This window comes from Polypterus senegalus, chromosome 15 (genome assembly GCF_016835505.1).
Source record: "Polypterus senegalus isolate Bchr_013 chromosome 15, ASM1683550v1, whole genome shotgun sequence".
NCBI classification, from domain to species: Eukaryota; Metazoa; Chordata; class Cladistia; order Polypteriformes; family Polypteridae; genus Polypterus; species Polypterus senegalus.
The window spans coordinates 45,598,088-45,670,176 of NC_053168.1; the positions used below are offsets into that span (position 1 = coordinate 45,598,088).

General features: G+C 41.5%; 1 long non-coding RNA gene across 1 annotated transcript; it reads right to left on the reverse strand.

The window, feature by feature from the left end:
* Positions 1 to 31,457: 31,457 nt before the first annotated feature.
* Positions 31,458 to 53,829, reverse strand: LOC120515907. The gene is made up of 3 exons (XR_005630729.1): positions 53,759 to 53,829; positions 50,928 to 50,976; positions 31,458 to 33,115 (listed from the first exon to the last, which is right to left on the reverse strand). It is a non-coding gene; the product is annotated as an uncharacterized LOC120515907 (long non-coding RNA).
* Between the last annotated feature and the right edge of the window lie 18,260 nt (positions 53,830 to 72,089).

A 72,089-nucleotide genomic window follows, 5' to 3' on the forward strand; every position in this document is an offset into this window, starting at 1 on the left:
TGTATTAATCCGGTTTCTCAGAAATCAAAATCTGTTTTTTCTAACTAGAACAAGGATACACTTAGCCCTTTTGAAGCTGGCTGACTGAATAACCAGGTCAGTAAAGCACATGTAAACTCGCTCACTGAAGAAGCATGGAAACAGGGCTAAGCAGTACAGTAGCATCTCACAGTTTACCAGTACTGAAAAAGTACCAAAAAACACCATTTTTAAAACGGTACGGTACCAGCAGTTTGGTCCTTTTGATACCAGAAGTACATAGCAGTTTTCAAGCACTTTATGATCAGTCGTTTATTAGCCTGATCAATAACTCCAAGGGGTACCCACAGATATTCGATTTTTAAATCAATTTATACTGTATGTATGACAACTTGCTCAAATCACCAAGGGGGCTACTACCACCCAATCCCCCAAAAGGTCTCTGAATGAATATATTTATATAAAAATTCTTGCGGAGATCGCGGAGCAACATACCACAGCTCCTGGTAATGATCTTCATATTAATGAGTGCGGTGTTGCAGGAAGGCCCACAACTGTACATAGAGGAAGGGAGGCACTGGGGGGATCAGGCAGCTGTGAGACGGGGAAGGGAGCAATCCACTGTTTGCTTTGGAACAACTGTGGCATCAGTACCGAGGTCCAAAAGCTGGTATTGATATCAAAATAAAAATGTTAATATCCATACAACACTACTTAAGGAGCAGATGAGGTAAGCTGATGTGTGTTTTCTATTACATAAAATTAAGTTATGTATTTTAGTGCATTTGTGTTTATCCTGGTGCCTACTACCACAACCCTAAAGAATAGCAGCTTCCCCTGTTTAGGAGCACATTTACTATTAATAAGTGTGCATATTGAACAAATTAGCTATTAATGTGTATTACACAGCAATAAAACATTCAATAAAAGACCCAAGTGGAGGACTAAAACCAATAAGAATTAAAAAGAAAACAGAATAAAGTGACAATGAGTTTGAGTTAAAAAAACAAATGTTCCCTCTCAGTGCCCATTTTTGTTCATTGTGGACTCTACTGATGGTAGCCCGGGCATGGATAGTAGCAGTAGTGGGTTCCACACTTTTGTGACATAATGGGCAAACTCTTTTTATTTATTGATTTTTTTTTATTGATAATCAGGCTGGGGCACATGGGTCACCTCTCGATATTTAACAGTACAATGGGTGTGGTCCTCCTTCACCGGGCCTCAACGCCCTGTTGCCTGCCATAAGTAAGCCTCTAAGGGGTGAAGGCAGCCCAGGGACAAACTGCACATTTTGCACCCCTGCTGCAGATGACTAGTACAGAGAAAAATGTCGATTTGTAATTAAAACGGAGATGAAGTGGGCTTCGGCTTTCAGTCTGAATGCTGAGACAAACACGTGTCACAGATAGACAGCTTTCAGCGAGGATTTCTCTTCTCTAAGGATTCCCTTATGGATTTCTGTCTATGAGCTCTATTTTTCAGTACTGCAGCCTTAGAGTAATCCCCTCATCACCCTTACCTTTGACAAATACTGAACTTGACTAAAAGCCATCTGTAGCTTTCCATGAATCCCATTTTATTCCAAAAGCAGGCAATTCTCAGGTGCTTTCTTTGTGAGTTTGGGTCTAAAGTGTTTTAAGATGCAGTCCAGTGTTTATTAAAATAAATGACTGGGTACATTTAAATTAATTCTTCACTGTACAAAATTTGTAAATATTCATTAACAGGGTATTTAAAATGGATTATGAATGACATGAACATCCAAAGTCAGCCCAGGACTGTATGGTCTATCAACCGGCTATGCCATTAAAGCCACTGTAACAGACAGCGTGATTAATGTGCCCAAACATTTAATAAAGATACCTGGCATTCTATCTAGGGTTGACTCCTAACTTGCACCCAATGCTATCAGTTGTGACGGACACCTGGGCGAGAGCCTGCCCAAACCCCGACACGATCACAAAAAGCAAAGTCTTATATCCAAATAAATGAAGTTTTTATTTGAAATACCTCCAAAAAGTATTACGCAAAACACAAAACACTGGTCTTTCTGTCTCCACAATATACTCTCTCTCACCACCGCACTGCCCTCCTCCATTCGAGTGTTGCCTCTCTACCACCCAGCTCCGACTCGTCTGAATAAGGGAGTGCGGTTCCTTTTTATTACAGACCCAGGAGTATTTCCGGTGCCAGGGCGACTGCCCAATGGAAGTATTTCCGGGTCACACAGAAGTCCATTATCAGAGTAGGGAGACTGTTTCCCTGCAACACCCTCTTGCGGCACCCCTTGACACCCAGCAGGGCTGCCCTGCCATAACTACATTTCCTGGCATGCCCTGCTGGCTTCCCACTGGGAGTGGAAATCCGGGACTGCTGCCATCCAGCATGCTAGGGGAATAACAGTTCCCTAGTGATATCTCTACTTTTATAGGGACTGTCCGTCCATCTCTTGCTTCTGGGTCTGCTTCCTTTGCTGGCTGGGATGTCCACCCAGCCCGTGTGGCATCTAAACAGTATAAACTTGGGTAGGTGAGACGGATGTGTGAATTTTAAGCACTTCACTCAAAACAACCCGATACAAGGAGACAAAGCTGAGACAGGTAGCAATGAATGAGTGGAGCTGCGTGCTCAGCCATTGATCAGCCACCTAAGGAAGGCAATACGTTAACTGGGTGGCTTCTCTATTATGCCCTACCCAGGGTTGCTACCCGCCTTGTGTCAGGGCTGCTGGGTTGGACACAATGGTCACAAGCTCTCTGCATGTCTGAACTGGATTGCTAAATTAGGCAATGGATGGATAGCTATTAATTCAGTGCTTTGCAAGAGGGTTATTAATTTGTTTCTAATTTAATTAAATGTAGTGTTACAGAGAAAGGGAATGGGTGCCTGTATTTTGTTTCCAATGATTGGATTTAATAAATAATACCTAAGGGGCTCAGGTATCTCTATTGATACAGGGTGGCCCACAAAAAAGTGGCCCGCCACCACCGATAAGACTGCATTACGTGGTGAAGAGAAAAATGATCAAATCTGGTAGTCACATTTACAGAAGATGCTGAAAGTGATCTCCGTGTGTGTCAATACATCTCTGTGCCCGCTTCAGCATGTTCATGTACACTCTTTGATCGATTTTCTGTATCGCATTTTCAAAGTCAAAGTGAACTTTATTGTCATCTCAACCATCTCAAGTATATGGTTAGATGAAATTGCGAAGCTCAGGGTCCACAGAGTAACAACATGATGTGCAAATAATAAATTAAAAATAGAATTAAAATGTACACAAACAAGACAAGACATTGTGGAAAGACAAGACAAAGAAGTAGCAGCAATATTGATGTGTAGTTAGCAATATGAACATTGATGCAATGTATGGTACAGTATTTGCAATCTAGATACATAAATATAGTCAATAGATATGTAATATAATAAATAAATAATAGATATAGATAATACAGAAATTACCAGTGTATGATAATAGTTGTTTAAGACGTGTAAACAATGACAGATCAGAATGTTTTACAGCAGAAGGATATCAAGAGTGTCCAAATACTTAAAGGTCAGTATGAGATGTTCAGTTCTTTTCTACATGCACACTCGTCTTTGCAGGAAAGTTCATTTACAGTCGGCGAATTTGTCTCGCACACGCAGCCCTTTAAATGACCCCACAAGAAATAGTCATAATTGTGGTGGCCATAAACCCTTGCTAATAATCCTTTCATCAAGGAAATGTTTCCGAATAGCAGCCATAGATATGCAGGAAGTATGGCAAGTCGCACCATCTTGCTTCAGTACACTGCCACCACAAAAGTGGTTTCCAGGGTTCAGACAGCAAGGAAACAAGGTAGGTGACACGACCACAGCTGCTTATTCGGTGGCAGGCGAGATGGGAGTCATCTCATTGGAGGCGGGACACTTTTTCGTGGGCCACCCTGTACCATTTATATTGGAAGGATGACCAATTGTGGCAACTGCTCAGTTGAGTGGAGTAGGAGCTCATCTTTTTTTTTTTATTCATTTCATTTGGAAACAAAACATTATCACACAGCACACCTCAATCAACCAAATGAAAATAATATAGCAAGTACAATGGTGAGCTTCAAAAACAATCCACGAAACTCGGTACTCAACTCGAGCATGATCAAGAGAAATATACAATTAGAAAGTTCCAGTTAAAATGGATACCAATAAAACAAAAATGGTTGAGTGCAGCCCTGGTATTTTATGTTTAGGATTACATTAGTGACTCTTGCTAAGCTCTGAAAACATTCCCAACAGATCCTCGTAAGGTGATTTTGCATGTGGTAAAGTGATTTAGGGGTCCATGGAAGTGCAGATTTTTTAAAATAAAAACAGTGAGGCTCAGGATGATGGGAGTGGTTGTCAGTGTATGGCACTGTGAAGCCATGCGACTGTGGCGTGTTCAATGGAGAAACAAGTTGATTGCTTGTTAAACACGCAGGCGTGAACAGCTCAGCTTGTTTCACATTGATACTCCACGGGTCAATAGGCAAAGCACCTTCACCCATGAAGAATACAGACAGAGAGGAGAGGAAAAAAGATGGAGAAAGGAGGAACAGGGAAAGGATGGGAGAGATCAAGACGGAGAGAGACTTGAGAGTTGGATATTTCCAAAACATGACCAAGTGATGCGGGTACTTAATGACACTGTTCACAGACCAAATCTTACACTGGCTACATTTTAAACTACTGTAGATGAGATATGTGTGAATGATGAACATTGTTAAGTTGAATAAGCAAAGTTTTTATCAATTGTATAACAGAAATGAGGGAGCACTCTGGGTGGGGTCTTCTTAATCTTACTATCCAATGATCAAGCAAGGCCATAATCACGTACCATTAGCTGAAACAATATTATGCTGCAAGAAGCCCATGTGTTCAAATGTCTGTTTGCGTCAGCATCCGATCTTACAGGTCATTCATTTTTTTTATGTCAGCTGGACAGATTTGTCTAGTGGACAGTAACAGGTGACTAAAGAGCACATTCAATTTAAACATATTATTACTGTCCATTATATGACGGTCTCTCTCTGATCCTTAGCTGGCGACTGCTGTAGGTGCCACAGGGTTTCGGACATTTCTCAAGATGCCTTTCCATGCTTTACCGCCCACAGCAACTGTCCTTGCCTGATCGAGGTCAAGGTGTTGGCTCTTCAAGTCCTGCAGTACATATGATAGGCTAAAGACAGGTACATTAAACCTGCAATTTAATTAAATAAATGAACGATGAAGGCTAGCTTTGAGCGAGCGTTAAATATGAACGGTAAGCTGTTGAACAGTACAAATGCTAATGTACTCCAATAGGGGCTGCCACTATGACACTAGTAACAGTCAAGGTATGTCAATTACCTGCCCATTGGCATTGCACTCACATAGGTGTAAACAAATAGATAGTTTACCTTTTTAAAGTTGTGCCATAATTTAAACTTCTTATTAAAAGTACATGCTTAAAACAGATACAGTATTTTGCATTACCAGTCCCCAGCTCAAGAAAGTTTCCCAAATGCACCAGAAATTCTGCAGAGGAACAAGATAATTTAATACATTCATCGTGATGAGCAGGCTACACCCAAAAGTAAAGTATCAATTGTCTATACTTGTGGTGTATTATACGTCTTATCAGCAGCGAAAGGATGATCTGTGAGAAATGATTTCCATTCCTGGAAAACTAATCTCCATAGCTGAGTGAAACACTGTACAGTAAACATATCTTAAAAAGCTGAAGTGGATTTCATCCAAGGTCGGCACGGTGGCGCAGTGGTAGCGCTGCTGCCTCGCAGTTAGGAGACCCGGGTTCGCTTCCCGGGTCCTCCCTGCGTGGAGTTTGCATGTTCTCCCGTGTCTGCATGGGTTTCCTCCGGGCTCAGTTCCTCCCACAATCCAAAGACATGCAGGTTAGGTGGATTGGCGATTCTAAATTGGCCCTAGTGTGTGCTTGGTGTGTTTATGTGTGTCCTGCGGTGGGTTGGCACCCTGCCCAGGATTGGTTCCTGCCTTGTGCCCTGTGTTGGCTGGGATTGGCTCCAGCAGACCCCTGTGACCCTGTATTCGGATTCAGCGGGTTAGAAGATGGATGGATGGATTTCATCCATAGCAGATCATTTAGAAACTACAAAACGATAAACTGAATCAAGTCAGTCCGGTATTAGACGGTCCAGTCAGAGCATGTGCTGCCATCACGTCGCCCCAATGCCCAAGAATTTTTTCATAATACGTAGTGCATTCAAATAATGGCATTTCACCCTGAATTTAGTCACAATACTGTCTATCCGAAAATAATGAGGCATGTCTAGTAACCTATTGAAAAATAAAATATTTTTATTTTGCGTTTGTTCATCTTTAACACAATGTGAAAAGTTCAAAAATGTCCAATAATGTGCACTCTGAGTGGGCTGAATAGGAATGGATGACACCTACATTTCTGTATCGTGTATTCCACTGAATTCTCTCAAAATGTGTTCATATAATAAAACAGATTCTGCTCACTGCTAAGTATGTTTTAATTATTTTAACCAATGTAATAATAGTATAACAATATAACAATATTCCTAAATGTATGCCCTTCAGGTTAAGCCGGTTTAATCTAATTCAGGGTCACAGGGAAGGAAAAAACTCTGCGCGGGGCACCAGTCCACCATAAGATAAACTCTCTCTCTCTCGCTCACACACACTGATTACAACAGGCAGATAACCAAACAGGCACATCTTTGAGATACGGGAGGAAACCGGAAAACATGGAGAAAAGGCCACACAGAAGATGTGATTGAGTGCAAACATACATACAGTGATCAGACTGGGCATGGGATTCAAAAGCAGGGTGCTAATCTGTCAGATATCTGCACAAACCACTGTGCCACCATGTTTATAAATATGTTCATGTCCATGTGCACTACTGACTTGACACTTCAAAATATATAATTCAGAAATGCAGCTAGTATGAAAACTAAAGCACATTAACAATCAATATCACATAATCCCATAAAAAAGTGGATTAATTACAAAAATACTGCTTCGTAAGAATACCCAGTAATTATGCAAAACACTTCTCTGAAAATTCCAGGAAACACTACAAATGCAACTCATTATATACTATGGTCCTCAATTCTAGAATAAATATTTCAAGATCTTAGCCAAAAGCATGCACTTGTTAGATAATCCACCTCAATAAAAGAATATGTGAGTGTGTGCCCGTCTGGTTCATATGTCTCTGTCATTCTAACAGATGACACATCACAAACATTAACACTGCTTTTCTGAATCCCATACCAAATGGCATATACTGTAACAGAGACATACGCATTGCATGGTACACTGAAAATATTAACATCCCAAGACTATTTAGTTTTCACAGTGGTTGCCTTTGAGTCTTATACACGATTGATCACGATTGATCACGATTGATCACGATAGATAGATAGATAGATAGATAGATAGATAGATAGATAGATAGATAGATAGATAGCCTGTGTACTATATTCTGGCTATACTGGGCTGTCTACTGTACCAACAAAGCCATATGTCAGCAGATCTCCTCCTGCTCACTCCTTGCTCTCTGGCCTCTCTTTCTCCTGCTAGATGTTCCTGTACTCTTCCCTATCCTAGACTTCTGAACTACATTTACTTCTGACATATGGCTGTAGGAGACTTTTAAGTCTTGACCTGGAGCTACTTCCTGAGAAGGCCTATACCTTCTAAGATCGAGAAAGATGCAGGGAATAACTGAGGCAGGCCATCCTGCTTGCACTCCACCTAGCAGTTGTAGGCGTTCCTGCAATTGTGGACCCTCTAAAAAGGTTCCGGCCACCTTTCCAGTGCAAAGGGGCATATCTCCTTCTATTGGTGGTCTAGTAGTATCTCAGTATAGCTAAGGCTAGGGTTAAAATGTATGTGCCGTTGCAGTCCCAAACAGGCCTTTGCTCAGAATATATACACATGCACGTTCATGATCTGCATGGAGTTTGCATTATTTTTTTTTTTTATTTTCTGGATTCCTCTGATTTGTCTTCCACACAAAGATTCCTATCATCAGGTTAATTGGGGATTCTAAATTGTCTCCATATGTTTGTGGGTGAGTGCATGTGTGTGTGTGTGTGTGTGTGTGTGTGTGTGTGTGAGAAGGCAGATAAATGGATGGATGGATAGACAAACATCTACATTTATATGGATTTAATTAGTTAATGCTTTATCCAAAGTTAGCTTACAAATCATTTATTTAGCTGCTGTTCATATAGTCAACCTGGCTTTTGATAATTTTCAGACACAATATAATGTCATAGTTTTTTTTTTAATATATTATAAGAAGGCGTTTATGTTTGAAAATGCACAGCTTTGGTGGGTTTATATTTTAAGTGACTAATAAAGTAAAACTACTAATGACTTTTTCTGACAACAACTACAGTATGTGCCTGAAATCTGAGGTAAACTAGGAAATATACCAAATAACATTTAAAATTTCAATCACAGTAAAAATTTAGAAACTACTGGTACTGGATAGAGAGACACAAATATAAGTATTTTAAAGAAAACTGTAAAAGACCCCAAAACGTCTGGGTCTCAAAGCGCTCTAACACGTACCACTCAATGTTGCTAAACCTACCACCACACTGCCCATTTCAGCAACCATCCAGCTTCCTAATCCGGAGCTCCCAGCATGTTCCAGGATGACAGACCGCCTGACATGACACGATCCCTAACAAACTGGGTACGCCGCTGAAGTAACACCTCTAAGGTACAAACTCGTGCAGACAACAATAAGGTGGATACTCCGAGGCAGAAATGCTCGCACGCAATTCATTACTGAAACGTCCCGCCGCTTCCCTCCGACACCACTTTAAGTGATTACTTTGTTCAGAGTGCGACTGCACCTTCAGCCCTCGAGTACTACCTGGCGGAAAAATTATACCTGCTCAGCACCCACGATCGAGTTCACGTAAGCTTACACTAAACGGACACATGAGAAGACATTTGTAGTTGTTTGCGACTCTACAATAGTACTGAAGTATTCACAGTAATGTAATTCCAAAAGAACGAATTGCTCAATCGGCGACATTACATTTATAACGAGTTCGGCTTACTGTGGAGATTTAGCCCAAAAGTTGAGAATTCACATATCGCCCATATGCTCAGCAGCCCCTCCCCACGGCTTAACGTAACGATCGCACCCCACCAATGAAGATTGAGGAGGGGGGTCTCACCTTGATGATGCTACTTCTCCTAGGGATGCTAGGCTTGCTCTCCACTCCACTTGGGTTGCCGCTGGCTGTATCTATCCCAGGACTGGCCGGCGCGCCTGGAGATCCCGAGCCGTCAGTAGCCGTGCAGACCCCGTTCACGACGGAGCGCCCTCCGTGTGTCTCTCCATCCGCTTCCTTTGCTAACCCCATCGGCTTTTTCGCCGTTAACGGTGACGATGACACGCCGCCGTTCTTTTTAGCAAACTCCGCCATCAAGGATAACCGTTTTGTCCTGGCACGCTGGGCACGGCAGGTCTTCTGTTAAGAGGGTTCTTCTTTATTATTCTCATAAAACGATTTTCTCAAATCTTAACACTGACATCAAAGTGTGGTTGACGTGAGGTAGGAGCTCCAGGCGAAATATTTATTAGCTGATCCGCACACTTTAATATTTCATTACCGGTAGCGGTACCATCCTAATAGCATTTGTCACAGTCTGAATTCACACATCGACACTGCGGCTCAATCGGCTAATTATTCCAAATCGCGCAGAATGGCCCCGGCCCCGGTGACTAGTAGCAGCGCTCTTCTTTCCAATCCAGTCAAAAGCGGGGTTTTAGAACACTTCGGCGCTTCCTTGTCGAAATGTACACGAAACACACACAATCGACATGGAAATGCCTGTCCGACAAGACAGGGGTGCACTGTCTTCGCGTAAAGCGTGTACCTGTGCGATTAACCACTTCACCGGCTGTCGTTTAATGGATGGGTCTTTTCTTTTCTTTTTGAAAACCCACATACACATAAAGGCGGCTGGAACGCACGAAAAAAATAACTGCACGATCCAAGCGCTTTAAATTCCAAATTGCTTCAGGCTTTTCATTCGAAGGTGCGCATCTCTATTATCCGTTTCCTTCCGTAGTTGTAAAACAGTAATCCAAAAATTAGCAATCGGTGTTGTAAGCACAAGCACAAAAAACTAGTCAGTCTCTTTATTAATCCACAAAAAAGATCCTGCAATGCAAAAAAGGAAAGAAAAAAAACTGAGATCGTTTCAGATCGTATGTCTTTCTTATCTCTCTTAGACTCTCTGTCTTAGGTTGCTAAAGCGAAGCCGATCTTGCGGAAGCATCCGTCTTCAATAAGCGTGACACTGACTTTGTGTGTGTTTGAAGAAATATAAAAGCAACATGGAGCGCATCTTCAGATCAGTCGGAATCCACCGAGCACCGAATGCGGATCTCCACAGCTGTTGCTTCTGAGTGACAAAAGCCGTGGGTGCGATTCTCGCACCGTGGGCAGTAGCTGCAAACCACCAAAACCCAGATTTCCTTCGCTGAGTCTTGGGCACACGGATCAGATTCGCTTCCTCAAACCAATCCTGGTTGCTTCAAACAGCTACTGTCAAACAGCTTCGCAACCTGCCGTCATTCAAACACCACAGACGCCGCTAATTGGTGAACGCCCGGATAAAGCACCGCCTCCAATACGCAATGCCGCCACTCCAAATCACTAGAATGCTTCTATTGGCTGCTGCAAAAAAATCCGCCTACTATTAAAAATGGATAGTTGTCAATCAACGAAAGCTGTCAGGTAATTGGACAATATTTTATTAACTACGCCCACGGGAGGTGGCTCCATCCAATCATTCCCTGCGCACGAGCTCTTGACACACTCCACTTTCACTTTGGTTTTCGGTGGGACGTATAGGGAGGCGTTAGAATGTAACTCAGTACTATATGTTGGTGAGTAAATAGAAGCATTTATAAGTAAGATACAAAAATAAATAAACTTACGGATTGAATTAGTGGGTTTTTAAAAGTAACTGCCGGTAAGTTTGATGGCTGTGCTTACACACACCCTGTCAAGAATTCATTTAGTTGGAGTTCATACACGCTATTTTTAGTCATTTATATTTTAATATACTGTAAGAAAGTCATTCATGCTTTCTGTCAGTTTATACTGGGGTAAGCTTCTGTCTTCCTTAAACGGCTATACAGTGCACAAAATGGACGAGGAGACGCCGATATGTGAAACCTAACAAAGGTCTGCAAAACTGAACTCATCAAAAATTGTTTTGGATTGTGAATAGTAATTTTTATTTGTATTCATGAGCACAGCAAAAATGTTTTAATCACGTCACATGCAAAACTGAAAAGAAATGTAATTAAAATTTAACAAATTGCATAATTTATAAATGTATACGTGTTTTAAATCAATTTATCTTACATATAACGTCTCTGATTTCTGTCACTTCTTAGCCTCTTTTTTTAATCCAAAGCTTCATTTCATGGCCTTCCGTTTGTCCATTTTTTCTGGTGCACTCCAAAATCCTTGGCACCTTCTGACCATGTCTTGATATCCTAATGGAATCTTTAGTCCTGCTCTTCACTCACCACTCCCAAGATATTTAGGGAATAATTCCAAATGTGAATTCAAAAACTGAACTTTTGAGACTTATGTTGCAATCCAAATCAGACTGCAAATTTTCTTGGGCTGAATGGCCTGTTCTTGTCTAGATCGTTTGAATGTTCTAATTCCTTGATCTTAGCTAATACCTTTTTTGCTGTTTTATAATTTGGATCTTTAATATTACCTGACTGCAGTGGGGTGACGCCCTGCCTGGGGTTTGTTTCCTGCCTTGTACCCTGTGTTGTCTGGGATTGGCTGCAGCAGATCCCTGTGACCCTGTAGTTAGGATATAGCAGGATGGATAATGGATGGATGGATATTACCTGAGAACTCCTTTTATGAATTATACCTAGGTCTCTCGTTCCAGGTTGTTCATTGCACTAACAAATTCTGCATCAGAAATCAGTTTTCTAATCACGGGTTTGGCAGAAGTTTCCTCTTTCGATTTAGCCTTAGACAAAACTGGAAACCTTCAGCACAAAATATAAAACAGGCTCTATCTTTTGATAGGGCTTTGACAAACTGCTTTATTAAAGCAAGTTTAATATGAAGTTTTGGTAACAGCAGTTTTATCTGGATCCTTCAAGCCAGGTTTGATGATGTTTTGGCACCAGGCTGTGACTTCTTTCTATCTGGCTGTTCCTACAGAATCCAAAGTACATTATTGGTTCTGCTGTCTCACTCACATGAGGTTTCTGTATGCCCTGACTGCTGACTCAATAAGATACAAAGAACTTTCAGGTCCCCACAAATGAATCAATGGTGCTCGTTGTAGTTAATTTTCTTAAGAGGGTTTGCAAAGCTTTAAACAGATTTTAATATTAAATATTAAATTCAAACAAATTAAAACTGAAAAAAATATATATTTATATTTAATTATTACAGTGTAAAAACCTTACCACACCATTTTCAAAACTCAGTTTATCCTGAGCAGGGTTGTGGGGGTCTGGAGCCTATCCCAGCAAATATATAAAAATGTAAATTGCCAGCTAAAAAAGTGTTTAGTAAAAAAAAAAAAAGTTATGTGATGGAGAAAAATGTTTTTCATTGTTTAATTTAGTGCACAAAAAAAATAATGAAATAATCAAAACAGATTTTCAGTGTATGTCTGTGTAATGCATTTGATTTGAAAATGAATCAGTTTTGGCCTGGAAAGACATCCATCCATCCATCCATCCATCCTCTTCCGCTTATCCGAGGTCGGGTCACGGGGGCAGCAGCTTAAGCAGAGAGGCCCAGACTTCCCTCTCCCCGCCACTTCTTCCAGCTCTTCGGGAGAATCCCAAAGGCGTTCCCAGGCCAGCCAGGAGACAAAGTCCCTCCAGCGCGTCCTGGGTCTTCCCCGGGGCCTCCTCCCGGTTGGGCGTGCCGGAACACCTCACCAGGGAGGCGTCAGGAGGCATCCTTATCAGATGCCTGAGCCACCTCATCTGACTCCTCTCGATGCGGAGGAGCAGCGGCTCTACTCTGAGCCCCTCCCGGATGACTAAGCTTCTCACCCTATCTTTAAGAGAAAACCCAGACACCCTGCGGAGGAAACTCATTTCAGCCGCTTGTATTCGATCTCGTTCTTTGGTCACTACCCATAGCTCATGACCATAGGTGAGGGTAGGAGCGTAGATCGACTGGTAAATTGAGAGCTTTGCCTTACGGCTCAGCTCCTTTTCACCACGACAGACCGATGCAGAGCCGCATCACTGCGGATGCCGCACCGATCCGCCTGTCGATCTCACGCTCCATTCTTCCCTCACTCGTGAACAAGACCCCAAGATACTTGAACTCCTCCACTTGGGGCAGGATCTCTCCCCCAACCCTGAGAGGGCACTCCACCCTTTTCGGCTGAGGACCATGTCTCGGATTTGGAGGTGCTGATTCTCATCCCAGCCGCTTCACACTCAGCTGCGAACCGATCCAGAGAGCTGAAGATCACGGCCTGATGAAGCAAACAGGACAACATCATCTGCAAAAGCAGTGACCCAATCCTGAGTCCACCAAACCGGACCCCTTCAACACCCTGGCTGCGCCTAGAAATTCTGTCCATAAAAGTTATGAACAGAATCGGTGACAAAGGGCAGCCCTGGCGGAGTCCAACTCTCACTGGAAGCGGGCTCGACTTACTGCGGCAATGCGGACCAAGCTCTGACACGGTTGTACAGAGACCAACAGCTCTTATCAGGGGTCCGGTACCCCATACTCCCGAGCACCCCCACAGGATTCCCGAGGGACACGGTGAATGCCTTTTCCAAGTCCACAAAACACATGTAGACTGGTTGGGCAAACTCCCATGCACCCTCAGGACTCTGCTAAGGGTGAAGAGCTGGTCCACTGTTCAGCGACCAGGGCGAAAACCACACTGTTCCTCCTGAATCCGAGGTTGACTATCCGGGACCCTCCTCTCCAGAACCCCGAATAGACTTTTCCAGGGAGGCTGAGGAGTGTGATCCCTCTATAGTTGGAACACACCCTCCGGTCCCCTTTTAAAGAGGGGACCACCACCCGGTCTGCCAATCCAGAGGCACTGTCCCGATGTCCATGCGATGTTGCAGAGGCGTGTCAACCAAGACAGTCCTACAACATCCAGAGCCTTAAGGAACTCGGTATCTCATCCACCCCGGGGCCCTGCCACCAAGGAGTTTTTGACCACCTCGGTGACTTCAGTCCCAGAGATGGGAGAGCCCACCTCAGAGTCCCCAGGCTCTGCTTCCTCGTGGAAGGCATGTTAGTGGGATTGAGGAGGTCTTGAAGTACTCCTCCCACCGACCCTAACGTCCAGTGAGGTCAGCAGCGCACCATCCCCACCATATACGGTGTTGACACTGCACTGCTTCCCCTCCTGAGACGCGGACGGTGGACCAGAATCTCCTCGAAGCCGTCCGAAAGTGTTCTCCATGGCCTCTCCAAACTCCTCCCATGCCCGAGTTTTGCCTCAGCAACAACCGAAGCAGCGTTCGCTTGGCCTGCGGTACCTATCAGCTGCCTCCAGAGACCCACAGGACAAAAAGTCCTATAGGACTCCTTCTTCAGCTTGACGGCATCCCTCACGCGGTGTCCACCAACGGGTTGGGGATTGCCGCCACGACAGGCACCGACCACCTTGCGGCCACAGCTCCGGTCAGCCGCCTCAACAATAGAGGCACGGAACATGGCCCATTGGACTCAATGTCCCCACCTCCCTCGGGGCGTGGTTGAAGTTCTGCGGAGGTGGGAGTTGAAGCTACTTCTGACAGGGGACTCTGCCAGCCGTTCCCAGCAGACCCTCACAACACGTTTGGGCCTACCAGGTCAGGTCTTCCCCACCATCGAAGCCAACTCACCACCAGGTGGTGATCAGTTGACAGCTCCGCCCCTCTCTTCACCCAGTGTCCAAGACATATGGCCCAAGTCCGGCGACACGACCACAAAGTCGATCATCGACCTGAGGCCTAGGGTGTCCTGGTGCCAAGTGCACATATGAACACCCTTATGCTTGAACATGGTGTTCGTTATGGACAATCCGTGGCGAGCACAGAAGTCCAATAACAAAACACGCTCGGGTTCAGATCGGGGCCATTCCTCCCAATCACGCCCTTCCAGGTCTCACTGTCATTGCCCGTGAGCATTGAAGTCTCCCAGCAAAACGAGGGAATCCCAGAAGGTATGCCCTCTAGCAACCCCTCAGAGACTCCAAAAGGGTGGATACTCCAAACTGCTGTTGGTGCATACGCACAAACAACAGTCAGGACCCTTCCCCCCACCCGGCGGAGGGAGGCCACCCTCTCGTCCACGGGGTAAACCCCAATGCACAGGCTCCAAGTCGGGGGGCAATAAGTATGCCCACACCTGCTCGGCGCCTCTCACCGGGGGCAACTCCAGAGTGAAAGAGAGTCCAGCCCCTCTCAAGGAGATTGGTTCCAGAGTCCAAGCTGTGCGTCGAGGTGAGTCCGACTATATCTAGCGGAACCTCTCGACCTCGCACTAGCTCAGGCTCCTTCCCTTCAGAGAGGTGACATTCCACGTCCCAAGAGCCAGTTTCTGTAGCCGAGGATCAGACCGCCAAGGTCCTCGCCTTCGGCCACCACCCAACTCACACTGCACCCAACCTCCTTGGCCCTTCCCATAGGTGGTGAGCCCATGGGAAGGAGGACCCACGTTACCTCTTTGGGCTGTGCCGGCCGAGCCCCATGGGTGCAGGCCCGGCCACCAGGCGCTCGCCATCGAGCCCCACCTCCAGGCCTGGCTCCAGAGGGGGGCCCGGTGACCCGCGTCAGGGCAAGGGAAAACGTCGTCCAAGGTTTTTATTCTTCATCAGAGGTTTGTTGAACCGCTCTTTGTCTCATCCCTCACCTAGGACCAGTTTGCCTTGGGTGGCCCTACCAGGGGCATAAAGCCCCGGACAACATAGCTCCTAGGATCATTGGGACACGCAAACCCCTCCACCACGATAAGGTGACAGTTCAAGGAGGAAAAGACATGGAAGTTTTATTTAAGACCTAATATATCTTTCAATGAATGAGATTAGGCACTTTTAAGGATGTGGCAGAATACCAGACAATGGTAAACGGTTACAGACCTGTCTTGATACATACCTAACTGGGAAATCATGGAAACCAAACTCCTAAAATGAAGCAGCAGAGTGAATGTGTGAATTTGCCACCATACCTGTGCTTGCAGTTGAAACTCTATATCCATTATACCCACATCAGGGAACCTGGAAAATGAATAATAGAATCAAGAATGATGAAATAACTCTTCGTAACCAGAAATATACATGTCTGTCAACATCTGGAATTGTCATGTATTGCTGCCTTTTTAGCATTTAATAATCGGAAGGCGTTACTTATAAATGACAGTATATCAAAATAACAACAATGATAATTGGAAGGATGACTTCTTGTCAGTAATCCACAGTATGAAACCTGAGTACTGAAATGCCTTAAATAACAACAGCATGTTATTTAAAACATACATTACAAAACTATCCAAAACATGCTCAAAAATGATGGAAATTTAAGACATTTTCTGAATATTCAAAATGGTAATTAATTAATGTATTTCTGGTAGGATTGACTATTGCAGTGTGTTGTTATTCACTGGCTGTTTAAGTCATTCTTTCAGTTGTTTCAAAATGCTGCTGCAAGAATCATTACAAGAACTAGAAAGTACAGACACATAACTCCAGCTCTTAAGACCTTGCACTGCCTCCCAGTTAATCTTAGGACTGATTTCAAAAGCTTCCTATTAGCATACAGTATACATTTTTAAACAGCCAAGGCCCTGTTTACCTATCTGCAGGGCCGGCCCCACCATTAAGGCAACTTAGGCATTCACCTAGGGCACAGATCATAAAGGCAGGAAAAACCCAAACACATGGGTTAGCTACGGAACAGACGGTTGGCACACTAATAAGCTTGGCCTAGGGTGCAAAATAACCTAGCACTGGCACTACCTATCTGGGGTGTGTTTTCTGAAAATGATGAATCTCAGTGATTAACGAGTGACTTTGTGATGCACATACTCAAAGTACGAGCAACTTTTACAAGCATTTCCCATAACTCTTCTTAAGCAGCCACTTTGTGAGCCAGCATAAAGTACTATTTAGTGAACCCCACTCTTGAAGTCACTTAGAAAAAAGCATCATAAGTCAATTGAAAAATAGTCGACATTTAACCACAAGGTGATGCTTTCAAAAAAAGGTGTGAAAAGTAATATAAAGTAAACATAGCATCATATTTAATAATATAATATAACAAACCATATACCACCAAATCAAAAACACAATTGTTTCTGAAAAAAAAACACAGAAAATAGACACACACCATAAAAAAAACACACTTTTCTAGAAAAAAAGCCCTGTCTTTTAGGTAACAGCAGAGTGTCATGAAAAAAAAAAACAGTGTATGTATGTATACAGAAAAAACTGTGCGTGGATATATATATATATATATATATATATATATATATATATATATATATATATATATATATATATATATATATATATATATATTTACTGAAGAATCATCACCTTGCACTGAAAAAATGAGAAACATCTCACTTTTACTTGAAACAAGTTAATTCAAAGAAAAACAAAGTCCTCGTCAAGAAATAAAAAGATTTTTAACAAAAACATGTATTATCCAAGTGTTCCATGGGACGGATGGACACTATACATGAAGGCATGACTTCACCAGGATAATTCTTGGTTATTATCCCCAGTTGGGGTGGAACATTAATGGACAGAAATGGGGAGACTGTCTGTCAACAGCAGTTCCTTCCCCAGTGCAAAAGATGGCAGTGCTCCTCTGGCATGGTCCTGGTTTAGATAGCCTCAGGGATCCATGGGATTCGAAGTCCTGAAGGATAACCCTGTCAGGGTCCTTAGGTACCTCCAGAGGGCACTGTTGTAAGAATAGAGTAATAGCGTAATACTTCCTCCACTGTTCAGTGCTATGGCACCACAACCGGGTCCATCCTAAAAGAAGCCACTTGGACTTATCCAGGTTAGCTGGAGTCAAGTGGAAGTGAACAACACTTGCCTGGAAGAGTGTGGAGGAAAATTACTGAGTTTGTGCCAGAGATCATTTTGTACTTTCAAAAAAGAACCTGCAAAAGGTATTGTTATGTAATAAAGGTTACTTGATTTGAATCCTTGACTGTGCGTGTGGATTTTTATCTGGAGTTTGCATGCTGTCCCAACTGGGTTTCCTCCGGGTGTTTCTTTCCACAGTCCAAAGACATGCAGGTTAGTTGAACTGACGTTGTTAAATTGGCTCTATCCTCTTTGTTGTGTATGTGTTTGTGTGAGTGTGTGTGTGTATCCAGGTGTTTTTAGCCTTGTGCCTGAAGGTTGTTAGAATAGGCTCCAGCTTCGCCTGTGATCCTGTCCTGCATAAGCAGGTTAAGAACCTAGATGGATGGATGGAAATGATACAAAGAAATTAATAAGCTTGCACATCACAACCTATTTTACTCTCTTTTGGCCACATAGTCACCACTTGGACAGCCTGGTGGAATTTTGGGAAATTATTTGTGCATTCTTAAATTAAGTCAATAAATTCTATTATGTATTTAAATTTCCCACACTCCGACATTCCTTCATACAGTGCACGTGTGTTTACTTCACAAATATAAAACATAATAACTTAAATATGATGTAGTGCAAAGAAGACTACCTACAAAGACAGCAGCAGTGCAAATTCCACATACTGTAGCCTTGCCTTTACCTTGCATTCCACCATGCTGCAGGTTTGCTGATGTGCTGTATTGTACTGTCTACTTCCTCAGCCACCGCCTGAAGGTTATTTACAAATGTTAACCGGCAAGGACGAAGAGGGATAACCAGTTAACACCCAGCAGCCGTCCAATTGGCTCAGAGTAAGACATCGCAGGTACTCCCAGGCTACTTTGCCACTGTGTCCGTAAAACATCCTTAATGACTGAAAAGTCAGTTGTACATTCAGTGCTGAGAACCTTTACAGCAGGTAGAATGAGGATCCATGAGACTTGTTGGATGAATGGATATCAATTACATGGGTTTAATTTTAATAATGTGTAAGCGCTTGGTTAATGAGGTGGTAACTGAAGGCACAAACAGGATTGAATGGGTGTTATTCTGGGTGGACTTCTCTTTATTGAAGCCAAACTCTCTATCCAAACATATCAACCCTCAGTTCTTGCCCTTCCTTCTTCTTTTTTCCTGCTTCTCCACATAACTATTTTTAACACATAAAACAAGTCTGTGAAAGTAAAGACAGCTGCAACCTTATAATATTTTGAATTTAATGTATTCTGTGTGGCGATTGCTGCCCGTTGTTATGGTCAGTGCAAGAGGAAGCCCGTTTTAGAAGCACATAGTGACTCTCGACTAGGTCAGCAAGCTTACATAGGATTTAACATGCTACTTTAGTTACAATGGGATTTGAGAAACACTAATGATTGATCTTATGATGGAGTTTATGATATTCTTAGCATTATGACACTTTCAGGAAATGCACCTCTTAAATTATTATTATCACAAACCACAGCGTGAGTTAAGACTCCAAGAATCGATAAAATAACAGTGGGAGATCAAGCTTTTAGTTACAGGGCCCAAAGCTGTCGAATGATCTGGACCAGGGGTTCTCAACGTCGGTCCTGGGGACCCCCGTCGCTGCAGGTTTCTGTTTTTAATTGAACTCCTGGGCTAATTAAGTGAACTGATATTTCCCAGGTTCTGTGTTTAAGGAACAATATATTAATTAGAAAACTAAGTTTGCTAAAAAAATAAATAAATATTAAAATGTACCAAGCAGTTATATAGGAATGATGTATTTTTTTTTCTTTCTAACAGTATTTTCATCTTGATTTTCATTCTACTTTTCTAATGTTTAATTAATCCATTATTTACTAATCAGTGGGTCTGACTCTAAAGTAGCTGCTGCAGCCTTTGATTATTCAGTGTTGTTTGCCTGGGTGTCTGCTCTGCTCGTTTTAAGTTGTCATTATTAAGATACAATGAATGGGGAAAAACTGCACAGAGAAAGTGCAAAGTATAATGAAATCAACAAAAGAGAGTTAAGCATTTAAATCTAGAGCAAAAGCAGAAATATTTATAAATGTCTTATAAATGTAAAAATCATGCTGTTATGCTTTTCTGAATGTCGAATAAAAGAAAAACAAACACCAGCTAATTAAATGAGATGAGTGCTATAAGGTGTTGTCACTGATTAGGAATCTGGTTGGAACAAAAACCTGCAGCCACAGGGGGTCCCCAGGACCGATGTTGAGAACCCCTGATCTAGACTGAAGACTTGCTACTTTAGTCTAGCATACCCTGAGTAGAGCTGCTGAATAGCTGTGCAGCTGTTAGTCATTTGTAAAGAAATATAAGTAATACAATAATTCTAAACTGTTACTGACCTTCCTATATTCTGTTTCCCTTCTCAGTATCTTGTTTTGGCATTTGGTGCCATTGCTGTACTGCCAAGCTGTTCTGCTGCCAATGGAAAAGCCATCTCAAATACTGGGAGCCTTGGAATAATCAGAGAGAAAGATTCTGTCATCAGACTGGACAGGCCAGCACAGACACTGCCATAGAATGCCTAGGATGCAGTGTCATTGATTTAGTGAGGCCATAAGCTATATAGTGGCCTTAGTGAGGCCCCTTCTTAAAAAGTCACAGCAGAAGGTTTCATAAAGGAACTTGGGTCACCAAAAAAAACTGAAAGCATATATGTTCCTTTTATTTAATACCAGGTATTTAAAGTTAAAAATACAAATTATTTTCAAATGAATACATTTACCGATGACATATTTAAAACTACAGTACACATATAAAGCCTGATAAAATTTTAAATGTTAAAAAAAAAAGTGAAATTTTGCAATTCCCCTGTGCATTGTGAGGCCCTAAAGTGTAACTTGTTAAGCTTATGCCAATCTCTGACACTGCCAGGAGAGGCCGAGCAGCTAGTTGGCTGAGGTCTCCAGGACCCTGTGTCCGACTTTGTATGTAATTTTCCCTCTTACAATGACCATGGAGCTGTAACATCCAATGCTGGGACTTAGTGGAAGAACAGATAACTAATAATGCAGGTAGAGCATAAATAAAGAGTTATCTCTGTTTGTCACCAATATTCAAGTTCCTTGTCAATATAAGAAAAGGAGATGCATGCCATATGTACGCATAATTAGCCACGTGGAGATAAAACAAACCTTAAAGGAACCTGAAAAAACACAGGAGACTCTGTGAAATAATAATAAAAATGAAATATTAATGACTATTTACAAGACATTTCTATTTTTGATAGAAGAAAAAGTGCAAAGCATCAGCACAGACAATTTGGAGAGCCATATCAGCCCAGATTCAAAAAACAGAACAAGCCAGTGGCTTCAATCATAGCACGCAACTTTGAATTTTGTGCCTTTAAAAGGCCTCAGTATTTTTTTTGACTTTTGACATTTCCACTTTGTTTTGATGAAATATATGATTGCGTGTCTCTGACTTTGTTCTTTCTTCTTTATCTCACAGAGGCACGGTAGTGCAGTGGTTAGCACTGCTGCTGCACAGCTGAGGTCACCTTTTTGCCCACAATAATTGGTCCAGTATAGTTGGCAGACGTTTCCCTAGCTCTCAGGGACACTTGAAATATAACTACACCATTATAATCCAGTCAAATCCAGTTCTAGTAGTCCTTCTCTATTGACTTCAATTCATTTCACTGAGTTGAGCAATATTCGCAAACACTTCCGTGATTTCTATGAACTCAAGGCAAAGCAAACACAATGGAGATTCCTCATCACTAAACATCAGAATGGGGAAGAAACAGGGTCTTGGTGAGTTTTACCATGGCATGATTGCTGGTGCCAGACAGGTATAATTGCTGACCTCCTGAGAGAGGTGAAAGATGCAAAAAACAAAAAGTATCTAGTGAGCAGCAGTTCTGCTGACAGAGGTCAGAGTGGATTGGTCAGACTTGTTTTAGTTGAGAGAAAGGCTACGGTAACTCAGATAACCAATCTGTTCAGCTGTGGTGAGCAGGAAAGCACCTCAGAATACACAGCTTGTCAAACCTTGAGGCGGAAGGGCTTCAAAAGCAGAAGACCACATCAGGCTTCACTCCTGTCAGCCAAGAACAGAAAGCAGTAGAACAGTAGACACATCCTCACCAAAGTGGACAAATGAGACTGGAAAAAGCTAGCATGGTCTGATGAATCTCGATTTTTGCTTTGGCACACAGAATTTGGCACCAATAGCATGTAATCCATGTATCCAACTTGCTTTGTGTCAAACGTCCAGGCTAGTGGTAGTGGTGTAATGGTGAGGGGGATCTTTTCTTGGTTCACTATGGACTAACTAATACCAATTAATCATTGCTTGAATGCCACAAACTATTTAAGTACTGCTGCTATGTGCATCCTTTTATGGCCACAGTTTACCTATCTTCTAATAGCTCAAACTGGTTTCATGAACGTGACAATGAGTTCAGCATTCTTCTGTGTCTTTTCCAGAATCTAATAGAACACCCTTGGGATGTGGTAGATTGGGAGGTTAGCAGCATGAATGCCCAGCTTACAAATCTACATAAACTGCTTGATGTAGTCATGTGTCACAGGCATCCTCACAGGGGTCAGCTTAAGGACCCTGGTAATTGTAATTCCCTGCCACTCCAGAGGTTGGCGCTGTGTCCTAATGCCTTTTCTTTTCCTCACTCTTCAGACCAGACGATTGATGGCTATAACATCACTGATGTCACTTCTGGTGTCTATCCACCTAGACTTGCCTCTTCCTGCCCGAAGGACTTAAGACCAGAAGATCAGTCATCAATTGAGAACTTGTGTCTGAAAAGACATCTCCACAATTATTGCATGTTTTCCTGGCCGGCACCACCATTAAGGTGAATTTGGCATTCACCTTGGGTCCAGATCATAAGGGGTGGGGAAAACCGAGCCACACGGGTTAGCTATCAAACAGTCAGTTGGTGCACTAATAAGCTTGGCCTAGGGCACAAAATAACTTGCCACTGGCACTGGTCACCAGAGTGGTCATGGTCTGTCTGATCTCTTACACATGTTAGCATGAACCAGCATCTCAAAGGAATGTTTCCAACATCTTGTGGAATCCATCCCACGATGAACAGAGGCTGTTTTGAGTGCAAAAGGGGGCTCTACCCAGTATTAGTATAGTAGTCCTAAGACTTTTTACCCCATGAGTGTAGGTTTATAGGGTCATTTACTGTGTGGATGATATAAATGGGATTTTGTGACAGATGATATCTGTTTATTTCAGTTTTTTAAGTGTTTTTTGAGCTTTCTGTAACAAAAAAAAACCAGTACATTTGTGTAAAGGCGAAAAAGGTGTCAAATATGAATCATCTATCCATCCACAAGGCTCACTCGCAGTTACTCATTCAGTGCCAGTACAGACCAAAGAAAGCCCACACAGAAACTGGAAAAATGTGGACTCCTCACAGACAGCACCCAGGCTTAAATTGGAGCTGAGAACTGTGGAGGTGTAGGGCAACAGCGCTAACCACTGTGCCACCTAAATACAAGTCAGAGCAATCACGTTCTTGAATGGTGCTTATGTTGGCGCTTTAGGTGCCTCAGTTTCTTCTAATAAAAGGATGTCAGAAGTCCCTGAGACATGTGAAAATGTTGTGTTTGATTATGAGCTGCACCATCCCATCGCTAAACCAACTACATTTCCAGGATTTGAGAAGTACAAACAGTAGCTAATGTGTGTCAGACATAAGAGGGACATTGAGGCGAATATTCCATTGAATAAGTGATATTTTAATAATGTATGTGTAAATTTGCAACATTTCTTTAGCACTTTCACGCCTCTCTAGTGTCTGCAGAGCCACCCAAGGGAAAATACACAGTAAATACAAATTACTTAAAAGTCTAAGGGGGGCTGGAGTCGTAGCACTGCAGGTTCAAACAATACTCAAAACCCCTGTGTGTGCCGAGTGATGTTAAGCAGGTTATATGTCTCTTTTGAAATATAAATCATCCATCCATCTATTATCCAACCCACTATATCCTAACTACAGGGTCATGGGGGTCTGCTGGAGTCAATCCCAGCCAACACAGGGCGCAAGGCAGGAAACAAACCCCGGGCAGGGCGCCAGCCCACCACAGAATATAAATCATACGATACAAAATAAACGTTGATTGACAGAGTGGTCAAAATGCAGGCATCACATTACATTTGAGTGTTCTGGGGGTTGGCATGTGATTTTAAGCTGGTCGCATTCAGTCTCTCCAAACATAATAAATAGTCTCTTCTCAATTTTTTTTATTATGACTCATTTTGGCATACAATCAAGTGAAAAAGTATGTACACCCCATGGAAATTGTTGGCTTTTCAACATATTTGATGTTGAAGGCAAATATTAGATGCTCATGCAAACAGTGTCTACAGATAAAGGTGATATACCCGAATAAAAACGCAAGTAAAATTAGATTTTTCAATCATTTATTCAACAAAAATACCAATAGATATAATGGCCTATTAGGGAAAAAGTAGGTCCACCCTTGGTCTCAAAAGCTGGCGTTGCCCTCGTTAGCAGGAATGACTTCTTGTAGACATTTTTGCATAACTGCCCACCAGTCTCTGATACCAATTCAGTTAAATATTTGCCCACTCCTCCATGGAAAATGACTTCAGCTGCACAATGTCTGTGGGTTTTCTTGGACTGTATGTACTGCCAAATTCAAATCCCCCACAACATTTCAATAGTATTCAAATCAGAATGTTGACTACTCAAGTCCATAACTCTTCATTTCTTGATTTTGAGCCATTCCTTAGAGGATTTGCTACTGTACTGTGTTGAAAGGTCCATTTCTGGCACAACTTCAATTTTCAGACAGATGCCCTCGTATCCTCCTCAAGCACACATTGATATGATGCAGGATTCACAGTTGATTTGATGACTGCAAGCTGCCCATATCCTGAGACGGCCAAGCAACCCCAAAGTATAACATTTCCATCACCCACACTTCACAGTCAGTATGAGGTTCTTCTACAGAAGCGCCATCGTAGGTTTGTGCCAAACATGTCTACTGTTACTGTGACCAAACAGCTCTGTCTTTGATTCATCTGCTTAGGGCTCATTGTTCCAGAAGGCCTGGGGTTGGCCTAGATGTTCAGTGGTAAACTGTAGTCTTGTTCTAACGTTCTCTTTGGATGGGAAAGGCTTTTCTCTGACACGCCTCACATGCTGGTCAAATTTGTGCAAATTTGAGATTCTGACTCTGACACCAATATCTGTTAAGAGTTATCTGCAGATCCCACAATGAAACTTTAGGGTTTTTGGACAAATCTTTTAGTATGAAACGGTCAGATCTTGGGCTGAATTACCTGGGCCAGCCAGTCCTGGACAAATTAGCAATTGTTTGGAACCTACGCAACTTGTAGAAGATTTTCCTTAACCCTCAACTACTCACGTTGGTGTATTTTGTACACCAACCTCAGTTATTTTTTTTACTTGAACCTACCAGCAGCATCCTCCATCTAAATGTTGCAGTGGTTTCCCTCCAGTGCGCCCCCAACTGGTAGTCAGAAGTTCCATATGGTGCATTTGGCACACCGCAAAGGTACTTACGGAGCTTTAACTAACAAGACATTTTTTATAAACGATCTTATTAGTGATAGAAACATTGATTTTATTGCGCTAAATGAAACATGGCTTAATTCCAATGGGGCGGCAGTTTTAATCGAATCTGCGCCTCCGGATTACAGTTTTACTCGTGCCGACCGCCAGGGAAAAAGGGGGGCGGTTTGGCAAACATTTACTCGAGCCGATTAAAATGTAAAGATGTTAGTTTTGGTAAATTTAAGTCCTTTGAGTATCTCGCCGTTGTTATTCATGGAGATTCTCACGTTCTCGTATTATCCGTGTATAGACCTCCTAAATATAACGCGTCTTTCCTTGAGGAATTCTCTGACTTAATGTCAATTTTAGTTACAAACTATGACGCACTCTTAATAGTCGGCGACTTTAACTTTCATGTGGACAATCAGTGTGACCAAAAAGTAAAAGAATTCATGAACCTCCTGGACTCTTTTGATTTGAGACAGCTCGTTAATCAGCCTACACATAAAGCAGGTCATACGTTAGACTTAGTGATTACTAAAGGACTTAAAGTTGATATAAAGCAGGTCACTGATATCGGTCTATCAGACCATTTCCTTCTACTATTTAATATAGAAATAAAGATAGAAAACGCTCATGAGAAGCATTTTGTTAAAAAACGCTTCTTTGACTCATCAGCAGCTTTAAAGCTTACAACTATTCTAAGCAATCAGTCCGTTTATAATGCCAGCTATAATAGCGAGGATAATGTAAATAGTAAAGTGGAAAACTTTAATTCTAAAGTAAGAACTGCTGTTGACATAGTTGCACCTGAAAAGACAGTTAAAAATCCTCTAGTACTGTTATTCCATGGAAGACCCAAAGAGTGTCTGATTTAAAAGAACATGTCGTAGAGCTGAGCGTAAATGGAGGAAAACTAAACTAACTATCCACTATGAAATATTAAAAGTTAAAATAACAGAATACAATAACACTGTCCGTCTTGAGAGGCTGCTATTTCTCTAATATTATAAATAACAATGCTAGTAATCCCAGAGTCTTATTTTCAACAATTGATCGTCTGTTAAACCCAGGTAACACAAAGGAATGCCCCAGAATACTTCCAGTGAAACCTGTGAGAACATTGCTGTATTTTTCACTCAAAAAATTAATGATATTAGAGATAACATAGTATATCTCCCCAACACTGCAGAACCTCCAAAGCCCGGTACTCCGTTATAAACAAATTAAATGCTTTCACCAGGATAGATTTACCTGAATTACATAGTATAATCTCTCAACTGAAACCCTCCACCTCGTCCTTGACCCAATACCAACCAGGTTTTTCAAAGAAATATCAGGCGTCTAATTGACAATATTCTGACATAGTAAATTCGTCATTAGATACGGGGTCTTCCAGACTGTCTTAAGACTGCTGTAGTTAAACCCCTTCTTAAGAAACATAATCTTGACCCCTCTGCCTTTGAAAATTTTAGACCCATTTCTAACCTGCCCTTCTTAAGTAAAATTCTAGAGAAGGCAGTCATTATGCAGTTAAATGACCACCTCAATAAACATGCTATTCTTGATAAATTTCAGTCAGGCTTCAGAACAAATCACAGCACAGAAACTGCACTCGTTAAAGTAGTAAATGACTTGCGGGTAAATGCAGACAGAGGCCATTTATCTGTTCTCATCCTCTTAGATCTGAGTGCTGCATTTGACACCATTGATCATAATATTCTTAGAAATCGCCTTAGTCAATGGGTGGGCCTCTCTGGCAGTGTCTTAAATTGGTTTGAATCCTACCTGGCAGGGAGAAAATTCTTTGTGAGTTGTGGTAATCAAATCTCAAAGACACATGATATCCGATATGGTGTTCCACAAGGCTCTATCCTGGGTCGCTGCTTTTCTCAATCTACATGCTTCCGTTAGGTCAGATTATCTCAGGTTACAACGTGAGCTACCACAGCTATGCTGATGACACACAGCTGTACTTATCAATAGCACCTGATGACTCCGACTCTTTCGATACACTAACACAATGTCTTACTGGTATTTCTGAATGGATGAATAGTAATTTTCTCAAACTAAATAAAGAAAACTGAAATTTTGGTAATTGGCAATAATGGATTCAGAGGTTATCAGAAATAAACTTAATGCACTAGGATTAAAAGTTAAGACGGAAGTAAAAAATTTAGGGGTAACTGTTGACTGTAATCTGAATTTTAAATCGCATATTCATCAGACCACTAGGACAGCATTTTTTCACTTAAGAAACATAGCTAAAGTTAGACCTCTTATATCATTGAAAGATGCTGAGAAATTAATTCACGCTTTTGTTTTCAGTAGACTAGATTACTGTAACGCACTCCTCTCAGGACTACCCAAAAAGACATAAATCATTTGCAACGAGTGCAGAATGCAGCTGCTAGAATCCTAACTGGGAAAAGAAAATCCGAACACATTTCTCCAGTTTTGATGTCACTACACTGGTTGCCTGTGTCATTCAGGATTGACTTTAAAATACTGCTTATGGTTTATAAAGCCTTAAATAATCTCGCTCCATCTTATATATCGGAATGCCTGACACGTTATATTCCAAATCGTAACCTTAGATCTTCAAATGAGTGTCTCCTTATAATTCCAAAAGCTAAACTTAAAAGAAGTGGTGAGGCGGCCTTCTGCTGTTATGCACCTAAAATCTGGAATAGCCTGCCAATAGGAATTCGCCAGGATGATACAGTGGAGCACTTTAAAAAACTGCTGAAAACACATTACTTTAACATGGCCTTTTTATAACTTCACTTTAACTTAATACTGATACTCTGTATGTTCAATTCTTCATAATAACTATTCATGGTGGCTCTAAAATCCATACTGACCCCTACTCTCTCTTCTGTTTCTTTTCCGGTTTCTTTGTGGTGGCGGCCTGCGCCACCACCACCTACTCAAAGCATCATGATGCACCAACATTGATGGACTGAAAGCCAGAAGTCTACGTGACCATCATCATCATCAGTCCTTCCATGAAACCCTAAATACAAAGAGGACTGTTTGACTTATGTTAGGTAGATTGCCCAGAGGGGACTGGGCGGTCTCTTGGTCTGGAACCCTACAGATTTTATTTTTTCTCCAGCCTTTGGAGTTTTTTTTTTTTCTGTCCACCCTGACCATCGGACCTTACTCTTATTCTATGTTAATTAATGTTGACTTATGTTTATCTTTTATTGTGTCTTCTATTTCTCTATTCATTTTGTAAAGCACTTTGAGCTACATTTTTTTTGTATGAATATGTGCTATATAAATAAATGTTGATTGATTGATTGATTGATTGATACTTACATATGTATGGCAACGATGAGATGTTGTTCTTACAATGACTTGGTCTGCAAAGAACATTCAACAGCTGAAGTGTAATGTGATGATCCGTGTGCAAATCCTGCAGTGCATGAAGGTGGGACCGGTGATGAATGAACCCTGGAGAAGTGGATCAGGTTTATTTTCAGAGAGTCCTAGACTGTGTCATAATATATGCAGTAATAAGGTATTAATTTACTCTAAAAATGTACAATTTAAAATGATTGCAATATTTTATATTACAACCTCACAGCATGCATATAAACAGCCATTTTAACACTGGTGCATAAAGTACACTGTGCGAGTACTTATGAGATGAGAAATGGTGCAAGTAGTTAAAAGGTTATAGTGGAATGATTAATTTCAAATAATTTGGAAACTTTGTAAATCCTTTACCAGACTCACAGGCATCCACCACATTCTCTCAGAGCTCTTTTGATCTTGGCATGATGACACCACACACGTCAATAGCAAAGAGAACATCCGCGGTTTAAACAAAATAGGCTTCACCTGCATACTCCCTAAGGAAGGTCTAATCTGGAACACCAAGTTCTAATTTTACTAATTTGTGATAAATATACGGGTGTACTTACATTTTCCACATGACATTCACAGTTTTGTTCATTTAGATTATGAGAACGAAAGCATCACGTCAATGTTATGTGCCATTTGTTCAAGTACCGTATATACTCGCAGATAAGTTTTCTCGTGGATAAGTCGGGACTTGATTTTACTGTATATTTTCTGGTATTTGGTAATGTCGGTCGTATAAGTCGAGTGCAGAAAACTCACGCTATTAGTCTAACGCCCACATGAGAGAGTAACCACGGCGCACACTGCCTTTTTTTCTATGTGGGTGTGGCAATGCGCTGTATCAGCGGGTGCTCCTAACCACTCTCTCTATTGTGCCTACGTGACCACACAGTAATACCCGAACTATTCCAAAGTACGTTTGCACTGATCTGTGTTTTTTGTTTCTCACACCCTCATACACCTTTATTGTAAGTGCATCCCATATCTACGATGGAGCGTTTGATCAGAAGACAATATGAAGCTGGTTTTAAATTAAAAGTCGTTGAAGTGGCGAAATAAATTGGTAACTGCGCTGCTGTAACAAAATTCAATGCGTCTGAGAAACTGATGTGCGAGTGGAGGAGGCAAGAAGATGAAAAAAAAATTAAGTGTTGCATTTTTGGCGTATAAGTCAGTGTCTGATTTTATGATCTATTTTTCGGGTTTCAAGACCCGACTTATACGCGAGTACATACGGTATGTCACCTTTATCTACAGGCGCTGTTTGCGTGAAGACCTAATGTTTGCCTGATCAGGTATGTTGAACAGTCAACATTTCCCATGTGGTGTGCTTACTTTTTCACATCACTGTAGGGGTGTGTGTGGATGATGGCCTATGATGGCTGATGCCTAATCCAGGTTTGGTCCCTGCATTGTCCCTGATGATGCTGGGATAGGCTCTGACCATTGTAATCCTGAATTAGTTTGGGAACATAAGGGGTGGATGCATTAATTTGGGAGCTCGATGAATAAACACGCTGTATAGTCACTTATTCCTTGATTTCCACTAGTGGTGCTTTTGCAGTTGAATGTTCTCATTAAATTATTAAACTCCCACAAAACAGGAGCATGTATATCCTCTCTGTTTATTCTGTTAGTGCATGTTGACAGTTTATTTGGTACCACTGATTTTTCTACAGCCCATTAAGTGCACCCTGCTTTAAAATGATTGTAAAAACAATTACTGATTAATGTCCCCTTGGGAAGTATAAGATTTTAGAGCCAAGTCCGTTGATAGAGGCCAGGGCAGATGAAGGTTAGCCTTAAGTGACTGCTGTTTGAGAGTATCACAGTTAATTACCGCATCGGAGGCCATGCTCGTTTTTGTAGAGGCTTATTGTTTTATTGATTTTGAATTCAACTTTTTAAATATCTGTTCTTGTTCTTATGATACATTTGGGGCAGTTGATGGATTGTCTTTTCAACAATAGGAACTGTAAGGAAAGGCACCACTGAGTAGTGTCCAACAATATGAAACCTTCTTTGTATACATTTGAGGTTGCCTGAATTGGTCCTGGCTTTCTGAAACCTTGCAATGGAAGACGTGTGTTCAAAAATTGATAAATGATAGTTTTTGGTGTATTCAAATGAATAGCCCCATTTTACACTTTCAGACACAAACATTAGTTTACGAGCCACATTACAGGGCAGTGGTGTAGGTGGTTGGGGGTCTGAATTTTGTGCCATTGTCTGTATAAAGTTTACATTTTCTCCCACAGTTACACCAGTTTCCCACCCACATCTCTAAGATATACATGTCTGTGACAGTGCAGGCCGGCTCCACACTCCCAGTTGCTCTAGGGAGCCTCTTGAACCCGCTACTGCCGATAATGTACCCCAGGGATAAGCCGGCAGATATATACAAACACACATACATAGCAAGTGGTAGGTGCATAAAGGTGCCAAACAGCTTTTATTACAATCCAACAAAACAAAAGTGTCCAAAACAATGCAGTGCTCAAAAGTCCATAATCTTATAGAAGTGAGTGTCTGTGGAGGTTAAAAATCCCAATAAGAGAGCACGTGCTGAGCATCATGGTCGCTCCTGCTCCATAGTCACTCGGTAGGAGTGATCCCTCAGTCCCATCCTGACTGCCAGCCACACGCTCCTTCCTAAGGATCGCCATCTTGACTGCTTGCTTCCTCCCATGTTGCACCGGCTCTCTCTCACTCCTGTCTTTCTCCCTCTTTCCTTTAACTTCCATTCTTTTTCTCTCTCTTTTCTTGTGCCAGCTCCCCCTTATATACCTCCATGAATGCCGAGCCTCAAATGCACACCACAGAAGGCCGATGAAGAAATTGAGCAGGTGTGTCTCACCCCTCCAACCGCTACATGAGCTCACACACCCACAGAGATCGAGCCAGCCATTCAATTATTTATTTATTTTAAAGTTGCCGACTAATTTCCCTGCCGTGGACCTGCTACTCCACAATGTCAAATTAACTTGTGATTTGGAATTTGCCTAGGGTGAGTCGGGTACCTTTGTAAGTGAGCCCTGCAATGCATGGCACTCTACCCAAGATTCGTTCCTGACTATTTGATCTTCAGTTTGGATTAAAATAAAATTTCATAACCACTTTCAGGACACCAGAGACATACAGCAGATGTGGCAGGGAATCAAAACCATCACAGACTATAAGGTCACACTACCTGTCTGCAATGATGATGCCTTCCTCCTAGATGTTCTAAATAACATCTATGCACAGTTTGGTAACCTGAACGAAATACCTATGAGAAAGTCCATCAATTTCCAGGAGGAAAAGGTGCTATGTTTGTTTATAGCTCACAAGAGAAGAACTTTGCTCAGTGTAAACTCAGGCAAAGCTGCTGGACCAGACAACATACCTGACTGAGTGCTCGGAGAATTTGCAAGCCAGCCAACAGTCATCTTTACAGACATCAATATTTTCCTGAGGCAGTCAGCTATCCCCAAGTGCTCCCACCATCATACTCGTGCTAAAAAACTATTGTGTCTTGCATCAATAACTATCATCTACAGTAACAGCACTCACAGTGGTTATCATGAAGAGGCTAGTCTTGGGCGACATGAAAGTCAGACTTCCAGGATTACATGACCTTCTCTATTTTGCCTATCGACCAAATCGTTCCATATCATCTGCTCTTCATCTGGCCCTGTTCCATCTGGACAAAAGACACACTTGTGCTAGAATGCCGTTCATAAACTTCAGTTCAGCATTCAACAACTTCATCCCTCAGAAGCTCATAGGACAATTGTGTCTGCTAGGTGTGGTAAATAATCAGGTTTTGACACACAAAGAGGTTTTAGGCAGCCTCCCGTGTACTTGAGAATTGGCTGTAAATGCGAAAGAAGGTTGAGAAAAATAGTCTTTACCAACAAGAGTCCAAAAACAGAACTTCACAGGTTAGGAAACTTGACGGATTTATAGTTAAACGGCAGGAAGAGGAGGGATCTTGGGATCAGGACAGGAAATGAGGTCATCGGGCTACGACTTCTTTGGAGGTGGAACCGGAAGTTGAGTTTTCTGGGGTGAAACTGGAAATGACACCTTCATGGGAGCCAGGCAGAAATTTCCGCATTTGGTCTGCAGGGAAACAAGAGAAAGGATTAATGCACTCTGCCACCCCCTGGTTTGATCGGGAATGACCTTCTTTTAAGCCCTTAGCTGCCTCCCATGCGCACGTGTGTGACATAGGCTACAGCACTACCCTATGCAACTGGATCCTGGACTTCCTAAAAGAGAGAACTCAGACAGTGTCCATTGGAAACACACACAGTCTCCAGAACCATCACAATGAGCACTGAAGCCCTCCAGGGCTGTGCACTCAGTCCTCTTCTGTTCACTCTACTGACTCACAACTGTACAGTTATGTACAGCTCTAACACCATTATTAACTTTGTTGACGATACAGCGGTAGTAGGTCTCATCAGCAGTGGTGATGAGACACCGTAAAGAATGGACATGCGATGACTAGTGGATAGTGCCAGTGCAATAGTCTGTCTCTTTTCATGGACAAGACAAAAGAGATGATTGATGACTTCAAAAAGGACCATGCTATCCACACTAAACTGCACTTTGAGGGCTCTGTGGTGGAATTGGTCAAGAGCACCAAATTCCTTGGTGTGCACCTGGCAGCTAATCTTACTTGATCAATTAACACCACTTCTATAGCCAAGAAGGCCCAGCAGCATCTCCACTTCCTTTGGGCGCCAGAAGAAGACAAGTCCCCTCATTCTCAACACATCCTACAAGGACACCATCAAGAGTGTTCTGACCAGCCGTATTGCCATCTGGTTTTGGAACCGCAGTATCTCCAACCATATGGTCCTACAATGGATAGAACATACAGCAGAAAAGATCATTGGGACTGCTGTACACTCCATTAAAGACATCTTCATTAAGCACCAACTTTGCAAAGCCTATAGCAATGTGAAGCACCCCTCCCACCCTTCCTGGAGTCTCTTTGTCCCACTTCCACCCTTCATAAGGTACCATAGCAAGGTACCTGAACAAGGTCTTCTAGGTTCTGCAACAGGAACTAACCCTTGGCTGTTGAGACTCTGAACTCTGTGCTGTCTGCTTGCCCTCAGATCTGCTCCTAGTAGTTTATTTTTATGTAGTACATTTGTTACTATGGTGGTTTTCATTACTAGTTTTTGTTGTTATTTATTTATTACTATTTATTTCAATTTATTACCTACTAGCTGAAATACCCAGTGTTGCTCAGGTAGTAAAATAAAGTGTTTTTTTTTTAATTGTTTGAGAAAAATATAATAAAAAAACACAACTTTAAAAATAAAAATAAATTAACAAACAATGAAGACTCACTAATGTGCTTGTCTTGCGGTCTTGTATGTATGTTATCATCCAGTTGACGCTCGGAACCGGCCAACTCTATTTAATTTCAAAAGCAACAGGGGGCGATTGCCTCAAACATAAAGAATGCTGCCAGTCACCTCCATTTCGCCCTCTGGTGGTCGTTCCGAGTGTCAACTGGATGATAGCAAGCATACAAGCACGCAAGATCACCCCATCCAGAAGGGTTTGGGTTAGAGCTGATTTCACCCTACAGTATTTTTAGTCGACCAATGAGAAACATGTGTACCAAGTTTCATGAAAATCTCTCCAGCTGTTTGGAAGTGATGCTGGAAAATACATACACATATTGACTTTTATATATATTGTCACACACGTGCGCATGGGAGGCAGCTAAAGGACTACAGTGAAGGCGGTTCTGAGGCATGCCGGGATGTGGCAGAGTGCACTGACTCTTTTTCTCCCTTTCCTGTAGGCCATTCCCGGGAGATTCTACCTGGCTCTCTTGACGTCACTTCCGGGACCGAGCCAATGGAAGTAGACCTTACCGGCCCCGAACCCTGTGATGTCACATCGAACTCGAACCAATGATTGACGAACATGGGCCCGATCCTTATGGCCTCACTACCTGTCTTCCCCTTTAAAAGCCTACCCTTTTCCCCTTTTCCCTCAGTCTTGGTCTGGACTCAGTTGTATGCACTTCAGTGCTGATTATTGGATAAAAACGACTTTTCCAGCCGGGATACCATGTTATACGGTTGGCTGCCCCAAACCTTTATCTGTTTATGTCTCGTTTTTGTGACAATATATATATACATTACTCATTTATTTACTTATTGTTTATGTATTGTATAGTATTATACTTTACTTCTCTTGCACTTGTCCTTCGTTTATGAATTTATTGCAGTGTGGTCCTGTTATTTTGTACCACAGTAAGCTGCAATACTACTGTACATGGATGGCATGACAATAAAGCCACACCACTTGATTTTGAGAAAGTCACGTTATGTGAGTTTATGTTTGAAGTAATGTTATTGTTATTGTGATCTGTTTAAATTTCTCAGAAACAAGGAGGTGGCATCACCTTTCATAAGTTAACACTGATGTTAACTTTAATCCTGTCATAGCTGTGTGGCAACAGATTGCCTGGCACAGTCGGGACTCCTTCAGTTCATTCTGTTTTGATTTATCCTTGTTTAACTGGATACTCACAGTTCTGCTCATATTATGAAAATTAAAATTATGCTTAAACTTGGCTTCAGTTACTTTAGTTTAGCATGCTTTTGTTCTTGCATCATTATCATTTTGGCCGTCCGCAGCTCATTGTAATAACCAGCTATCTTTTTCTGTCTCCTTGATCACTGTGGTGTCTTTTGTGGCGTCACTTCATGTGACTGTTTCTTTAAGCAAGTTACCCTTCCTGGCCTTGGAACAAGACTTCAGAGTGAATGGCATGCCAAGATCCCATACAATATGCCACACTGTAGCTTATCACAGAATGCCTAGTGAGGCTGAGCAGTCCATTAGTCATGGTGAGGAGGGCGGTAATTTGGCCCTTCCCATTGACCAGGAACCTTAGAAGTTTATTTTCTCTGGTATTTGAATAAACCTGAGTTTTGTTTTCCTCTCCTCCATTGCCAAGTAGCCTTAGCTTACCTTACTTTACGTTAATTTAATTTGCTTACATCATTACCACCGAGGACCTTTTGAGCTTGAGCAACTTTATTTTGTCAATACTTATTCCAAGGCATTGTCTTGTGAGCTCCGGGCCAATGCTGGCAGATCAAGTGAAACATAGAAAGCCACCCTAGACGAGGTACCAGCCCATCGCAGGGTACAATGCTTCACACAGCCACATTCAGTAATACGTGGGCCACTTTAGAGTTGCCAAACAGTCTAGTGCCCAGATTTTCCACACAAACCATACAGGAATGGCCATTTGACCTCTGATTCTCTTGGTGTGCCAGTATGCTGTTTGATTAATTCAAACAACTAACAAAGTACGGTGTGTAGATAAGGAGGTACCGTTTCAGTTCATTTTCTTTTCGTTTAAACAATTTTCAATGTGTTTTCGATTAAAACAGTGCAATTTTAGCACTTAAACTAACAGCAATTTTCTGTTTAAGCAGTACAAATCACAACACCACAAACAGTAGTCCATACTATATGTCAAAGTATAAGTTACTTTTTTTCATTTAAACAAGCTGTGTGATTTTTTTACATTTCAACAAACAGTACAATATTTATTTAAAAAAAAACTTCACTGTAAACTGTAGCCTAAAATAGCAAATACCAAAAAAATAAATGACTCCAACTTATAAATGCTTATAAAAATGTATCCTAAAAGTCATACCTCGGATGCAGAAGGTGAGGTACACGCCAAGAAGGGAGAACATCAACTGAGCAAAAGCACTGAGGTAACTGTGTTTCAGAATGTTCATATTTGAGAATTTGGCAACTGTCTTTTAAAGCAAGGCCTACAAATAGCCTTGTTTAAGTTCCTGGCTTTCCTTTATTATTTGGTTTGAAAGTGAAATTAGTCTAAGCTGCAATAGTAGTTTAGTTAGAAATAATATTCCTCTTCAAAATCACTTCTTTTTAAGTGAGGACAAGAGTGAGACGCCAACTTGCTGCTTATGCTCTGGTCATTAGATCACTTCTTCAGCAGCTACCCAAAAGCCCTGGGAGACGGTCACTATCGTTGGGCAACAGGTTGGACCAGGTGTTAAGGGCAGTGGTGGTGTAAGGGTGCGGGTCCTACTCTGTGCTCCCTCTTTCTACTTGGGAGCCTCTCGAACCCGACACCACTGATAATGTAACCGGATGAACTGGCAAATGGGGACACATCACACTTGTAGCAAGGGTAAGGTGTAAAGTGCGTAAGTGCTTTATTAAAAAAATAAATAAGCAAAACTAAACAGTGTCCAAATAAAGTGCAGTGATTCAAAGTTAATACATTAATAAATAATCCATAAAACTATGTAAATCCAAATGTTTAGAACCAGGCTAAAATGAGACTAAAACCCGGCAACAGTCATTGGTGCAAGTGACCCAAGCACAATTCCTTCCATGTCTCCCAAGCTCACCCAGCTGGTGGAGACTTCAGCAGGCATGGTCCTCTCGCTACGGACCCCCGTCTTGGCTGCCTGCATCAGTGTCTGTCCTCTCGTCCTCCTTCTCACACACACAGTCGTCCCTCAGATTCCAGGAGAGGACACCACCTCGATCATACCCAGTCCTCAACACAATCTGTGGGTATGATCCGTCCCTAGAATGCCGATCCTTTCCTCCATCACGGGACCCTTGACTGCGCTGACCTCTCTCTTCAGCCGTCTGGTTCAATCCTCATTCACTGCCACAATGCCACACTCTCTTTCTGCAAGCCTCTTTTCTTTTACCATTTCTTCTTTTCTGTTTTGTGCCTGCCCGTACTTATACAGCTCCTCCGTGAGCACAACGTGTCAATCACGCCCTGCAGGAAGCTGATGAAGCAACTGAGAACGATCGCACTCTAACATGCAGGTGCGTCTCGCCCCAATTACCTCATCGACTCCCCGCGGCTGTGCAAGTGCATCCACAGAGACTGACCCGGCCAATGGATTATTTACAAACCGGCCATTCTTTCAGAGCCATGGACCCTCTATATCACAGGCATATACTCTTTCCTCAGCCATCCTCGCCAGCAAGGAGTTTGATCCAAAGAGCTCAATTGTGGTCCCATCAGACCAAACACTTCTTTTCCTCATTCTGTCAGAACTCTTTAAATGCCTTTTACTCAACAGTGGCTTCTGTCTAGTCACTCTGCCATAAACACCTGATTGATGGAGTGCTGCTGAAATGGTTATCCCTCTGCCACATCCTCCATCTCAGCAGAGGACTTCTGAAGCTCTGTTAAGAGTGAACATTGAGTTCTTGGTCATCACCCTAAACCAAAGCCCTTCTTGCCTGGTTAATCATTTTGGCCAGATAACGGACTCTAGGAAGAATCCTGGTGGTTCCAAACTTCTTCCATTTCACACTTCTTGAGCACACTGTGTCCCTGGGAACTCTCATAGCTTTAGAAATGGCTTTATCCCCTTACCCAGATTTATACCTCACCACAATTTGATTGCAGAGGTCAAAAGAGAGTTTCTTGGGCTTCATGGCTTGGTTTTTGTCTTAACATGGAGTGGGAATTGTGGGACCTGACATACACAGGTGTGTGCTCTTCTAAACGATCGCCACTCAATTCAGCTTGCCATAAGTGAACTCCATCCTAGTTCAAGACAAATTTCAAGGAGAATCAAAGCAAAGAGGAAGTCTGAAAATTCACTGAAGGATGTTGGCTCACTACAGAAATGAAAACATCATGACTCAATACGCAGAAAGGTTTACAGTGGGGAGGAACAAGTATAACTCGATCTGGACGACCATAAACATCACAAGCCCACATTCACATAACAAATACCATCATAAGAGAAGACCAAAGGATTACACTGTCCACTGTTGCTGCACATTAAATATCAGCTATGGAACTGCATAGGTCATAGTGTATGATGACTTAGGGTACCGTAAAGTGTGTGCAACATGGGTACCCAAACAGATTACAACTCAAGCACAAGCCAGCATCCTTTAGTGAATTTCAGCAGGTTTCACTCCCTCTGTCCACAGAAACCTCACTACGGTGCATAGTTCAGGAATGGTGCAGTCCCACAGCAGTGTGTCCATGTTCATTTGACTTTGCCTTCAACTAGACTGTGCATGTTTGAACTACACACGAGAAATCATGAACATGTTGTATTGTGTCAACTTCTATCCATTGATTTTACCACATAATGTTCCAAATTACTTTAGGTGGCAGCAGCACAATGCATAAAATTTTGCAGATACAGGTCAGGAGATTCACATCAAATCTCAGAATGGGAAATGTGATTTCAGTAATTTGTAAAAAAATGTGATCTCAGTAATTTCAATCATGGCATCATTGTTGGTGCCGGGTTAAGTATTTGTAAAATTGCTGATCTCCTGGGATTTTCAAGCACAGTCTCTAAAGTCCACTCAATATTTTGTGAAAAACAACAAACATCCAATGAGCAGCAGTTCTGTGGATGGAAATATCTTGTTGATGACAGAGGGGTCAATGGTGAATGGCCAGGCTGGTTTGACCTGACAGAAAGGCTAAAGTAACTCAGATAACCACTCTGTACAACTGTGGTGAGCAGAAAAACATCTCAGAATGCACAACACCTGGATCCTTGAGGTGGATAATCTACAGTAGTGTAAGATCACGTTGTAGTCCACTCCTGTCAGCCAAGAACAGAAATCTCAGGCTGCAGTGGGCACAGGCTCACCAAAACTGGACAGTTGAAGACTGAATAAACGTAGCCTGGTGTGATAAATCTTAACTTCTGCTGAAGGACATAGATGGTAGGATCAGAATTTGGTGTTAACAGCATGAATCCATGTACCCAACCTGCCCTGTGTCAACAGTCCAGGCTGTGTTTATTTGGCACCCATCAGTCATTATTTGAGTACTGTTGCTGACCATTTGCTTCCCTTCATGGCAATAGTTTATTGTTCTCGTAAGACTATTCCCACCATGTCATAAAGCAGAAATCATCTCAAACTGGTTTCATGAACTTGATCATGAGTTCAGTGTTCTTTAATAGCCTTCCCAATCACCGGATCTGAGACCAATAGAACACCTTTGGGATGTGGATGAACAGGATGAACTGGTAGAAATCTGTAGAAATTGCTTGATGCAGTGATGTCAACATGGACCTCAGCATGTCAAAGGAATGTTTTCACCAACTTGTGGAATCCATGCCACGAAGAACTGGGGCAGTTTTGAGAGGAAAGAAGACCCCATCCCAGTATTAGCATAGTGGTCTTAATAATTTTCCTGATGAGTGTACATCTCTAGTGCATGTAGTCTCAGGTACAGGCCAGTTAAACTTCTGTACTGTTCCAGCTAGTTTATGGGAAGATATCCAAAAACAAAATTGACCGACTTTGTTTTTGCATATTTACAGCTGTTTTTTTTGTATAAATTAGGATCAGATGTGTTATGCCAGTTATGAATACTTAAAGTAGCTCGGCTGGACCACTTGCCTGCGTTTTTAATTCCAAGCATCCTGTTGGTATTGTCTGTTCTCACAGTAGATTGTGAGCAATCACGAAGATGCTGTTAAACACATGACGGGAGATGTGCATGTTTTCAAGAAACTTGCACAAGAACAGTTTTCTAGAATACCAAACTATGAGTATCAAAAACAAAATCCAGAGGTCTAAAACGTAAGCAAAATCAAAAGAAGACAGTTTGGAGAATCTAAGTGAACAGAATTGGTGAGGGTGTTGGGACAGTTCTTCTAATGGTCTAAAGAACTGTCAGGAGCCATTACTATAACTACAAGGATATCACCAGAACCAAGACCCTAAGATCATGAACCAAATCAAGCTGTGTTAATCAGAACACCTAACATTATGAGCTAAAGACATATACTGTTTCAGTTTCAAATGTTTAAGCTTGGACAGGGAGCTGCAGTAATGTTTTTTAGATAGATAGATAGATAGATAGATAGATAGATAGATAGATAGATAGATAGATAGATAGATAGATAGATAGATAGATAGATAGATAGATAGATAGATAGATAGATAGATAGATACTTTATTAATCCCAAGGGGAAATTCACAATTCACTGTGGAGTGTTCATGATGTGACACGTAGTACTTCTGGGGGCATTCCTTAGTATCAGTGCAGTACTAGCAACTCGCCAAAAAAATGCTGAGATTCTAAAATGGCAGGGTGACATGCTTAAAATGAAATAACAACAATATGAACATTTTCTTAAGGTAAAGAATTAATCCACAACATATACTGTATATGGTCATGTTTCTTAAAATAAACTTTTAAAAATATCCGCAGCAAATGTAAGGAAAAAAAATGATGTAAGACAAAACGTTTGTTTTCAATGAGGTCTACCAATTATATGGTGTGACAGGCGGCCAGCATCATTTCCTGGCTGGGACACCTCCTTAATGGAATGGCAGGGGAACATGGCTTATGAAGGGTGTTATGTCCCCCAAGCTGCTATTTGGACCTTGGATTCCCACAGGGCTGTATGAGAATTGGATTTTGTCAGCTCTGTTGGGTTCTGGGGGTGCTACAGGAACTGCTGAGGGCTCCCGCCTTACCTGGAAGTGCTCACGGGCCACATTTATGTGACAACGGACGTACTCCCGGGATTTGGAATATAAGGAGCCGCCTGCCGTCATTTGGAACACCAGAGTCAGGAGGTAGAGGACAATGCTTCCTTGAGTAGGAGTGGAGGCAGAAAGAGACTGGAGAGAGAGAGAAGAGACCAAGTGCTGTGCTTATTAACTGTACTTGTGCTTTATACTGTGCTGCAGGTGGGAAACTTAAAGGAAAGTGTTTCCCACGCTTTAATAAAGCCTTGTGTGTGGATGGCCTTGTGCCTGTTGTGCATGGTGTTGGGGAGCTGAAGCGCCCCCGGTGGTCACAACAGCCAATGTCCCAGCAACAAAAAGAAGTATATTCTTAAAAAGCAGACAAGAGGAAAGAATGATGCTGAATGTGACCGTAACCAGAGATTCCGCCGTCAGGAATCCGGTGCTTACTTGCACAGATTGGTGAAAAGCAGACATCTCTTTGATTTCTAAAATCTGCTCTACTAGATTCAGGGTTTACTTTCTCAGGTCAACTTTCCATTTTAGGAATCCCACAGAATCTAAATATTAAGCCAAAGTAAACCCCACAGCTGGTCACATAGCTTTTCTAAATATATCTGAAAAGTCAGTACAGCTGTCTTTAAACACCCCATTATGTCTAGCAAAATAACAGAGACCAAGCACTAATTTGTACTTTCATTGTTCAGTTTTCAAGGTTCAGGAGAATGTACAGCCCTGACATAATGAGTATATATCACTAATCGCTGTGGGTTTTCCAAATTGCAGTTACGGGACAGTGAAACTGTTGCAAATTATATTAGTATCATAAGAAAATGTTTTGGGTGCCATTCACAGCACATAAGTAAGACATCTTAAAAGAGAAACAGTGGGGACTCGTTTTCGATTTCCCTTTGTTGCTTTTTCTAGCCTCCTCCTTGAACCGTCACCTTATCGTGGTGGAGGGGTTTGCGTGTCCCAATGATCCTAGGAGCTATGTTGTCCGGGGCTTTATGCCCCTGGTAGGACCACCCAAAGCAAACTGGTCCTAGGTGAGGGTTGAGACAAAAGCGGTTCAACAAACCTCAATGATGGCGAAACCTTTGGGCGACGTTTTCCCTTGCCGGACCTGGTCACGGGCCCCTCTGGAGCCAGGCCTGGAGGTGGGACTGCGATGGCGGCGCCTGGTGGCAGCCTGCACCCATGGTGCCCGGCCGGGCACAGTCCGAAGAGGTAACGTGGGTCCTCCTCCCCATGGGCTCACCACCTATAGGTGGGGCCAAGGAGGTCGGGTGCAGTGTGAGTTGGGTGGTGGCCGAAGGCGAGGACATGGCGGTCTGATCCTCGGCTACAGAAACTGGCTCTTGGGACGTGGAATGTCACCTCTCTGAAGGGGAAGGAGCCTGAGGTAGTGCGCGAGGTCGAGAGGCTCCGGCTAGATATAGTCGGACTCACCTCAACGCACAGCTTGGACTCTGGAACCAATCTTCTTGAGAGGGGCTGGACTCTCTACCACTCTGGAGTTGCCCCCGGTGAGAGGCGCCGAGCAGGTGTGGGCATACTTATTGCCCCGACTCGGAGCCTGTGCATTGGCGTTTACCCGGTGGGCGAGGGTGGCCTCCCCGCCGCCGGGTGGGGGAAGGGTCCTGACTGTTGTTTGTCGCGTATCGCCCGAACAGCAGTTTGGAGTATCCACCCTTTTTGGAGTCTCTGGAGGGGTTGCTAGAGGGCATACCTTCTGGGGATTCCCTCGTTTTGCTGGGAGACTTCAATGCTCACGTGGGCAATGACAGTGAGACCTGGAAGGGCGTGATTGGGAGGAATGCCCCCCCCGATCTGAACCCGAGCGGTGTTTTGTTAGCAGTGCAGTGCAGTGTCAACACCGTATATGGTGGGGATGGTGCGCTGCTGACCTCGACTCGGGACGTTGTGGGTCGGGGGGAGGAGTACTTCGAAGACCTCCTCAATCCCACTAACATGCCTTCCAATGAGGAAGCAGAGCCTGGGGACTCTGAGGTGGGCTCTCCCATCTCTGGGACTGAAGTCACTGAGGTGGTCAAAAAACTCCTTGGTGGCAGGGCCCCGGGGTGGATGAGATACGCCGGAGTTCCTTAAGGCTCTGGATGTTGTAGGACTGTCTTGGTTGACACGTCTCTGCAACATCGCATGGACATCGGGGACAGTGCCTCTGGATTGGCAGACCCGGGGTGGTGGTCCCCCTCTTTAAAAGGGGGGACCGGAGGGTGTGTTCCAACTATAGAGGGATCACACTCCTCAGCCTCCCTGGAAAAGTCTATTCGGGGTTCTGGAGAGGAGGGTCCGTCGGATAGTCGAACCTCAGATTCAGGAGGAACAGTGTGGTTTTCATCCTGGTCGCGGAACAGTGGACCAGCTCTTCACCCTTAGCAGAGTCCTGGAGGGTGCATGGGAGTTTGCCCAACCGGTCTACATGTGTTTTGTGGACTTGGAAAAGGCATTCGACCGTGTCCCTCGGGGAATCCTGTGGGGGGTGCTCCGGGAGTATGGGGTACCGGACCCCCTAATAAGAGCTGTTCGGTCTCTGCACAACCGGTGTCAGAGCTTGGTCCGCATTGCCGGCAGTAAGTCGAGCCCGTTTCCAGTGAGAGTTGGACTCCGCCAGGGCTGCCCTTTGTCACTTTGTAACTTTTATGGACAGAATTTCTAGGCCAGCCAGGGTGTTGAAGGGGTCCGGTTTGGTGGACTCAGGATTGGGTCACTGCTTTTTGCAGATGATGTTGTCCTGTTTGCTTCATCAGGCCGTGATCTTCAGCTCTCTCTGGATCGGTTCGCAGCTGAGTGTGAAGCGGCTGGGATGAGAATCAGCACCTCCAAATCCGAGAGCATGGTCCTCAGCCGGAAAAGGGTGGAGTGCCCTCTCAGGGTTGGAGGAGAGATCCTGCCCCAAGTGGAGGAGTTGAAGTATCTCGGGGGTCTTGTTCACGAGTGAGGGAAGAATGGAGCGTGAGATCGACAGGCGGATCGGTGCGGCATCCGCAGTGATGCGGGCTGTGCATCGGTCTGTCGTGGTGAAAAAGGAGCTGAGCCGTAAGGCAAAGCTCTCAATTTACCAGTCGATCTACGCTCCTACCCTCACCTATGGTCATGACCTATGGGTAGTGACTGAAAGAACGAGATCGCGAATACAAGCGGCTGAAATGAGTTTCCTCCGCAGGGTGTCTGGGCTTTCCCTTAAAGATAGGGTGAGAAGCTCAGTCATCTGGGAGGGGCTCAGAGTAGAGCCGCTGCTCCTCCGCATCGAGAGGAGTCAGATGAGGTGGCTCGGGATTCTGATCAGGATGCCTCCTGGACGCCTCCCTGGTGAGGTGTTCCGGGCACGTCCAACCGGGAGGAGGCCCCGGGGAAGACCCAGGACACGCTGGAGGGACTATGTCTCCCGGCTGGCCTGGGAAACCCATGGGATTCTCCCAGAAGAGCTGGAAGAAGTGGCGGGGAGAGGAAGTCTGGGCCTCTCTGCTTAAGCTGCTACCCCCGCGACCCGACCTCGGATAAGCGGAAGAGGATGGATGGATGGATGGATGGCTTTTTCTAGCGGATGAGAAAATAAATGGAGGTTTAGACTCTGATTTTTGTCTTGTCCACCCTCCTGGTCCTTGTATATCCTTTTTACTTTGCCAGAACACCATCTTAAGCAGAACACTTGACTGCAACAAGAGAGGAAAAACATTTTTAAAAACACAATTTGGAGAAAATCTGTGACCTCAGTGTTTTTGCAATGCATACATTTCTCAGCCTGGTTTTACGAAACTGGTTTCTTTATCAAAGCAATTGGAGGATAACAGGTAACAAGATGGACGTGGTTAAGATTTTGAGAGGAATTAACAAGCTAGATGTCAGCCATTGCATTAAATTCTGTAATTTAACATCAGGTTGGGGAATACGCACTGGTACAGCACGTTGCCGCACCCACCACACGACAAAACAGCTCAGGATTCCGGTTGGCAACCCCCCAGGCAGACATGCGGTCCAGTCCCACCCTCCAGAAATGAGCCTCTATCTGCCACAGCCAGCACACGGAAAATGTTTAAGGGTGAACTCCACAGAAACATCATGAAATATTTTTTAAGTGGCTCCAATGGAATATGTTACCAATTAGGGCATTTGATAATAATACATTAGAGAAAGTTAAAAAAACAGAACATAAACTTGTTTTCTAGTTGTGTTACATGAAAGAAAAGACAACTGAACTACATTGCTTTCATCACTTGAGATAATAAGTGCAATTATAAAGCAGTGAAATGAAGGACTTTGGGGTGTGGCCAGCACTGTGTATGCAAATGAGGAGCTCAAAAGGCTAACCGAAACGCATTCTATGTTGAGAAGATGGGCGGGAGTGCAGAGGTGAGGTGCAGCTGTAGATAATAATAATAATACTGTAATGAGATCTGATGAATGACCCACTCTATTCACTCACTCATTTTTCAAACACAAGGGCCTGGAGTGTATTTATGTCCCATTAGCCACAAGCCAGAAGGTAACTATTGATGAGATGCCATTCCATGACAGGGCACCCTATTGTAGGTACCCACTTTCTGTCATACAGGACCAATTAAGACATGACAGTCAAAGATGATTGGTCAGAAGTAAACATGGACTCTTTGTTAAAATAAAAGTTGGCACTTAAAGAAGTGATAAAATTTGCATAAAAACTGGAATGGTCTATTATGCAAATGTTTAAATATGAAAAGCTCAAAACAGTCGCTTTGTGAATTCATGAGTACAAAAATAGCTGATCACTGGATAGGCAGGAATGAATAATGTGGGCCTCCCAACACTTGTATTGTTCCTCTATCCAACCATTGATCCACAGGTTACAGCACATCAATGCTGTCACGACACATTTGAATAACTAAGATTGACAGGAGCTGAATCGCTAACCATCATGAGGCTGGACTGTCATGCTGGCATATCATGGCACATTTTGGCACTATAGACTTAACAGTAGGATGATGTTGGTAATGGACTTTATAAGATGGCTCTTGTAATCATTAGAAAAGATCCAGAAGGCGCCTCAACCTGCTTCTATTAGGTGACGAGAATTGTACTGAATTTATATCCAAACAAATCAAATTCTTTCTAGAGACAAATACATCCCCCAAGATCTCTGCAGGAATACTCTGGGAAACTCTTAAGGCCTTCTTAAGAGGACAGATTATCTCATATCTTTTCCACAGAAATAAATCCGAGGCCAAGAAAGTAGCAGAGATAAAAGCGAAATTACTAAAATAGATGAAGAACATGCCAGACTACCAAGCGAGACTCTACATAGGAGAAGGCAGGCTTTACATTCGGAATTAAACCTTGTGACAACTAAAGAAACTGAACAACTAATCTACAAATCCAGACATCATTATTATGAACATGGGGAGAAAGCTAATAAGCTTTTAGCTCAACAAATTCACAAGCAAGAAGTGCGCAATGCAATCTCGGTTATCACTAGCACGAACGGAGATAAAATCGTTGAACACAAAAATATAATGCACACTTTCAGAGACTACTATAAATCCCTATATACTACTGAGTTTAAGGAAGACAATACAATCTAATGCATTTCTGGATACATTACAGATACCACAAATAGACGCTTTTAGTGTGGAGGAACTTGATAAACCTCTGGCATTATCAGAATTACTAGATGCTATAAAGTCACTCCAAGGTGGGAAAGCAGCAGGCCCTGATGGCTACCCTGCAGAATTTTACAAGAAATTCTCCTCTCAGCTAGCTCCCCTCCTATTACAACATTTACAGAAGCCAGAGATAACCAATCTCTTCCACAAACCTTTACCAAGCACTAATCACTGTCTTTCCAAAACAAAATAAGGACTTATTACAATGTGCATCATACAGACCAATTTCACTTCTGAATAACAATACTCTCTAAAATCTTAGCTAGAAGGATGGAGAAAGTGCTCCCTCGTAATATCACAAGACCAAACTGGATTTATTAGGGGCCGACACTTATCTTCAAATCTTGACGCCTGTTTAATGTAATATACTCACCAACTAAATCAAACACCCCAGAAATATTATTATCATTGGATGCAGAAAAAGCATTCGACATGATTGAATGGAAATACCTTTTACTACATTGGAGAAGTTTGGGTTTGGCCCAACATTTGTGCATGGATTAAATTACTGTATACTAACCCAGAAGCTTCAGTTTGCATCAACAACATTTGCTCAGACTACTTTAAACTAGAACGTGGCACTAGACAAGGATGCCCTTGTCACGCTGCTACTTTGCATTGCCATTGAACCACTGGCAATACATTGTCGAAATACTGATCAGATAAAGGGGATTAGCAGAGAAGGACTGGAACAGAAAATCTCATTATATGCAGATGACATGGTACTGTATATATGGACCCAGAAAATTCTGTGCCTGCAGTCTTAGCAGCACTCACAGAATTTCAAAAGATCTCTGGTCTCAGAATTAATCTGAATAAAAGTGTACTCTTTCCAGTGAATTCTCAAGCATATAATATTAGATTAGACACCCTACCTTTTATCATTGCAGAACAGTTTAAATACCTCGGGGTAAACATCACAAGTAAACATAAAGCTCTTTATCAACAAAATTTAGTCGTCTGCATGGAAAAAATTAAACAAGACTTGCATAGATGGTCAACCCTTCATCTCACACTAGCTGGAAGAATTAACACTGTTAAGATGAATATTCTTCCTAAGCTCCTTTTTTTATTTCAAAACATCCCAATATACATTAATAAATCATTCTTTAAGCAATTAGATTCAACAATAACCTCATTTATTTGGAATTCAAAACATCCACGCATCAAAAGAGCGACCCTACAAAGACAAAAGGCAGAAGGCGGCATGGCTCTACCTAACTTCCAGTTTTATTACTGGGCAGCAAATATACAGGCGATAAGAACCTGGACACAAATAGAAGAACATACACAGGCTTGGACCGCAATAGAAGTAAAATCCTGCAGTACTTCTTTGTATTCCTTGCTCTGTGCTCCAATAAACACACGTTATCGGCAATACACTAATAACCCAATTGTGCTCCACTCACTTAGAATCTGGAACCAATGTAGAAAGCATTTTAAGACGGAGAAGCTTCTTTCTGTGGCACCTCTGCAAGAGAACCACCTCTTTCAACCTTCACAAACATATGCAGTTTTTAATATCTGGAAAAATTTGGAATTAACTTGCTTAGAGATCTTTATATAGACAACGTCTTTGCATCCTATGAACAATTACATTCCAAATTTAACATTCCAGCTACACATTTCTTTCACTATCTTCAAATCAGGAACTTTGTTAAACAGAACCTTCCAGATTTTCCTCATCTTGCACCCTCATCCATGCTGGAAAAATATTGCTCAATCTCAAGGACTTAGACTCCATCTCTACAATATATAAAATCATTTTACAATCCCTCCTTTCAAAGATCCAAGAGGACACTGGGAAAAAGATCTCTCAATTAATATATCAGAAAAGGAGTGGAAAGTAGCAATGCAGAGAATTCACTCGAGCTCCATATGCGCAAAGCATACAATTATACAAATCAAAATTATATATCGAGCACATCTGTCTCGACTAAAACTCTCAAAATGTTCCCAGGGCATGATCCAACCTGCGAACGTTGCAGCCAAGTCCCAGCCTCACTGGGTCACATGTTCTGGGCCTGCACCAAATTAACATTATTCTGGACAAAATTTTTAATTACCTTCAGACAGCCTTGGACTCACAATCCCTCCTAACCCATTAACAGCTGTGTTTGGGGGTCTTCCAGATGGGCTTAAAGTGGAGAAAGACAAACAAATTGTGATTGCATTCACTACACTTTTGCACGCAGACTTATTCTGATAAACTGGAAGAACCCAAACTCTCCTCTTTAAGTCAGTGGGAAACTGATGTGTTATATTATTTGAAATTGGAAAAATCAAATACTCAGTTAGAGGATCTGTACAGACCTTTTTCAAAACATGGCAGGATCTAATCAGTAATATTTTAAAATAAGTTCATAAAGCACAGAGAATTTATTAATTTAGGTATGTTTACAAGCCTTAAATTTTACGCCGTTTGGCTTGCTCTCTCTCTCAGGGATGGGGATCGACCTGTTCTTAACTTAATTTTTCTTTTTGTAAAAACTTGATTGCTTTGTATGGATTATAATAAAATTAATAAAATAAAAAAAAAAAGAAAAGAAAAGATCCAGAAGGCCCAAAGAAACACCACCATTGGAGGATCATAGATCATGCAGCAGACCATCACACAGTCTAGAGGTATGAGGTTGCAGAAATGTGATGACCCCCACAAAGTGCCTCAGACAATTCACTGTTCACACCATCACTTACGGTGGCTCCTACTTAGCACCAACAGCCTGGTGTTGAGCAACCTCAAATACCAGGGACTGATTTTGGGTTATCTTCAGTAAATTAGTTGCACTTCTCTCTTATTCAACAACTGACCTTCCTTCCTTCTATTGCTTCTATGGGGCAGTTTACCATATAACAGGAAATCAAGGAGATTCCACTATTTATCATTCAACACAGTATTGAGACACTTGGCCGCCTTGTCCAAGGAAGAAGTACATCATTTTCTGGCCAGCCATATCCTCAAACCTGTACTCAGAATACAGATACAGTGCTTATAAAAAGTATTCACCCCTTGAAAATTCACATTTTATTATTGTACCAAATTGAATCAAAGTGGATTTAATTTGGCTTGTTGATATTGTTCAGCAGAAAAAGATTCTTTAATATCAAGATGAAAGTGATCTCTCCAGATTGATCTAAATATTAAAAACTAGTCATCGCCCGCCGCTTCGCCTGTGTAGTAGGGAAACAGGATACACTTTAAAAATCAATAAACAAACAGGTATCGCAAGCAAAGCAGAGGCAAGGTACGCTCCAAAATGTGGCGAGAGATGGAACCAATTTGAACAGAGGCTGGCTTATGGGTGAGGAGGGCCCTGCCTGGCTCCCTACTCCTGACGTCACGCATCCCCCTCCACTCGGCCCGCAGCCTCTATCTCAGATTAGCGTGATGATATCACTCCTGCAAGCGAACTATGATTCTTAGTGTGATGAGAGAAATTGTAAAGTCAATCGGAATATTCAAGCAAATTCCAGAAAAAACCTGATCTAAAACCTTCAAGTAGTTCTCTTGTTCGCTAGCTAAGCTAAGCTCGGCCCGCCACATGTCTCTCGGATTTGTGCAAATAAATCGTTACGGCAAGCAAACTATGATACCTAGCGTGATGACAGAAGTTGCAAAATCAACTGAAATGTTGAAGCAAATCATAGAAAAAACCCAAAAGAAATCTATTAAGTAGTTTTCTTGTGAAAAGTGGACAGACATTGGAATGTATATATATTTTATATATTTATATTCCCACTCTTACCTTTTTTTGTTGTTATTCTTTTCCTTTTCGTCTCCTCCTGGATTTGAACCTGTACAATGAGATTACATGATTTATTGACACTCACATGCACTTACTGTACCACTACACCATCTGAATTGGTGTTGCAAACTCAAATGATTTTTCAGGTTTTCTACACATCACTCACTGTACTGTACTGTACATTTCAGTATAAGCACACTGTACATCAATGAACACATTCCATTTCACACATTTCCATTTTTCTATAACCCAGGATCACACCTAAACCTGATTACATTCTAAATGTTAATATATACCTCAATATTTTACTTTGTCTCTTGGCATATTTTTTCCAAACAAACTCCTTTTAAATGCACATGCAAGAATAGTAGGCAATGCCTGATAACAAAGAACAATACAAATTTACTACAGAAATTGATAGAAACTTTAAAAACAAAACAGAAGATACATACATCATACCCAGGAACTGAACCCACAACTTCTCCTTTAAGGGCAGATATGCTAACCACTACACCACCACTTCTTGTTATTTTTTTGAAAAAATATCACACCTTTCTATTCCTTCAGAGTTACACACTGGGCAAAGTAAAATTATACCAGTTTGTAAAGTTATTCCACATCTGAGGTCCACTTCTACATTGATCTTCCACCTCAATCCTTTCATCAGTATAATGTACAGTATCAACTGAGAATAACCTACTGACAAGGTTTGGATGTAGCATAGTGGATAACATACATGTCCATCAACCAAGGGGCCTCAGTTCAATTCCCATTTACAACCTTAAATGTTTGCTTTAAGAAAATTAAAATTATATACAGTGGTGTGAAAAGCTATTTGCCCCCTTCCTGATTTCTTATTCTTTTGCATGTTTGTCACACAAAATGTTTCTGATCATCAAACACATTTAACCATTAGTCAAATATAACACAAGTAAACACAAAATGCAGTTTTTAAATGATGGTTTTATTATTTAGGGAGAAAAAATCCAAACCTACATGGCCCTGTGTGAAAAGTAATTGCCCCCTTGTTAAAAAATAACCTAACTGTGGTGTATCACACCTGAGTTCAATTTCTGTAGCCACCCCCAGGCCTGATTACTGCCACACCTGTTTCAATCAAGAAATCACTTAAATAGGAGCTGCCTGACACAGAGAAGTAGACCAAAAGCACCTCAAAAGCTAGACATCATGCCAAGATCCAAAGAAATTCAGGAACAAATGAGAACAGAAGTAATTGAGATCTATCAGTCTGGTAAAGGTTATAAAGCCATTTCTAAAGCTTTGGGACTCCAGCGAACCACAGTGAGAGCCATTATCCACAAATGGCAAAAACATGGAACAGTGGTGAACCTTCCCAGGAGTGGCCGGCCGACCAAAATTACCACAAGAGCGCAGAGACGACTCATCCAAGAGGTCACAAAAGACCCCAGGACAACGTCTAAAGAACTGCAGGCCTCACTTGCCTCAATTAAGGTCAGTGTTAAGAAAGAGACTGGGCAAAAACGGCCTGCATGGCAGATTTCCAAGACGCAAACCACTGTTAAGCAAAAAGAACATTACGGCTCATCTCAATTTTGCTAAGAAACATCTCAATGATTGTCAAGACTTTTGGGAAAATACCTTGTGGACTGATGAGACAAAAGTTGAACTTTTTGGAAGGCAAATGTCCCGTTACATCTGGCGTAAAAGGAACACAGCATTTCAGAAAAGAACATCATACCAACAGTAAAATATGGTGGTGGTAGTGTGATGGTCTGGGGTTGTTTTGCTGCTTCAGGACCTGGAAGGCTTGCTATGATAGATGGAACCATGAATTCTACTGTCTACCAAAAAATCCTGAAGGAGAATGTCGGGCCATCTGTTCGTCAACTCAAGCTGAAGCGATCTTGGGTGCTGCAACAGGACAATGACCCAAAACACACCAGCAAATCCACCTCTGAATGGCTGAAGAAAAACAAAATGAAGACTTTGGAGTGGCCTAGTCAAATTCCTGTCCTGAATCCAATTGAGATGCTATGGCATGACCTTAAAAAGGCGGTTCATGCTAGAAAACCCTCAAATAAAGCTGAATTACAACAATTCTGCAAACATGAGTGGGCCAAAATTCCTCCAGAGCGCTGTAAAAGACTCATTGCAAGTTATCGCAAACGCTTGATTGCAGTTATTGCTGCTAAGGGTGGCCCAACCAGTTATTAGGTTCAGGGGGCAATTACTTTTTCACACAGGGCCATGTAGGTTTGGATTTTTTTTCACCCTAAATAATAAAAACATCATTTAAAAACTGCATTTTGTGTTTACTTGTGTTATATTTGACTAATGGTTAAATGTGTTTGATGATCAGAAACATTTTGTGTGACAAACATGCAAAAGAATAAGAAATCAGGAAGGGGGCAAATAGTTTTTCACACCACTGTATATGTGTCAATATTGTACGCTGCTGCTCGTCGGATTTTCAATGATGCACACTTTGCTGCATATGCTTTACTTGAGTCAACAACAAAGCGATTCTAATTATTTCACTAAAAACTTGAATATTCAACATTTATAACTAAGCTCTTGCTATTCAAAGTGAGAGGCTACAAAAACACATTCTCTGTAACTTCTCTCACTAACAGGTCTATAACTAAAAACCTCTTGAGCTAACAGAAGATGGAAGACAGTAGTCACCACACAGGGTCTATTAAATTCATGTCATTTACTGTACACGCAAACCATCACATGAATAGCTTGTCCTAAACATCAACTACACACTGATAGGATAATTGATAAACACTGCAATCCATTTTGCCATTTCAGTGTGCAGTGGCATTGTTGGCCGGTACCATACTTACTAGTGCAATCTGTCAGTCAGGAGCAAAGACAGGCTGTCTCTCCCTCTTTCGGGGTCTTTTTGTAATTCTGAAAATAAACACATTTACTCATCTTATTGTATTTCAAGTGAAATGTGCCATATCTCGATCTGCTTTTACCTTAAGTTTTGCTCTCCCGTTACTTTACCCGTTTTAATTTTCAAAACAATACATTATATTAACCAATGTGAAATGTGACACATGGGGTCACATACGTTGACCTGCTTCTCTCATGTTCAGGTCATGGTTGATGACATGGTCAGCCAGTGCTGTCTGTATCTCCTTCAAAGAGCCCTTCCTCTTGCTCTGTCTATGAACCCCACCCCACTTGCCTCCATGGTGCTACATAGGGTAGCAGGTAGGCACTGAAGCCTCCTCAGTTTCCTTTATATTCAGTTGACTGCACAAGTAGAGTAGTGAATTATGTGAATTTCCCCTTGGGATTAATAAAGTATCTATCTATCTATCTATCTATCTATCTATCTATCTATCTATCTATCTATCTATCTATCTATCTATCTATCTATCTATCTATCTATCTATCTATCTATCTATCTATCTATCAATGTGAAAACTTATTGGTTGAACCCTATCTGATAAGGTTGTCTAATTCATCCATTGTGTGCCTTCTCCCCTTATACTGTAAATGTACACTCCAAAGACAATCTGTTGTGATAGTGGAGTTGTAGCAGCAGTTCCTGTAGCCTAGTGACCAAAAATACAGTCAAAATGGTTGGCTGTGTACATTGTGACCCTGGAAGTCATGGGTTCAATCCCCTCTTCTGACAATTGATGGTTAATTCTTTTTTTATTTCAGTCTAATGCCTCTTACAATATTTAATTGATGTCTGGAAAAGAACTCCTCAATGAGGTTCAGAAAGGGAGAATATGGTGGAACATCAACAACAGAGCAGGTTGGGTGTTCCACAAACCAAACCTCAACGTCTGCCGCCCCATGAAACGTTACATTGAAAGACGTGTCTAATTCATCCATTGTGTGTCTTTTCCCCTTATATTATAAATGTACACTCCAAAGGTACAATCTGCTGTGATAGCGGGCTTGCAGCAGCAGTCGCTGCATTCTAGTGGTCAAGTTACTGTGAATTGTTGGTCATGTATATTATGACCCTGGAAGTCATGGGTTCAATCCCATCTTCTGACACTTTATGGTCAACTAGCAAAATACCCACGCTTCGCATCGGCGAAGTACTGCCTTAAAATTTTTATTAAGAAGAAAATTAAACCTTTTTAAACTGAGGGAAAATATACCAATAATTATTTGTTAAGGATTTCTTTGTATACCACGTTGTCAGTTCGGCCCTCCGGTTGTAATACTGTATGACCAAGCTGTGCGCTGAGCTTACTCTTGAGCATGCAACGTACAGTTGGCCATGTGAACAGTAATCTTGTCTGAAATCTCACAGCTTGGATTGCTGCTGTCATAATCGGTTTGAGTTTCATGGTTTGTTTCAATTGCGACAGTATTTGTATGACTTGTGTTGAAGAGACATTCGGCATCTGTCAAGCATTGTAAGCATACAACCAGTTTCATCGATAACTTCACATCCAGCTTTTGAGAGTTTAAACATTCATAAACATCAAAGTGTCCACTACTTAATTCGTCACCTGTCAATCTAAGATGTTTAAGAGGCATTGGCGGTTGTTGAAAGGTGTAAAATATTTGGCCATTTTGGTAGACTTGAAAGCGACAACCAAACAATTCAGCGGCAGCCATCAACTCACATGCAGAACCATAGGTGAAGGGCTTAAGCATTTAACTCTTATAGTGCTCCTGTGTAGAATAATTATCTCCTGTACCGTCACCTTGAACCTGTACCAGTCATTCAATACATAAGACACAATGTTCCTCCGAATATCAAGAGTGAGCCTGATGTGGCCGTGCAATATGTAGCAAAGAGAATGGAAAAGGCAGGTGCCATCTCCGGGCATGGAAACCACTCGGTAAGTGACAGTTCTTTGATTGATGGTGATCACCTCGATAGACATGTTAATGTGGGTACGGTTGGAACAATAAAGGAAATGGGTACCTGAACAAAGTAAAGTAAGTCTAAAATACCTACACAATAAATATAATCGTAATAAGCGAACAATAAAACATCGGAGAAGCCGTGGATTAAATAAAAAGGCTGTAGTTATCAGCGGGGAGACGTGAATCCTGTGGCGAAGCAAGGAAGGGAATGTAGAGACCGGAGTGACGGACGGCCTTATATAGGCAGGCAGCCAACAGCGTGGGAGGCGTTGGGATGGGGACTAACGCCACCTCACACGGTGACCGAGCTGCAGGCCATGGACGTATATATGTACATAAGTAAGATTCAGTTAGCGTTCTTGAAGATGGGCCCATAAGTAACAAAGACCGTTGAAAAGTTCAATATGGCGGCTGACAGTGGCATCATACCACCGAAATAAGTACGTACATTGGTTTCGGTTAGTGCAGGGAAGCCGCATACCAAATTTCGTGAAGATGGGGCCGTAAATAAGAAAGTACAACATGGCAGACGTTGTTGACCGTTATGACCGTAACAAGTAGAATTTCGAAATGAAACCTGCCCAACTTTTGTAAGTAAGCTGTAAGGAATGAGCCTGCCAAATTTCAGCCTTCTATCTACACGGGAAGTTGGAGAATTAGTGACGTTGTAAAGTTCAATATGGCGGCCGACATTGGCGTCTTACCACTGAAATAAGTACGTACATCAGTTTCGGTTAGCATAGGGAAGCCGCCTACCACATTTTGTGAAGATGGGGCCATAAATAAGAAAGTTCAACATGGCGAATGTTGTCGACTGTTATGACCGTAGAATTATTATTTTTTTTTAATACTTTATTCATTTTATTGCAATCCATACAGAGCAATCAAGTTTTTACGAAAAGAAAAATTACGTTAAAAACAGATCGATCCCCACCCCTGAAAGAGAGAGCAAGCCAAATGCCATGAAATTTAAGGCTTGTAAACATACCTAAATTAATAAATTCTCTGTGCTTTATGAGCTTATTTTAGAATATTACTGATTAGATCCTGCCATGTTTTGAAAAAAGTATTTGATTTTTTTCCAATTTCAAATAGTACACAGAAATAGAACACATCAGTTTCGCACTGACTTAAAAAAGGAGAGTTTGGGTTCTTCCAGTTTAGCAGAATAAGTCTGCGTGCCAAAAGTGTAGTGAATGCAATCACAGTTTGTTTGTCCTTCTCCACTTTAAACCCATCTGGAAGAACCCCAATCACAGCTGTTAATGGGTTAGGAGGGATTGTGAGTCCAAGGCTGTCTGAAAGGTAATTAAAAATTTTTGTCCGGAATAATGTTAATTTGGTGCAGGCCCAGAACATGTGACCCAGTGAGGCTGGGGCTTGGTTGCAGCGTTCGCAGGTTGGGTCATGCCCTGGAAACATTTTGGAGAGTTTTAGTCGAGACAGATATGCTCGATATATAATTTTGAGTTGTATAATAGTATGCATTGTGCATATGGAGCTCGAGTGAATTCTCTGCATTGCAACGCGTAGAATTTCTAAATGAAACCTGTTTAACTTTTGTGAGTGAGCTGTAAGGAATGAGCCTGCCAAATTTCAGCCTTCTACCTACACGGAAGGTTGGAGAATTAGTGACATTGCAAAGTTTAATACGGCGGCCGACAGTGGCGTCATACCCGTGAAATAAGTACATACATTGGTTTCGGTTAGCACAGGGAAGCCGCCTACCAAATTTTGTGAAGATGGGGCCATAAATAAAAAAGTTCAACATGGCGGACGTTGTCGACAGTAATGACCGTTACGTGTAGAATTTCGAAATGAAACCTGCTTAACTTTTGTAAGTTAGCTGTAAGGAATAAGCTTGCCAAATTTCAGCCTTCTACCTACATGGGAAGTTGGAGAATTAGTGGTGAGTGAGTGAGTGAGTGAGGGCTTTGCCTTTTATTAGTATAGACTAGCAGAATACCTGCGCTTCGCAGCGGAGAAGTAGTGTGTTAAAGAAGGTACGAAAAAGAAAAGGAAAAATTTTAAAAATAACGTAACATGATTGTTAATGTAATTGCTTTGTCATTGATATGAGTGTTGTTCTCATATCTATCTATCTATCTATCTATCTATCTATCTATCTATCTATCTATCTATCTATCTATCTATATATATATATGTTGTTCTCATATCTATCTATATATATATCTCTATCTATCTATATATATATATATGTTGTTCTCATATCTATCTATATATATATATATCTCTATCTATCTATATATATATATATACCAGCTTGGCAGCGAGAAGTAGTGTGTTAAAGAAGTTATGAAAAGAAAAGGAAACATTTTAAAAATAATGTAACATGATTGACAATGTAATTGTTTTGTGTATTTGTGCAGCGTCACAAAGTTTTTTTAGTCTAGCTGCAGCAGAAAATGTACAACGACGTCTGACACGCGTCCTTTTTACTGTTTTCTCACAGCTTGGATTGCTGCTGTCATATATATATATACACACACACACACACACACACACACACACACATACATACATACATACATACATACATATATATACATATATACACATACATATCTTCATATCTACATATCTATATACATATCTACATATACACATATATATATATATATATATATATACCTATCTACATCATATATACACACACATACATACATACATACACACACACAAATTATATATATGTGTGTGTGTATGTATGTATGTATGTATTATGTATGTATGTATGTGTGTGTGTATATATATATATATAATGTAGATGGGGTGTGTGTGTGTATATATATATACACACATACATACATATATATACACATACATATACTTTTGTGTATAGCATTTATATATGTGTGTGTATAGCTTTGGTCACTGAGTGCAAGGGAGAAATAATAAAATATAGTCTATAAGTTATTAAACAGTAAAACATTAACGTTTTAAGAAGTACAGGTACATTGAGCACTACTGGAGTGATTTCGGGTAAACTACATTTTAAAGACTGTAACACAACAGGTAAGTAACTAACAGCAGCTAAAATGTATATGGATCATCTCTCGGTAGTAGATCCCTTTTGAAAGGCGCTACAGGACGGCTGTGGTATAGAAATTACATTTTCTATGTGAACGTTCAAATTTGTGCCTCTGGTAATGTGCCTTACCGGCATTTAAAGAAAATTAGTTTTGTGTCCTCTGCAGTGTTAAGCGAGAAAGGCTTTGGTTTGGGATAAAAGGAAAAAAGGTGTAAAGAAAGGAAAGTTGCCTTTTTCTTTTATATAGTATAGACAGATGTGTTCGCTGACATTATGATCGCCTTTTGGGGACAGTCGCGGTGGGTCTTGTGTAGACTGTTGAGACGTCCCCGCCATTAATCGGCTGTGATGGCACCATCAGTCCTCCACTCCTGTGCGTGTCTTCATAATCCGGGGTGAGGACCTCATAATCGTATACGTGCAAAAGAAAGTGTGAATCGCCTTAATATTATTTTGCCGTGGTGTAGAAAAGGGGTCCGTGTTTGCACTTGTCTGGGCTATAGCGCAGGGGGAGGATGAAAAAAATTAAAAGTGCTCACTTTGACTTAAGGCAGAAGTGCAGTCAGCGTCTCAAAGGCCGGCACAGCTATGCGCGCGCTGGCTGCTGGGCAGGAGACCACAGTTTTTGCAGACACGTTCATGATATCAAAAGTCTCAGCGCTCTTTGGAGGTCATTCATATATTATATATATAGCAAAATATCCGCGCCTCGCAGCGGAGAAGTAGTGTGTTAAAGAAGTAATGAAAAAGAAAAGGAAACATTTTAATAATAACGTAACATGATTGACATTGTCATGAGTGTTGCTGTCATATATATTCCTGCCTAAATAAGTCACCCTCGCTTTGCTCTTACTTTTTTACCGTTCATTTAATCATGGCTAAAGGCAGAAAAATTATAAAATGGAAGGAGGATGGCTTTACCAAAACAATTATTGATGGCGAATCGATTATTCATAAAGCTTGAATTGGTGATCTGTTTTTCTGTGTTAACCTCATATTTTTTCATACTTCTTCTCAAACTAAGGTGGTGCGAGGGTAAAATGAATCGGGATGCGCTGATCAATGTAATCGGTGTACCAGGAAATCATGCATTGACAAAAGCTCCCTTTGCTTGTAATGCAAAGTGTGATTAAATGCATTATTTTTTAATGCGTTATGGAGCACATGCATCGAAGCTTCTCAGCTGTGCTTGTGCTAAGAAAAGGAAAGATTTTAAAAATACGTAACACGATTGTCAATGTAACCTTTTGTAAGTAGTGCCTGGAGGATTCAGTGTGGAGAAACTCTAGAGAGAGCGTGTGTATTAACTTGTGGATTTTTCTGTGAGTATTTGGTGGCAGTCTGACAAGTTGCTTGGAAGATGGCGTTAACTGAGCTCAGCTCAGAGCGAAATAAGATGAATGGGAGGGAGATGATGGCGTGACTCCCCACCCGCCTTAACTGTCAATCCCCACAAACACAGTCTCTCGAATTTGCATAAGCACACCCTTCACCTACAATTTTAACTTAGTTACAAAGTGATCAAAACTCTCGTTTATATCCTCGTCCTCTCATTAAACTTGTATCCCGCATTACCTGTGGGCATGTGAAAGCCAGCGTAGCCTGTCTATGAACTTAATTTAAAGTTTAGGTTTACACCTTGCTTTCTTTCCGAGCTGGCAACACTCATGAATATGGTAGTATATGCCACTCGCCGCTTCTTATTGTTTAGCTGCCTTCTCAATTATATAATGCATGTTTTCTTAAGCGCTTTTGGAGGTCTTCCTGGTTTTCTACGCACTGCGTTGACAGTCAGTTCACGTGATTACGTGGGAGGCGTGATGATGTCACACGAAACTCCGCCCCCCACGTCTTTCCAGCTCAACTCTATTACAGTTAATGGAGAAAAATACCTTCCAGTTATGACCATTAAATGAAACCTGCCCAACTTTTGTAAGTAAGCTGTAAGGAATGAGCCTGCCAAATTTCAGCCTTCTACCTACACAGGAAGTTGGAGAATTAGTGATGAGTCAGTGAGTGAGTGAGTGAGTGAGTGAGTGAGTGAGTGAGGGCTTTGCCTTTTATTAGTATATATATATATATATATATATATATATATATATATATATATATATATATATATATATATATATATATATATATATGCATACTCTGATGGTACAATCTATTAAAAAACACTTTCATTGTCAAACACAACTGTGGAGCGAGTCTCTTGTCTCTGCTTACCCCCCTCTGCTCTTCCAGGCGTCAAGGAGTGACTCCTGGACTTGAACCTGTGGGATAAGATTGCATGAATCACTGAGAATCAACGGCCACTTCCCTGTACACCACCTGACTTGGACACCATGATTTTTCACTATTTCTCCATATCTATTATGTATAGATGTATGTATATGTCATTTGAAGAGAAGCACACCACACATGAAAGCACCCAGTACATGTCACAGTTTTCATGTCACATTTTGATAATTGTCCAGGATCACAGAGATTCTATTGAAAATCCAAGTGATACAAATGTAGTCTTTAGTTACCTAGTGTCCAAAAGATTGCAATGATATAATGAAACGTCATACCTTCTCCACAAATAACAATATGCAATTCCTGATAGATCATGGCCTTACTCACTTATAATATAGACAATCATGAAAACTTCTTAAACAGAAACAAGTTTTAACATCATGGCTGGGAATCGACCCCATGACCACTACTTTAAGTGCAGGTATTCTACCTACTACACCATATCTCAATGCTGGTTTGAGTTGGGATATTTCACACATTTCTATTTTTTGTCAAACACAGAAACGCCTCCGTCTGCCCTTAAACAGACTGAAAGAGAGTTGAGTAAAAACTTAACACAAATATGAGGTAAAGTTCAACAATTAGCGTGCAACACAATCTCTTCTTGTTCTTTGTTCAAATACCACAATATGAACTGAGACAGCAAGCCAGGCCAGGCATGATAGTGTCGTGGGTAGGATACACATCTCCTAACCAGGAAGTGTAAGTTCAATTCCCATCCATGACTGACAAATTTTTCGTAAATACAAAATTATCTTATATATATCTGTCATTACTCCACACCATTTCTTCTGGGATTTTCCATGACTTTAACAATATTTCTTAAGGACAGTCTAAGGTTCCTCAAGGATTTTCAAGAAATGGGCAGACCAGGCACAATCCTACAGGGCTCTCAACATCAATGTGACTTGCTATGCATTTTATGTAACCAGAGCCATCTGTATGAAAGTCATCTCAACCAGTACCAGACCATACTTCCCTATTTTGGATTGAGATCTTCAGTTTTACAGGCAAATCCTCAATTACAAAATAGATCATATTTAGTGACAAAAAGCCATATGTACTATTAAAAAAATAATAATGAGTTTGAACGCATTTCATTAATGAGGTGTGTAATTGTCCCTCTTTACCACTAGAACCACCACACAATTCTCCAGTACAATAACTGCCACACCAACAGAAAGTGACATCTGTTCTCACTAATGGCCCATCATCGAGGCATCCTCATAACACAACTGCCATCAACTACACCAAGAACGCTTAGAAGAACATGTTCACCTAAACTGGCCACACGATGCATTTCCAGGAATATATTCAATGAACAAGGTCTCTGGAAAATGCTGCATATGCATTCGAAAAATGCTTTGCTAAATTCAAACAATGAACACTATGGGTGAACGTGCAGATTCCACCTCTTCAACTCAAATGTCATTTTTATTTTAATATTTATTATTATGGTGTTAACGTACATGCTTTGTGCAGCACTCAGAATGGGCCTATCCATACAAATGAAGGGATGGATAGGCCACATAAATAGCACCACTAACCAATTGTTTGGAATGGAAACTAAGAAGGGGGCGATGCACCTGACAGGAATAAAGAGACAGGATCATAATTGGCATGTACAGTGAGGTGTGAAATGGAAGGACAAAGTTCAGGGAAGCTCAAGGAAGACACAAAGCTCAAACGTTAGTACTTACTGTAAAGCTCCAGTGATGGTGCCAGGTGCTGTGGTTGTGAGTGTAGAACTAGAAGCCCTAGAAGCCAAAAAGGGAGGAAGAGAAAAGTAGACACAGACACAATCATACTTGCCTAATGGTAACAAGAAAACCAAAATCTACAAACATTGTATAAAAAAAAAAGTTCTTCCTTAAACAGCACTTTTGATACATCTGATTAACATCACTACAACTAACACCTACTCTCTTATCAAACACTCCAGGCAAAGCTGCAAAATAGAGCTACGCTAGTTTACAAATAAGAAGTCTTATGAACCAGATATTTCCCAGAGTTTTATTCTGTATAACTATTTGGGACTTTGAGATAATACTCCTTTTATCTGTTCTTTGATTAGTGTAATAAAATGCTTCATAGCTGTGCAATGTAAATGAACCCAATTTGTAAAAGAGTCTGCTCTATTGAGACAAGTGAGTCTGCAATGCTGCACTAAAGAAGACCACAAAGTGGCACCATTTGTTAAAGTGACACAAGAACATTCATCTGTAGATTCATTTTTAACAGCGGCTCATGACTATTCTTTATTTACGCAGCATTCCCCCTAACGTAACCAATCATGGAATTCCAATAGGTTTATTTTAGGTTTATTTTCTCCATGAATCCTGCTCACTTCTGTTAACTGAAGTTTTTGTCTACTCTGTTCATAGGTTAAGAGATCACAGTTACTATGTGAGTGGGACCTTGTATTACCATAACTTCTATCCCTCCAATTATCCATCCATTCCTCTTCCAAACCTAAGCTTCGTAACCTTTTCCAGGGCAGGGTCACAGGGCAGCTGCAGCCTGTCGCAGACAGCAAACGGCACAAAGTAGGACAATGTGCCTGTCCATCACAGGACAAATACCACAAACCCAAACACAGAGTCAAACCTGATACAATTTACAATACCATACATAAAACACTACATATATGTTTGTTCTCGAAACTTTAAGGGGGAGAAACCTCCACTGAGATTTAATGTAAGAATATCACAATGCTCTACACTCCAGGTGGGACCTCCTCATCTGTGCTAAATTAAGAAATCAAACTTACAGACAGCTTACTTCTGGCACAAAATTGAGTCCGAGTTTTCTCTGCTTTGAAAATAATCTGGTTCTAAAAACACGAGTTCAATTATTACAAAATTTTATCATTTATTACCATTGCTTTTCACATTTTTCTGTCTGTCTGGTGATCTCCCATTATCTTCCAGGCTCCAATGACCATGACTGGACATGCCATCCAGATAGAGTGGGTATGAAAAGTGTGCTCATTGTTTCTCAAAAGGAGTCTCAAGAAAATGATTTGCTCCTGAAAATCTCCTCAGAACGGCAGATTCACTCAGACTAACGTCTCTTTACTAAACTGTTTTTGGAGCCAAATCCTTCTTATATACCTGTACATTTCATATTGCATTTTTAGTACAATACGTTTGTACTTAACACTGTTTGTTTGGCATCAGCAATGTGTTGTTTGTGCTCACTAGTGATGAGCGAACCTGGCGGAATTGTTTTTTTCTTAAGTTTGCTGAAATTGGGGAAATGTTTGGGAACTTTGCAAAATTCAGTCAAATGCATTGAAGTCAGTGGGCAAGAAGAAATTGAACTTAAGTGGATTATGAAGATGCAATAGTCTTTTAAGACTTTCGGAAGTCTAAAGAAGTGTTTGCAAATTATTCTGGACTAAAAATTGTGTCCAAAAATGTGACCTGAGTTGTGTGGCTGCAGTGCTAACTACTGTGCCACCAGGCATCCCTAGAGGTCAAATTGATAGAATTTAATTTCAGAAGAGGAAACGTTCATGAGGGCAGGAAGAATGAATTCACTAAGTTACACCCTCGACAGATTTGTTAGCAGGTACCCACCTCTCTCAAACTCAGACATTTAGTTTGTTTGGTTTTCCCTTATAGACTTGCTCGCTCACTGCTGCTGTTACCAAATGGGCACAACACTAAAGCATGTGAACTCTTCACTCCTTCCTGGTTGATCAACTGCACAGCACCCTGGGTAATACTATTAAAGGGCTCGGCATACATATTCAACACAGCTCACATATAAGAGTCCATACAAAGAGACACAACCTTTAAGATATAAATACACCAACACATTTCCAGTTGCCCTGTGATTGCATGTTTTGTGTTTATATGTTTTGCAAATTTTCCACTCATTTCTAGTGTACTCTCGGGACTCTTGAATTAATGCACTATTTTTACAATATATTTCTTTTACCCTTTATATTTACTCAATTATTAGGATACTAAAGGGGCTGTCCCATCCAACATAGCAACACTGGCTGCTAAACTTCTGCAACAGCACACTGGGGCATTAGCAGATAAAAGTGAGTCTAAGATGGCAATGAATTTTCAGGAAATTACTCTGCAAACAAGATCACCGGCAAACATGGCATATTTGTGAATTTGTCCGATCAACACCAGTGATCACAAACAGTAATACTAGTCACCAAAGCACTTGCGCTGACCATTTATTACCACACTGACAATGCAAAAAATTGCAGGTTTCATAACAAGGTGGCACTTTTTACCTCTGCAGAGAAAAAAAGATGTTGATTTTTTTCCATGCTGTTGTGTTTAATTGCATAGCATACCTGGGTCTAGTGATGTCGGAGGAATGAATAAAATAATCCTTTTTGAACTCTCATGAAGAAGCATTTGATATGTGTGGTCACCTCAATTTACTGCTCCTCCATGACTCAGGAACATGTAGGGTGACATCACAGAAATTATTAACACACAACTACCACCAACCACTACACCATCTGTCTGAGTGTGGCAACCACAACTGAATTTTCCGTATTTCTCCCACAGCTACAGTTCCTTATTATTTTCACAGAAACACACCACAGACCAATGGACACATACCAATTTCAAAATGTCCAGTTTTTATGGCCCAGAATCACAAGTACATCTGTTGAATATTCAGATTTCAATACATTACTCTATATTTACCTTGTCACCAGGATATTGAAATGTTTTCATGCTGACAACTTGTAGCTGCTCCCCAAGTAACTCTGGGTAAAGCCTGAGAAACTATGACCCCCCTCACATAAAGAACAACCAATGACAGATTTTGAAATAAAAATCCTTTGTGAGCAGGATTTGACCACATAGTTTTTCATTTCATTTGTGAATTTCCCCTTGGGATTAATAAAGTATCTATCTATCTATCTATCTATCTATCTATCTATCTATCTATCTATCTATCTATCTATCTATCTATCTATCTATTTAAGGGTGGATATGCTAACCTCTACACCACAAATTGGTGGCAAATTTATGGCACAGATAAAACTTTACTATTTCTTGACAATCACATGGTGCCCTCCACCTGCTCCCAAAAAAATAATGAAAAGTGACTTTTACAAGTTTTTATATTTATATATATGGTAACATTACATTATTAACTTCATCTCATTGTAATGCTCTTTGTTCTAATTATACAGCATAATGTACAGTATCACCTGAGAAAGAGGTGCTGACCAGCAGTAGGGGTTGCAACAGCGGATCATCCTTTTTCATATTGTCCTGTCTTCTGCATCTTGCTCTGTTTCACCATCACCTGCATGTCCTCTCTCACCACATCCATAAATCTTCTCTTAGGTATCCCTCTTTTCCTTTTGCCTGGCAGCTCTGTCTTTAACATCCTTCTCACAATATACCCAGCATCTCTCCTCTGCACATGTCCAAACCAACGCAATCTCGCCTTTCTGACTTTGTCTCCCAACCGTCCAACTTGAGCTGACCCTCTAATGTCCTAATTTCTAATCCTATCAGTCCTCGTCACCCCCAGTGCAAATCTTAACATCTTTAACTCTGCCACCTCCAGCTCTGTCTCCTGCTTTCTGGTCAGTGCCACAATCTCCAACCCATATAACATAGCTGGCCTCACTACTGTCCTGTAGACCTTCCCTTTCACTCTTACTGATACCCGTCTGTCATAAATCATTCCTGACACTCTTCTCCACCCATTACACCCTGCCTGCACTCTCTTTTTCACCTCTCTTCCACAATCCCCATTCCTCTGTACTGTTGATCCCAAGTATTTAAACTCATCCACCTTCGCCAATTCTACTTCCTGTATTCTGTCATGTATTCTGTGTTGTTCCTACTGACCTTCATTCCTCTCCTCTCTAGAACATATCTCCACCTCTCCAGGGTCTCCTCAACCTGCTCCCTACTCTCGCTACAGATTACAATGTTATCAGCAAACATCATAGTCCACGGGGACTCCTGTCTAATCTCATCTGTCAGCCTGTCCATCACCATTGCAAATAAGAAAGGTCTCAGAGCTGATCCCTGATGTGATCCCACCTCCATGTTGAATGCATCTGTCACTCCTATTGTAGACCTCACCACGGTCACACTTCCCTCGTACATATCCTATACAACTCTTACGTACTTCTCTGCCACTCCTGACTTCCTCATACAATACCACAACTCCTCTCAAGGCACCCTGTCATATGCTTTCTCCAGGTTCACAAAGACGGAATGCAACTCTTTCTGGCCTTCTCTATACTTTTCCATCAATACCTTCAGAGCAAACATTGAATCTGTGGGGCTCTTACCTGGCATTAAACAATACAGCTGCTCACAAATCATCACCTCCCTTCTTAGCCTAGACTCCACTACACTTTCCCTTAACCTCATGCCGTGGCTCATCAATTTTATCCCCTGTAGTTACTACAGCTCTGCACATCCCCCTTATTCTTAAAATTCGGTACCAGTACACGTCTTATGCCAAAATCCATACCTCATGAATGTAATCTTTAGGTCAGTCATTAATTTACAAGTGTTTCCTGAAATCAATCCTTAACCCTGCTTATGCAGAATAGAAATGCAGAGAAACTGGAGTCTATCCCAGAAAGTCTTGGGCACAAGAAGCAATCTCTGGAAAGGGCACCAGCTACACACAGACATCAAGGGACAATTTAGCATCAACAATCCAAGTAACTTGCTCATCTGTGGACTGTGAGAGGAAACCAGACCACCTGGAGAAAACTACCACAGGGAAACATGGACACTGCATAAAGGGTGCACCAGTTACGTGAATCTCACCACTGACCCGATTCCAAAATCCCATTGTTACAAAAGTGATATGCTCTTTCATTATCTCCACACTCCTCTGCCCAATCAGCAGTCACAAAGTGTTCCTTAAGTTGGACACCTCTTGCGCCTACAGAAGTTGGCAAAAACTGATCACCAGACTATTAAATTAACATCATTACATTTTCTCAAGCTTTGAAAAGCTACGATTTACAATTGAAATGATATCATTTCCAGAATGAAATGCATGTGTATAATAACACCTAGAGTACAGTGTCTCTGAGCATTATTACAAATGGGCCTTCTTCAGGAAACAACTAATAGGTTACCACCTAAAGATGTTCTGCAGCAATTAAAGTAAATTAAGCCTTTCAAATTGAAGCAAACAATTTGCACAGATGTTTCAGTTTCTGATGTTTACTTCAAAGACTTCTGTCTCTCTTAAAGCAGAGTTGGAACAGGCTGCATCATTACACCTTCTGACGTATTGCTTGGACAATATTACGTTGGCAGTAGTGTACTGTATATGCACACTCTGAAGGAACTACCTGTTATGTATAGTGCAGCAGTGGTAGCTTTGTGTTCACATTCTCGTACATATTTGGCCATGTACATTGTGGGCCTGGTGGTCTGTTGTCACCTTTATGTGTTTGTTTTTTTTTTTTTTTCCAGTCTAATGTGTCTTACTGTAAAAATGATATGATTATCACATTGAATGGCACTGGTAGCGAAGTGTCTAGAAAAGCTCTGCAGTGTTTGTTCTGTGGAGCTCTGTGCTGTGTTGCTGATTTCCAAATGTAGGTGTTATTTAACATAGCATTAAGAAAAGGTGATATGAGAGTTCATCATACTTTGTACTTAGTGATTGAAATCTGTGCAATCAGAAAACATCATCATACTAACGCAATATTATTTGAAAATGAAAATTTATACTGGCGCTGTTAGTTAGAGTCAGATCCTATGGGGAGGGGAGAGCACGTAACTGAGAGAATAAAACTGAAAAAAGCTAACTTTTACAAGTACCATAAATTTACACCCGATCTGACGCTGTTCATTTTCAAATAATGTTGCATTAGTGTGATGATATTTTCTGATTGGTACGGTTCAGGTCATAAAATGATTTCTTCAAAATGTCACATGTATTTGCCTCTTTGTTTTTTTTTTTCCCAGTGCTGAATTGACAGAAGGCAAAAGCTCATTCAGTGTGAGCAGGAAAACGCAGGTGGCCGGTTGCTGTGTGCTACAACAAGCTTGACTTGGCGGCAATCAACGCACATGTACTGTTCAAGGCATGCATGGGGTCCACTGAGAAAAGAAGAGCGTTCTTTGCGAATTGAGCTGTGGTGGTGGGTGAGGCGATGGGATAGCAGGGTGCTTGCATTGATCAACACATTTACAAGACAAAAGACGCTGATGAAGAGGTGTGAAGGGATTTAAGGTGGACTAGGACTACGAGTTTTTTCATAGGCTTTGGTAATTCTAGTGTTAACTGAGTCTTCAAGAGCCAGTCAATTAAAATGAAGTCAAAAGAAGTTAATTAGGAGCAAAAACAGGTCACTAGTTAAGAAAAGGGTTACAATGAAAACCTGTATCCATTGCAGACCTCCAGGACCGGAGTTGGGGACCGTTGGTCTACAGTATATTCTACTTAACTAATTAAGATTTGTGGTAGAAATAAAGACTCACAAAGTCTCGCAAAGAGTTGGGGAATCACCCCGTATAATGTCCTGGGACAAAAATGAATTGAAAAAGTGGCAAAGGGATCAAAAGTAAGAACATTTGACTGTTGAGATTTGAATACATCGGGTTTTTATACAAAATGGTGGCAGGAAATGAGGTTGACAGGAAATGACATCACAAGCAGATGGACAGAAGTGATGTCATCATTAAGGGCCGGAAGTGATGTTGTTATTGCGGGCCGGAAGTGACATCATCATAGAGGGACCCGGAAAAATGATGTCATCATGGCAGAGCTGGAAGTGACGTCATAAAGAGGAGCCAGAAGTGACGTCATCGCTGGAATACGGAGCTGGGATTATTGAGCGGAAACCATTTTGAGTGACTGTAAGTATGGATGGTGAGTTATTGGTTATCCTCTTTTGTTCTGTTGATGAAGAGAGAGAGGCATTAGTACATTTAATCAACACTTTATCCCTTGTAGTATCACTCACTTTAGGGCTGCCTCCTAAGTGCATGTGTATGACAGATTATTAGTGAGGAAGGACATTTTATGTTAAAAATATTAGTAGATGAAAATTTTACTTTAGCTATAATTCATTTATTCCAACTATTCAATACTTGTAGCCAATTACTTGGTTTGAACAACATTTAAGTATTTTTTAAGGTTGAACACTTTCATTTAATAAATGTCTTCTTTAAAGTAATTCCCTATTGTAAATCTATACTAATAAACGGCAAAGCCCTCACTGACTCACTCACTGACTGACTGACTGACTCATCACTAATTCTCCAACTTCCCGTGTAGGTAGAAGGCTGAAATTTGGTAGGGTTATTCCTTACAGCTTCCTTAGAAAAGTTGGGCAGGTTTCATATCGAAATTCTACGCGTAATGGTCATAACTGGAAGCTGTTTTTCTCCATTTACTGTAATGGAGATGAGCTTGAAACCCGTGGGGGCGGAGTTTCGTGTGACATCATCACGCCTTCCACGTAATCACGCAGTACGTAGAAAACCAGGAAGAGGCCCAAAAAGCGCTGAAGAAAACATGCATTATATAATTGAGAAGGCAGCGAAACAATAAGAAGCGAGCGAATGACATATACAACCATATTCATGAGTTCTGCTACTTCGGAAACAAAGCACGATGTAAACCTACACTTTAAATTAAGTTCATAGACAGGCTGCCGCTGGCGTTTGTAATTCAGTGCCTACCCATATAAGGCCGTCCGTCAGCGGCAATCCAATAGCAAACTGCCACGGGTAAATATTCACGGGTGAAGGACTGTGCTTATGCAGAGGAAGATGAGATGGTCAGGGTGGTGTTTGGTGCCGGGACTTCGGTAACATTAGATACAGCCATAGCACGACATGGCACCAGCACAGCTGGGAAACTTCGATGCATGTACACTGAGCGGCTCACGTGAACTGACGCAGTGCACAGACAAAAAGGAACAGTTCCAAAGAGCGCTGAACAAAAAACGAATTACACAATTGAAAAGGCAGCATAAAATATGAAGCGTCTGATACATACAAGCATATTCATAAATGCAGCTACTGTGGAAACAAAGCACACGGTGGAAAAAGTTAATGTCCTGCTAAAGGAAGACAGTGTAAAAAAAACTTGTGCATGCAGTGTGTCAGGTCTCAGATAAAGAAGAAGACGAGCTGTTTATTGATGCAGTAAGAAACGAATCGATGAATGAAACCTGTCATCTTTACAACGATTGACAAACACGGAATGTAACTTGAACACAACACATCCTACAAATACGAACCTGATTGAAAGAAATAATGATAATCAAATCCTTGATGACAGCAACACTCAGTAACACTCACAAAACAATTATTGTATATTGACAGTCATGTTACGTTATTTTTAAAATGTACCCTTTTCTTTTTCATAGCTTCTTTAACACACTATGTCTCCGCTGCGATACGCGGATATATATATATGTATATATATACCCCGATCTACATACTTGAATAATGGATACTTTATTCACCATCAATGATTGTTTTGGTAAAGCCATACTCAGTGTATTCATTAGATGAACGGTAAAAAAGTAAGAGCGAGGGAGGATGACTTATTGAGGCATGCAGGCTGTAGTGCGCGTCAACTCTATCTGAATTGCGCGATCACATTTGAAAAAATATATCTTTTCAAGTTCTATTTAGTCCTTATGTGACAAACTCAAGGGCCGCGGGCCACATCCGGCCCGGCGTGTAATTATATCCGGCCCGTGAGATCATTTTATATACTGTATTATTGTTATTAAAGCCCGGGTATATGAAGCGCTGGTAACACAATAAACTACAGATCCCATAATGCAGCGCTTCAGCTGCCTTGCCGAACACTTACCGCGTTAATCAAGTCTACCTTATGATGCTGCAAGTTATTGCGAAGCTAGCTCACACGATGCTGAAGAGAAAAGTTGATTCTGAAAATAGAGCCTTTAAAAACCGACGGGAGGCTGAGTATATGTTTACTGAACCCGTGTGTCTCATTTGTGGTGCTAA